General features: G+C 42.4%; 1 protein-coding gene and 1 long non-coding RNA gene across 2 annotated transcripts in view; both read right to left on the minus strand.

Annotated features, from left to right (window-relative positions):
- Nucleotides 1-23,842: 23,842 nt before the first annotated feature.
- LOC306927009 lies at nt 23,843-58,994 on the minus strand. The gene is made up of 3 exons (XR_013790470.1): nt 58,894-58,994; nt 34,668-34,874; nt 23,843-25,796 (listed from the first exon to the last, which is right to left on the minus strand). It is a non-coding gene; the product is annotated as an uncharacterized lncRNA (long non-coding RNA).
- A 6,347-nt stretch (nt 58,995-65,341) lies between these two features.
- LOC306927007 (uncharacterized protein) overlaps nt 65,342-70,374 on the minus strand; it is a 10,548-nt gene continuing 5,515 nt past the window's right edge. The window contains exons 2-5 of the mRNA XM_079506581.1: nt 69,609-69,761; nt 68,771-69,058; nt 66,513-68,069; nt 65,342-66,282 (exon numbers count right to left, since the gene is read on the minus strand). Coding sequence (XP_079362707.1) covers nt 67,324-68,069; nt 68,771-69,058; nt 69,609-69,729 — 1,155 coding nt within the window. The 5' untranslated portion in view covers nt 69,730-69,761 and the 3' untranslated portion in view covers nt 65,342-66,282; nt 66,513-67,323. The remainder of the gene's footprint in view (nt 66,283-66,512; nt 68,070-68,770; nt 69,059-69,608; nt 69,762-70,374) is intronic.

Genomic DNA, 70,374 nt, shown 5'->3' on the forward strand with positions numbered 1-70,374 from the left:
GCAAATAGTTAGCCAAATGTACAGAATGTATAGTCAAGTAAAACCTGAGCGTAGACATCCATTATGAGCAAACTGTTGTTACAGTGAATTCATCTCCAGAGATTAGTGACTTTCTTTCTCGCCCCCCCTAGTGGCCAAATTGTCTGGGAACTCAGACTAGTTCCTTTCTGATTAGCTCTTGGGCATCTGCAGAAGACACAGACATGTGAAACCAAGGTTTGCACATTTGTGGCAGTGGTGGTATTTGAACCCACGCCTCCAGAGAGACTGGAGGCTTAATCCAGCACCTTAGACCACTCGGCCACACTACCTGCTAGTGCTGTGTTTAGCTGATGCCTACTCTTTGCTCTTAACTCAAAGCAGGCAAAGCAGACAAGGCCACAAGTGAGGAAGATGTCAGGAAAAGTGATTGGTGTTCCCAGAGTTAAACTCTTCAGAAGGAATGGTAGTTCGTCTACAGCCTTGGCAGAGGATGGATTATGTCCACAGGCACAGAATATGCCTCTAGTGGCAACTCGGCAGTGGAGTGAGCTAGTGTTGAAGTTTCGGTACTGGAATTTGGCACCTAAAATCTCGACTGGCAGCACTGGGATTCAAACCCACACCTCCAGGGGAGACTGGAACCTGAACGCAGCGCCTTAGACCGCTTGGCCACGCTACCACAATATGTGACAAAGTACTTAATAGTTAATAGTTTGTTGATGACTTTCAATACAAGCCATGTTTCCAACTCATCCTACTTTTCTATCGTTTGTGAAGTGAATCGTAAATCATGACTTAAATAGCTTGTTCATGGTCTAGTACATGTGTATAAGGCATATTCATAAAGCAGTGTTGGCAGTGGTGGCATTTGAGGCCACAACTCCATAAAGACATAAACGACATGTATTTGCTATCAATCGGGCCACATCATGAAATCGGCACGATAGCAGACTGATGTTGTGGTTAGTAAGTGCTGAAAACTAGAATACATGATTTGTCAATAGAGATAGCAGAGGATGGTTTCGATCCATCGACCTCTGGGTTATGGGCCCAGCACGCTTCCGCTGCGCCACTCTGCTCTGAGTTGTTATGTGAGATGGAAATTGGACCTACAATCTCTATAGATTAGGTATGTATGCAGTGCAAATAGTTAGCCAAATGTACAGAATGTATAGTCAAGTAAAACCTGAGCGTAGACATCCATTATGAGCAAACTGATGTTACAGTGAATTCATCTCCAGAGATTAGTGACTTTCTTTCTCGCCCCCCCTAGTGGCCAAATTGTCTGGGAACTCAGACTAGTTCCTTTCTGATTAGCTCTTGGGCATCTGCAGAAGACACAGACATGTGAAACCAAGGTTTGCACATTTGTGGCAGTGGTGGGATTTGAACCCACGCCTCCAGAGAGACTGGAGGCTTAATCCAGCACCTTAGACCACTCGGCCACACTACCTGCTAGTGCTGTGTTTAGCTGATGCCTACTCTTTGCTCTTAACTCAAAGCAGGCAAAGCAGACAAGGCCACAAGTGAGGAAGATGTCAGGAAAAGTGATTGGTGTTCCCAGAGTTAAACTCTTCAGAAGGAATGGTAGTTCGTCTACAGCCTTGGCAGAGGATGGATTATGTCCACAGGCACAGAATATGCCTCTAGTGGCCACTCGGCAGTGGAGTGAGCTAGTTTTGAAGTTTCGGTACTATAATTTGGCACCTAAAATCACAACTGGCAGCTGTGGGATTCGAACCCATGCCTCCAGGGGAGATTGCAACCTGAACGCAGCGCCTTAGACCGCTCGGCCACGCTACCACAATGTGACAAAGTACTTAATAGTTATTAGCTTGTTGATGACTTTCAATACAAGCCATGTTTGCAACTCATCCTACTTTTCTATCGTTTGTGAAGTGAATCGTAAATCATGACTTAAATAGCTTGTTCATGGTCTAGTACATGCATGTATAAGGCATATTCATAAAGCAGTGTTGGCAGTGGTGGCATTTGAGGCCACAACTCCATAAAGACATAAACGACATGTATTTGCCATCAATCGGGCCACATCATGAAATCGGCATGATAGCAGACTGATGTTGTGGTTAGTAAGTGCTGAAAACTAGAATACATGATTTGCCAATAGAGATAGCAGAGGACGGTTTCGATCCATCGACCTCTGGGTTATGGGCCCAGCACGCTTCCGCTGCGCCACTCTGCTCTGAGTTGTTATGTGAGATGGAAATTGGATTTACAATCTCTATAGATTAGGTATGTATGCAGTTCAAATAGTTAGCCAAATGTACAGAATGTATAGTCAAGTAAAACCTGAGCGTAGACATCCATTACGAGCAAACTGATGTTACAGTGAATTCATCTCCAGAGATTAGTGACTTTCTTTCTCGCCCCCCCTAGTGGCCAAAATGTCTGGGAACTCAGACTAGTTCCTTTCTGATTAGCTCTTGGGCATCTGCAGAAGACACAGACATGTGAAACCAAGGTTTGCACATTTGTGGCAGTGGTGGGATTTGAACCCACGCCTCCAGAGAGACTGGAGCCTTAATCCAGCGCCTTAGACCACTCGGCCACACTACCTGCTAGTGCTGTGTTTAGCTGATGCCTACTCTTTGCTCTTAACTCAAAGCAGGCAAAGCAGACAAGGCCACAAGTGAGGAAGATGTCAGGAAAAGTGATTGGTGTTCCCAGAGTTAAACTCTTCAGAAGGAATTGTAGTTCGTCTACAGCCTTGGCAGAGGATGGATTATGTCCACAGGCACAGAATATGCCTCTAGTGGCAACTCGGCAGTGGAGTGAGCTAGTGTTGAAGTTTCGGTACTGGAATTTGGCACCTAAAATCTCGACTGGCAGCACTGGGATTCAAACCCACACCTCCAGGGGAGACTGGAACCTGAACGCAGCGCCTTAGACCGCTTGGCCACGCTACCACAATATGTGACAAAGTACTTAATAGTTAATAGTTTGTTCATGACTTTCAATACAAGCCATGTTTCCAACTCATCCTACTTTTCTATCGTTTGTGAAGTGAATCGTAAATCATGACTTAAATAGCTTGTTCATGGTCTAGTACATGTGTATAAGGCATATTCATAAAGCAGTGTTGGCAGTGGTGGCATTTGAGGCCACAACTCCATAAAGACATAAACAACATGTATTTGCTATCAATCGGGCCACATCATGAAATCGGCACGATAGCAGACTGATGTTGTGGTTAGTAAGTGCTGAAAACTAGAATACATGATTTGCCAATAGAGATAGCAGAGGATGGTTTCGATCCATCGACCTCTGGGTTATGGGCCCAGCACGCTTCCGCTGCGCCACTCTGCTCTGAGTTGTTATGTGAGATGGAAATTGGACCTACAATCTCTATAGATTAGGTATGTATGCAGTGCAAATAGTTAGCCAAATGTACAGAATGTATAGTCAAGTAAAACCTGAGCGTAGACATCCATTATGAGCAAACTGATGTTACAGTGAATTCATCTCCAGAGATTAGTGACTTTCTTTCTCGCCCCCCCTAGTGGTCAAATTGTCTGGGAACTCAGACTAGTTCCTTTCTGATTAGCTCTTGGGCATCTGCAGAAGACACAGACATGTGAAACCAAGGTTTGCACATTTGTGGCAGTGGTGGGATTAGAACCCACGCCTCCAGAGAGACTGGAGCCTTAATCCAGCACCTTAGACCACTCGGCCACACTACCTGCTAGTGCTGTGTTTAGCTGATGCCTACTCTTTGCTCTTAACTCAAAGCAGGCAAAGCAGACAAGGCCACAAGTGAGGAAGATGTCAGGAAAAGTGATTGGTGTTCCCAGAGTTAAACTCTTCAGAAGGAATGGTAGTTCGTCTACAGCCTTGGCAGAGGATGGATTATGTCCACAGGCACAGAATATGCCTCTAGTGGCAACTCGGCAGTGGAGTGAGCTAGTGTTGAAGTTTCGGTACTATAATTTGGCACCTAAAATCACAACTGGCAGCGGTGGGATTCGAACCCATGCCTCCAGGGGAGATTGCGACCTGTGCGCTAACTGCAGGCTGTTCGTCCGCTCCAAAAATCTACAACATTACAACATTGGGACGGCCCTGGCCAATAGGATCTCCCCCCTCAAACATTCCAGCCTGTAATATTCGCCCCGTCAAAAATGTGCTGCCAATCATTCTCCCCCCCCCTAGAACATTACAAAATTCAACCAACGGGGGAGGATTTCGTCACAAATTTTCGACGGGGAAATGTTTTAGAAATACCCGCCCACCCCCGTCCCCGTCCAATCATGTTCGGGATTCCCACTCTCAATGATTGAAAAAGGTAAAGTTTGTAGAACGCCGACAATTCCATTGATTCAGTGATTGCTACGAGACTTGTCACAACACAACACGTTCGTTTTTACACTCGGATGACATGGTAAGTTATTTTAAAGTATAGGAAGTAATTGTACCCGTTGTATTGCGTTGTCATGTCGATTTATTTACCGTACCTCTCTGTTTTGATGCATCGCAGCAGCAGCAACATGTGGGGTGGGATGGGATGGGAACATGGGTTTTCTTGAGTTAAATGAACTATAGTAACTACGGTGCTGGATTAGGCTATGACATGGCTTCAATGCAATTAAGTACATACTTTATTTTACCACTTGGGCATGCACGCACTGCATTTGGATGTATTGTTGTTGAATGGTGACTTGACCATAGTGAATTGTCTCTCTCACGACAATGCAGAGCATAGAATACATTTCACATGTCATGCTTTGTATTGGTAGATTTAACTATTTAGTTTGTAATCAGTTTTTCTGACTACAGAGTTTTATTTTCCATTCCATCAAACTATACAATAATGCACTGAAGTATATCATTTTACATGTGTCATATCAGTTGATTTAGCTATTCTCACTATGCCTTGTTTTAGCTTGGGTGGGGGAACTTATCTATGACTTTATTCTCTCACTCCAAAACACTAGCCTACAATAATACTGAGAGAGACAGAGTGCATCATAGCAAATGCACTCTGTTGTGTTCATGCATTAAAACATTTTCATGCATTTTATTCTAAAGGCTCCCAAGTCTCACAAGCCAATATCGGAGGCGGTGTGGCTGAAGCGCCTGAACACCTTTGCCAGCACTGGGGCATGGCCGGAGGGTAACAGGCCAAGTGCCCAACAGAAGAGGTGGTTTGAGCTCTTTAAAAAGGTACGGCACAGTATAGAGGGTATGTGCATGCTTAAAGTGAATGGCACATCGAGTGGCAAAGAGACAGGCAAAGTGAGTTTAATGTTGTTTAATGCAATCAGGACTTTTCTGTTTGGATTTGTGGGCTATCAAGGCCAGAAAGTAGTTTTTTGCCACTAAGTAGGCGTTCCTGCATAACTTCCAGGTTTGATGATGTCACATACCCTCTATTCTTACAATACAGTTTACTCCTTTTATCAAATACAATAAAAAGTCCAGGTTCATAATAATTAAATGTAAGCTCAAATTAACTATTTTTCTAGATTGAGAAATGTCCACTGCAGGCACGTGGACAGATGTCACTCTTTGGCCAAGTGAGGAACTGCATGTGTGGATTCCACAAGGTAACCGGTTAATAAGACAAGGTGTGTGTGTGTGTTTGTGTGTCGGTGTACAAACTAATGAGTGATGTTTCTACTGTCATGGAACAGCTGGCAGGAGGAAGTGTTGTGCCGGTGGGGCCACAGACGGCTGCCCCAGGGCCACAGACGGCTGCCCCAGGGCCACAGACGGCTGCCTCAGGGCCACAGACTGCTGCAGCAGGCACTAGAGCACATCAGCCTACAGCACAGGGAGAGGGGAGCCAGCGGCTGCAACGGCATATGACTTTGGAAATGGTAGTTGGCACACTGTTTGACATTTGTTCACACTGAATGATAGTTTATTATAGTCCTCATGCCCTTTGCATTCTTTCCTTTCAGTTTGAAAAGAGAAGATTTGGTACCACTACCTCTACAGTACAGCCAAATCTCAGTACAGCCAGAAGATTTACCAAGGTAAATTGAGATCAAATGGCAACTGTTTTCACTTCCATCTCCACATGAATCCCACACACCTGTCATGACTGTTCATTTTATCTGCACTTCTCGTTAACTGAATGCTTTACATTACAGACCCAAGACTGCACCAGTCTTACACCCAGGACTGTCACCAGCAGTCCTACAGTCGGTGAAGTCAGTCCTACTGCCACTGGTGTCTGTTCTGCAGCCAGCACTTCTGTGTCAGTGAGTAATGACATCTCTCATTCCCATTTATATATCTAAACATTTTTTCTACATTAAGGTTGTGTAGTAAATGCTAATCTATTAACAAATGTGAATATCTTCTTTGCCATGATTTTACAGGCTCCAGCTCCAGTGCCCAGCCCTGTAGCAACTCCAGACTCTCAAACAGCAACTCCAGACTCCCAGACAGTTGCCCAATCTTCAGTGCCTGTACCCAGTCCTGTAGAAACTGCTACTGTGTCGGTAATTAATTTTAATATTACATTTCCTTCTGTGTAAAGCACCAACAGTGTTTTTACAATCTTATAGTATGTTTATACATTGTTGTCGTTAGATTGCAGGCACTGGAAGACCCAAAATGTTGCGGCTGTGGTCGGAGGGTTTGCCACCTGAAGACCATGCTTGGATTTCAAAGCAGTTGTTGACTGAGGGACCAAAGGGGGTAGTTGTTAAGGATGGCTACCCGACACAGCTTTGGTACTACCCACCACAGCCAAGAAAGTCTGGCCAGCCTCCTGCTCCAGACAATTTCTTTGCCCACAATCTTCTTTGCTGGATGCCCTACAGACTGTGGAATGTGAAACTGTTCTGCAGTGACTGCACCAATGATTCTGGTGGACGAGTCCAACTTACGGGAGCGGGCATTCACAAGAGGGCACGACGGGTTCTAGATCTGGACCGTTATTATTACATGGTGGGGGAGACTCTGAAGTGTAACAAATGTAAGGCCAGCCATGTGTCTTGGAGCCAGGCTGTCCTCCAACAACTGGACGTGGCTCACAGAGCACAGTTCCGGGTCATCTGCACACAAAAGTAAATAGCGTGCATCTCTGTTCTTTCTTAACTTGTAGATTATGTAAAATATTCCTACTGATATATCTGTCTATCACCCAGGTATGCATGTGACATCCGTGTCATCCGGCTTCTTCGGGAGAGAGGTCTGGGTAACAGCCCAACACGGGTCTTGAAGCAGCTGCAGGAGAGTCACTCGGAGGAGTGGCTGCATCGTGTTGCAAGGTACACAGCAGAGTGTGTGGGCTTCAAGACAATGTTGCCGGCCACTGTTTTGTTGGAGCCTCCAGCACCTGTTGCAGTGCCTGTCACAACCAAGTGGCTCCTGTCTGTTTATGGCCAGGATGTTCTGACGAGGCTGGAGGAGATTGAAGCCAGAATAACCTCCACATTTGGCACAGTTCTGAAACTGGACTCTACCAAAAAGGTTAATTATCACTCACTCACTCACATATGTAAAAATGTGTTTACTGCTTAAAATTAATTTTAACACACTATACATTTTGATCTTCAGATCACAAAGAAGCTGGCAGGACATGCAAAGGCAACTGCAGACTGGCTCACATCTGTGGCGAATGAGTATGGTGAGATCCTTGTCAGTGTCCTGACAGCTAATGAGGGTAGCGGTCTGGACAAGATGGCAAGCGGTCTGGTGGAGAGGTACCTCCAGGCCGGTGTGACTCCCCCTCAGGTACTGTATGTGGACTGTGGCTGCTGTACGGAACAATCTGAGGCGACCAAGCTTCAAATTAGATTTGCTGGGTGGCCAGACCTTCTGGTGCGGCTGGACGTGTGGCACTTCATGCGCCGTATGGCTGTCCCATGCACAACAGATGCCCACCAGCTGTACCCGCTCTATATGTCACGCCTGTCTGCGTGCATTTTTGAGTGGGATCCAGTTGATCTGGCTTTATTGCGCAGAGCCAAGAAGGAGCTTCTTCAGTCTCAGGGTGTGTCGCCACTTACCGACACCATTGTAGATGGGCACCTGTCAAGGGAGGAGTTGGCTCTCCATTGCCGGAGGAAGACTCGTGGTGTGCAGAAAACCACAGACCAGATGGACAACATGCTGAAGGTGTTGCTGGGGAGCGGTGGTAACGACTCCCTTGGAGTGCCTCTCTTTGACAGGGAGAGGCTGGAGCGCACCTGGCAGGTGCAGAAAAAGCACATCAAGTGCCTCCAGGACCCCCTAAGTGTGCCCCTATACACCAAAACAGGAGAGCTCACAAAGGGAGGAGTGCGGCTACCCACCTACAGATGTGCCAGAGGCTCTACATCCATTGAGTCTTTCCATCTACATGTCAACCGCTTCATACCAGGTTTGTCTGTCAAGACATTTTGGTTGGTTCATATGTTGTATAGGCCAAGCATATTTATTATCATTTACATGTTTCATCATAATTTAATCTAATGTTCTTAATTTAGGGACCAGTGCCAACAGTCTGAACTTTCAGATTTACCTGTTGGATGGACTGCATAGGTGGAACCAGGACCGTGCTCGTGCTGCCCGGTCTACACAATCTTCTTTGCGCAGCTACTCTGGTCAACTGCTTCACTGCGTTAACCTAGACTATGAGAAGTTGTTTGGCAAGAAACTGGTTCCGGACTTCTGTCCGCCCTCACGTTACACTGGTAAGCATTTCTGAACACATTGGTAATTCAATCTTCATTTCAAATCTTAACTTTATTAACTTTTGTAAATGATTCACTTTACTTGCTTTGTTTCAGGAGAGCTCATAGGTGTGCAGTATCTTTACCAGCAGACTGGTAAAGTACCTCAGGATATGGACCCTGCATCACTGGAGACTCAGCACCCGGACCTAATTGAGGAACACGGTGATGATGTGGAGGAAGATGAGGGTTTCTCTGACTTCACAGATCACGACATCACATCACTGCTTCCGGAGGTCCTCGTGGCTCCAGCCCCTCTGACTCTTGGCTCTGGGCCCTCTACCTCATCTGGCACAGCGCTGCTTCCAGAGGTCATCGTGGCTCCATCTCCAGCCTCGCCGACTCCTGGCACCTCTACCTCATCTGGTATCACATCCACTGCTCCCGGTAAGTGTAATATCCAAATTGCAGAGGCTGCAGGTTTTTGATTAAAGTTCAAATTTGACAATACGTATTAATGAGAGTACCACTAGTATAGGAGAACTCTGTAGCTTTACTACAGAGCGCTCCTAGTATACAACAGCTTGTTGTTCAGGGGAAAAGGACATGGGCTTACTTGGGTTCCCCATCACATGTCACATAATCATGTTTGGAATAGAACTTTGTGAAATTAAAACACAGATACAAGAATGAACTGACTCTTGTTTACTTTGTTATGCAGCAACATCTGCAATGGCCTCTGGTGCATCCATATCGTCCTCAGATGTTGAGCTTGAAGCTGAAGATGATATGGTAAGTGTGATTGACTTTAGAATATCGTTTATTTCGGGAAAAAACCTGTATCCAGATTTCAACTTTGTATGTTTGAGTGTTTCACAAAGTTGTAAAAATAGCAGATCTACAAGCTTAGTTAGATCTGACCATCACCATTTTTCACTACCTGTAAACATTGTATTAAATCCACAGTATCAATTGTCATTAATGGTCAGTGAGAATTTATGATATTTTCTAAACTTTTGTTTTCTTAATAGGCGATTGATGCTGCAATCCAGTCCGTGGACACGCTTGCAGAGTACTTGGTGGGGCTTGGGGATGAGAGTCAGACCTCCCTGCATCTCACTCACCAGCAGGAGACGTTCATCATCAGCCTGTGGCACAAACTGAGTGACTTTGATAAGGGGAGGGTGCCTTATTCAGCACGACGGCAGATACCTCCAATAGGAAGGTACAGGGCAAAAAGGTCTCCGGCCGTGCCGAATGTGGAGATCACCACCCGTGCTGTGCTAGGCCGTGGTGGAGGAATTGCTCAGACACCTAACTGCTGTCGGTTGGTGGAGGACATCGTAACTCGTCTCTGCTTTATCCACACAAGCCCAGTAAGGGCAGGCCTGTCGAGGTGGGGCTTAATTATGCAGGCATATTGCAAAATTAGGCAGCTGATTGTGTCAAACAAGAGGGTCATGGCTGAGACGGAGCTGCAGTTGGTGGAACTAAACGTGTGCACCATTCGCAACTGGTACTCTGAAAAGCAGAACAAGCAGGAAGCCTCTGTGGTGCTCCAGGTTACTGCAGCGGCATTGCCCTCAGCTATCTCAGTCTCAGGAGAGCCTCTGGCGGAGGCGAGAGTGCTCCCTGCTCTACAACCCAGGACGGCGGCACCGGAGCATCAATACCAGCTGCCGGAGAATACAGCAGGACAGGGGAAACGGAGGCCACCGACCTCTGCTCAGAACCTACGTCCCATCAGGCCAAAGGAGCCACTGCCAAGGAGGTTGTTTCCTGGACAGGTTGTCTCAACCGGACCAGTGGTGGTGGTGCCTCAGCTGGTCACACCTGGTGTACCCCAGGTTGTCTCGACGGGACCAGTGGTCACACCTGGTGTAATAGTGGTGCCTCGATGGATCGCACCCAGCACACTGGTGGCGCCTCAGATACTTTCTGTGCCAGTCACACAGGGCAGCAACCCACAACCCACTGCACCTGCCACCACAATGGAAGCTGGAGCCACCCCAAAGAGGTCCTATGTGCGAACTGTGCAAGGGAACAAATGTAAAAAATGTGGTCAGTTCCGCACTACTGCCACTGGGCACAGCCAGTTCCGGGGAATAATTTATTGCCCTCAGTCAGAAACTCTATCCAGAGATGAGTGGTTGGTGCATATAAAGACAAAACTAGGCAAATAGTAGACACCATTTGCCTTCTTTCTGTGCATTTGTGCAATGACGTTGTGTATAGAAGTGTGCAGTTTTAGTTTTTAGAGTGTGTGATGTGTGTATTTTGTTTATTACAGTACAGTATTTTGTACTGATTGCACTGAAGTAATGGTTGTATTTAGCCAAGTGTGTATATATTTTAAGTGTGTGCACTTTGCAGTTTTCAAAGACAGTTTTGACTTCATTTTGTTATGTTTACAATTCACTGCATGCTTGCACCTGTTGTATTGTTTTCACTAATACAAATCTCAAAGTGTAAAGTGTTTCTGTTATTTTTCAACAATAATTGAAGTGCATTTTTCAAATGGTGAGTGTTATTTGAGTTATTTTTATAGTCCAGTATTGTAATATTCTACTGCTTGCACTGAAGGTCTTGGTTGTATTTTGCCAAGTGTGTGTGTGTAGTATATTTTGCCATAAAAAGGTTTGTGCAATATTGACATTGAAAGTGTGCAGTTTTCAAATAGTGTGTTTATTGTGCTGAAGGGCTTGGTTGTAAGTGAGTGCAGTTTTCAAAGACTGTTATTACAGTCTTATGTTTACAATTCACTGCATGCTTGCACCAGAGTGTTTGTTTTCACTAATACAAATCTCTAAAAGTGGAAAGTGTTTGTGTTTTTTTCTATCAAGAATTTTCAAGAGGGTGTTTTAATGTACATGAACTGCATGATGGCGGTAACATTCAATCAACCATAACACTTACAAGTTAATTACAGTGACACTTTAGTTATACTAGTACTCAGACTTGTTACATTTAATGCAGTCATTATTAGCTGACTACAAATGCATACAATTAAATTACAACATGGCATAATCCAATTCAAATGAGCTTTATTGGCATGAGAAAACAAAGCTAAACAAGTACATTCTGACAGGTCAAATAAAGCATCATGCCGAACTGTAGACTAACACTTGCAAATAACTCGTTAATGAAAATGCACGTTATGCCTTTTGACAGCTTGGGGATGCCCCAAACTGCGCCTGGCTGTATCCTAATAAGGGCATGCATGTCACTATGCCACTCCCCTGATGAGATTTTTTCAGGAAGTCCAGGAACATGGGGCCGTTGGCTCGAATCCCGTCTGTCACACATCCAAAACATAAAATCTTGCACACATCAAACATACATGGCTACAGTAAAGCTGCATTTTTCTTCTTCTCTATCTCCTTTCTCCTCTTTTCTCTCTTTTCTCTCTTTCTCTCTCTTTTTCTTCTCTCTCCTTCTCCCCCTCCTTCTTCTCCCCCCCCCCCCCTCGCAAGGTGGACGAGTGGCCCCCAGCTTGGAGACTGCAACCAGGCTGTTCGTCCGCTCCAAAAATCTACAACATTAAAACATTGGGACGGTCCTGGCCAATAGGATCTCCCCCCCTAGAAAATTCCAGCCTGTCAGAATAGCCCCCCTAAAACATTACAAAATTCTAGACCAATGGGTGAGCCGGGGGGAGAATGATCGACACTGCGTGGCCAATGGGGTGTCGCGGGATTCCCCTGGCTATAGGATCCAGGAAGTGCCTTGTTTACAGCTTGACAGCAAGTGTTGTTGTACTGTTGGTGTTGGAAACGCAGGTTACGGTAATTTATATCCTGTTTGTTTATAAATAATGTTTATTTTTTGTCGGATACTCAACTGTAACTGTTGCTGTTCCTGTTCGTTTTTTATATTTACATCAACACGGACCTATGGTCGCACGTCCAAAACAGCACAGAGGTTATCTTACATTATAATGCAACATAACATCAGTAAACAGATTCAGATACAGATCTGTTCATCTGATGAATGAAATATGAGCTATGTGGCAAAACAGATGTTGTTAATGTTAGTCAAACATAGCTAGCCTGTTTGTTAGCTCTGCCTTGGTGTTTACATCTCTTCAAGGTGCTATTTAACATAATCGTTTCAGAAATGTAACATCAATGCAACTGCAACATTTGGTACTCTTGTATCATGTGTAATTAGTCAGCACAATGGATTCATGTTGAAATTAATATGGTGTGTGAAATGTGTGTGTAAGAGTGGACCACACTTCATAAAAAGGAGTTGACATGCACAAATTTTTTTAGGGTTACAGGTTATAGCCAGGGTTAATTATTTATGTGCGAATTATGTCATACTGTGCAGATTGTAGATTGGCCATATTTGTTTTTTGCACATTTCTGAATGTACATGTAACAACTGTCCTGCCTATTCACATGCAAGGCAAAGTGTCACTCACAAAGCAACCAGGAAAAGCATTGGTGGTAGACTATAGCCAGCTTCTGCTGTATATACAGAGTGCAACTCTCTGCAATGCTAACCTTGCTGTGTCACTTTTGTCCTGATGCATGTTTACATCAAATGTCAAATTCACAATTTCAATAAACTAGAGTGTAAAGACGCTGTGTTGTGATTACAACTTTGATATCGTATCATGTTTATTTTAGGATGGACAACCTGTGTGTGTGTGTGTGTGTGTGTGTGTGTGTGTGTGTGTGTGTGTGTGTGTGTGTGTGTGTGTGTGTGTGTGTGTGTGTTCAATGAGTCATGTTGCTTACTTATGCTGCATTTCATACATACAGCACTATCTAGCCTAAACATGTCAGATACTTTAAATTGATTAATTGAGCCATCTTTATATCAAATCTAATGGTAGTGGTGATGATAAAATAGTAAGCATACTGCAGCTCTAGGTACTCAGAATGAATAACTTTGATAGCTGTGGCCATTCCTGGCACTTAATAAAACAATAGATGTTGTGTCCTTCTGTACACTTGGGGGTAGACCTATCTGGATTAATGAGAAGTGATTTACACTGCTAACCATTCATTGTTATTTAGCAATAACAAAATAGCTAACCAGCACCCATTCAATACCACTGATAAACATCATTATGGGTTAAAAAGTAATGTTTTCATTCTTAGCTAACCCATTATTATGTTTTATTTATTATTATAAACAAGCTCATCTCCTGCACTGACAGGAAACAGTGAATAGCATTATGACAGTATGACAAGTCAAATTATAAAGCATATTCAACTTAAACATATACCATACAGAACTGTGGGCTAATAACATCACTTGCTTGAATGATTATAATAATTAATAACTTGTTGAATGAAATTTCATGTGAATGAACAATATTAGTGACAATAGCACGTTGTGTTTTGAAAGCCGCATGGGGTTTCCCCACACTGGCTGTGTCCATATAAGGGCATCTATGTCACTATGACACTCCCTGAATGGGAGACCTTCAAGAACATAGGGCCGCTGGTTCGAATACCGTCTGTCACACGGCCAAAACATCAAAGGTGACCAAATCTGGCACACATCAAACATAAATGGCTACAGTAAAGCACTTTTTTTCTTCTCTCTCTCTCTTTTCCTCTCTTTTCTCTCTTTCTCCTCTTTTTCTCCTCTCCCCTTCTCCCCCTTCTTCTTTCTCCCCCCCCCTTCGCAAGATGGACGAGTGGCCCCCAGCTTGAACGCAGCACCTTAGACCGCTCGGCCACGCTACCACAATCTGTGACAAAGTACTTAATAGTTGATAGCTTGTTGATGACTTTCAATACAAGCCATGTTTCCAACTCATCCTACTTTTCTATCGTTTGTGAAGTGAATCGTAAATCATGACTTAAATAGCTTGTGCATGGTCTAGTACATGCATGTATAAGGCCTATTCACAAAGCAGTGTTGGCAGTGGTGGCATTTGAGGCCACAACTCCATAAAGACATAAACGACATGTATGTGCCATCAATCGGGCCACATCATGAAATCGGCACGATAGCAGACTGATGTTGTGGTTAGTAAGTGCTGAAAACTAGAATACATGATTTGCCAATAGAGATAGCAGAGGATGGTTTCGATCCATCGACCTCTGGGTTATGGGCCAGGCACGCTTCCGCTGCGCCACTCTGCTCTGAGTTGTCATGTGAGATGGAAATTGGACCTACAATCTCTATAGATTAGGTATGTATGCAGTGCAAATAGTTAGCCAAATGTACAGAATGTATAGTCAAGTAAAACCTGAGCGTAGATATCCATTACGAGCAAACTGATGTTACAGTGAATTCATCTCCAGAGATTAGTGACTTTCTTTCTCGCCCCCCCTAGTGGCCAAAACGTCTGGGAACTCAGACTAGTTCGGAGGCATGGTTATATAACTCCTTAACACTTTGATTGCTGGAAGATCTCAACAGGCCTATTTGGATGTTGCTGCCATTTAACATTGCACAAAGGCCTTGTTCGGGGGCCCACAGTAAAATGTTCTCTTATAGCGAGAATCACACGCCTACATCAAAAGAAAGCTGAACTTGTCCACTTCAATTAAAAAAATACATTTTGATTTTACCATGTTCCATTCTGGAGATATTGACCTTTTTGCAACACCTGCATTTGCCTGGAAGTGGTTATCTTGAACAGCGAGCAGAGTTATGGATGGTTTAAAGTCAGAGACATTGACAGGCAGATATAAAATTGAACCCAATAAATATCCTATACATCCTATACACCGAATGAAAGCCCTGAATGTGTACTTTTACGAGGAAAAGAGTAAACATTGATCCCATGTACAGTTAGACAGTAATTGGTTATTGAATGCAGCTTGTGCCCACCAGATAACTTCAGAGAAGACATGGACGTGAACTCCTCAATATTCACAAAATAAGGCCTATAGCGACATATAAATACTATATACCGTATGAAACAGAAGACTCTCTGCTTTCATAAGAAAAAAACTTCTACTGTAGTAATAATAAAAATCACACCCATGTGAAGTGAGTGGTGCAACTCTGTCAGAGTTGCACCACTCACTTCACATGGGTGTGATTTTTATTATTACTACAGTAGAAGACATCACTGTCTTCAGTGACTGATTCAAGTTCAACTTCAACTTCAGAGCAGTGGGAAAATATGTCTTCTTTTTCATCATCATCATCGTTTTCTTCTTCACCTTTCACTGCTAGTAATGTTAACGTTGACCCAAAAGGTTCCTCTGGTCTTTGAAGTAGTTCCTCCTGTTCATCTTTAATGTGTGGAGGCTCTGGGTCCTCCTGGAGCAGACTGGGGCTCCTCTCCTGTTCAGGAAAAACCTCCTCTTTACACACAACCATGTGCAGGATGCCTAGGAGCAGAAACATAACATGATGGTCAACACTGGATTCCTAAAATGTAAATCCATTCTTCTTCCATGTTCCATGTACAAAATTTGCTAATAACTACCAAGATAAGATTGACTAAACCGTTACTAACTACAGGTCATTATTGTTCTGAAAGTTTTAGCAAGAAACAGGTGGCCAGGTCAGGTTGTGGCCTCATGGTGGCGCTATAATAGGGAAAAGGGTGCCATTTGTTCTTATGCCTTTGATGGCAATTGGATGATTGCATCCAAAGTTGCATTTTGTTCCAAAAATGTGTTTAGCAAAAATCCACCTGTTGTTGGTGCTATAACAGGTCAATGTGATGATTTGAAGCATTTTTTTCCAAAAATGTGTTTTGCAAAAATACACCTGTTGGTGGCGCTATAACAGGCCAATGTGAAAAGGGTGGGATATATTCCTCAGCCTAGTAGGAAAGCGCATGAAAGATTTCACGTAAATTGCACGCTGTGTTCATGATTTGAGGCTTTTTGTTCAAAACGGGCCAATCCTGCAAAGTTTGAAAGCCAATGTTAGCCAGGATGGAATATGAAATAGCGGAAAGATCAGTCTTGAACACATGACTATAGAGATACTGTGTAATGATTTGCGGAATTTTGGGACAAAATCTGGAGGAGTAATATCAAAAAATGTGTTTTACAAAAGTCGGCCTCCTGGTGGCGCTATAAAAGGTGTGAAAAATGTGTGAAAAATGCAGGTCAAAGGTTTGTCCTTGGTCTCTAGGGAGTGTGCATGCAACCTTTATTGAAAATGATGTAAAGGATAGCCCCTTGAGATGCATCATCTCGTTTTAGAGGGGGTCCTCGCTGTTTCACGCAGATCGGTGCAGTTATAGGTACAAATGGTGAAAAGCTGCCTCACGGTTGCGCTATAACAAGCTGTTCTGGAATATTTGGGGCGGAGGTTCATCGTTGGCATCCAGGGAGTGTGTGTGCAAAGTTTGGCATCGACCAGGTTAACGGTAGGGCTGTGCTGAAATATCGATATTGCGATATATATTGATAGTTCCTCCCGCGATAAAGAATCGATATGCCGTCAGCAAATACCGATACAATCTGGGAGAAGAAATGGGTCGCGGAGCGTCCCTAACGGGGGATAATTCCGGGAAGAAAAATGGGTCGCGTATCGTCCGTAAAACATGACAAAGTTACTTATTACTAGTAGACTATTAGCCTTTTATGCATAAAAGGCAGATCTGCTACAACATGGGGCTGCTGTTTGCGGTCACAGCAGCCCCATGGTGCTAGCAGATCTACCGGTTATGCAACGAACGAGCTCTCTCTCTCTCTCTGAATGTACCGGTACCCGTTGAAGTTACAAGAGTTAGACTGCAGTGTTGCACTGTTCATATAAGCTGCTTTGATATTATAGGAAATAGCCTAACGAGTAACGTATCATTTATTTTTGAGTGGTGCAACCACTCCAAGGAACAGCAATGTCCGTCCTAACCTATGTGACTATGTCCTAACCTATGCGACTATGTCCTAACCTATGTGACTATGTTTAGAGTACCAGCAGGGGCAAAAGTGGCGCTGTTGTGCCAGAAACAGCGAGAGAGAGAGAGATAGTGTTGCCTGCTAATTACAGAGAGAGAGAGAGAGGCAGGGGGAGAGGGGAGTTGCACCACTCAGTTCACACGGGTGTGATTTTTAGCCTAACTGTAGGCCTAGATACAGATGGATTTGAATTTGAATGTGCAATAAATAGGCTGGACCACAGTACTGTTGTAGTATATCTCAGTTGAAGTTAGCCTATATATATTTGTGACCAGATTTGACTGAGGCACTGCCATTGGATTGTTTTTCTTCCATGTCATATGAAAGCAGGGAATCATAGCTTCAAATTGACATTGGTTGTTCAAGTTAAATTGATGTGTTGATGTTATTACCATAAGCAATATTGTTCTAACAAATTGGTGTTAAAATGACCAGTGAGCACCTGCAACTGCACTGTTTCATATTTCATGAGGACTTGGTTTCAATAGGCTACATGAGCCCAGCACATTTTACTGGGTTCTAACTGGAAAAAAAAGTAATTATTTAATAGTTCACCGTCCTTTCTATTAGTAACACCCAGCGCCCAAGACGAAGTTTATTGATATGAAAACCGATCGCATCACTCCACAGCCTAGGAGCGTCTGTTGCGCAATACTCAATGTTGCATAACAGTGGGACGTCATCGAAAATGTTCCCCCCCTGTTTAGCCGACGAGAACGAAAATCTTAAAACGTTAATAACTCGCGATCTAAATCATCCCATCCAATTCTAACAAAAGATACTGTGTTAGACGGCCCACCGCGGTCCAGTCGCTAGTCGCCTTAAAATAAATAAATAAAACATCCCGTTGTTGTCGATCGGCTCTAGAGTGTTTTGGCTACATTTAGCCACTACATCCACATCCGGGATAACATCCGGTCCGTCGGGAAAAGTGCTCCGCTGCTATAAATCGCTGGGCGCTATGATTTAATGGATTAAATAACCCCGGGCAAACGGAGTGTTAACGAATCATCACCTCTTCTGCGACGTGCTTTGCTGAAGTTAGTATGAGAGCTCACAGCCACAGAGCAGCAGGCATAGGCAGGAGGCAGGTCGCCTGTTAGATGACAGAGTCTCCACAGGGGGAAACATCACAGTAACTATAACGGCATTACTAAAAGGGTAACTAGTTACCTTAATAGTTACCGCAAACAGTAGTTTGTTAGTCGCAACACTGCTCACCCGTGGCACCGACATGCTTGGCCGGTTAAGACACATGTGTGGCCGTTTAAGACTCACCCATGGCTTCCGCGTGCGGTTAGGGTTAGGGTGTCGGACTATTGCATGTCGGACTGTTAGTAGGTCGGACCTAACCTCGCGTCACCAGGCTTCCCTGGTGTAAACCGGTCTGTAGCAGATGATATCTTTACGCCATGTTGTAGTATTGTTTTGTAATCATCAGACAGGATGAATCATCCGGAACTTCCTTTTCCCTCAAACCGGAAGAATAACAATAAAAGCTCTCGTAGCCTGCAACTTTAATTGAGAAAAATCAGTTTGAGGGAAAAGGAAGTTCCGGAAGATTGATGACTACAAAACAATACTACAACATGACGTAGCGATATCATCCGCTCCCGACCGGATCATAAACCCGAAAAAAGGAATGCTGCCCAGGCTACGTCGGACCAAAAGATATGCACCTGTGAGCTTGTAGATTGGCTATTTCAGTCAATGTTCGCCCCACAATTTAGGAATGCTGGGGTGGTTAAACTTCAAATGAAGAAGCTGAGAAAAAGCCATTCATAAGTGTTATCTCACACAGTTCAGACTCACAGAGCCATTTCTAGACGGAGACAACACACCATAAAAACCTGTTTTAGACCTACTACATCCATATTGTAAAGAACATCACAATGTGAATGTATATGGTCCGGTTGTCTTTCACATTGCATTTGTGCAACATACGATGTGCTTTTGTTTATGGTATAAGAAATTAAATATTAAATAAATAGGATAGAGAATATATTTCAACATGGAATTTGACAGATATTCCAATGATGGGTTTACATCGGTTTACATATTAGTCAACATTTCCAGGAGATTAGGAAAACTATACATTTTTGGAAACTTCAGAGTATGACAAATCAGAAAATCCATGATTCCATTTGTGCAGAATCCAATATGGTTCGATATTACACAAGCGACCGGACTATATTATGAGTGGCCTGGTATTTATTTGACACCGTTAATGTACAGTGAAAATAATTGTGGCAGCTCTACAGAACCGAAAATATTAAGGAAAGGAAGAGCACATGAAACTTACTGAGGTGTGGCTGGTCTTCAGGTTCCTGTTTAATAGGAATGTCTTCAGGTTCCTGTTTAACAGAAACGTCCCTGGCTGAGTCTGGAGAGTTCATCTTCACCTGCCGTCTGGACTCCACACACTGCTCTGAAATCAGATCAGAATTACACATTACATGTGTAATTTTATAGAGGTATCTAAAGAGCAAAAAGTATGTTTCTGAACGTGCCAAGTATCGCAAGACTGTCCACCATTTCCTCTTAAACTAAAAATGTTGTTCTATTTTTGTATTATCTTTCCTATATCTGTGTATTTATAGTCTGTATATTCATAGTCTAAATGCACTTTAATTTTCATCTGGATAATTCCTCACTTGAATGTTCCACGTGAAAAATATGTATAAACTAATGATTGCTGGCTGTGTGACATTGGTTAACTAAGGGCCTGCCCCCTGTACCATGTGTGTACTTAAGCCTTACTGTGTTGCCCCCTCGGGCTATGACCTGACGAAGATGTAACTGAAACATCGAAACGTTGTCGCTTTTTACTTGTACCCTGTTAATAAATGAAGGGCCTAAATTGTCTGAGCTGCTCCAGTGCCTCCTTTTCTCATGATACCTGTCCTGCTTCTGAGATGCACCCAGACTGGCCTGCCATAGGCTAGAGACGTGTTTGGAACTCCCTTCTGCATAACAGTGGAATATCCATAAACATAAAGGCTAGATGGCTCAAGGCGGAGTCTCTGACGTAGTTCACCCGGCGGCCATCTTTCTGAGGGGCTACAGTACAGTATGTTCAATGGAAGCTCAAACAAAAATAGTCATAACAGGTTGGTTTATTACAAACGTTGTCAAAGTGGCTATGATTCAGGACGCTTATCTGCTTAATTTTGTTTTTTATATGAACGTCGTATAAAAGCATATAAGTATGCGGACGTCTCTGACGTTTATAACAAACCAGCCCGTTTGAAAATCGGTTGAAAATGTAGTTATGTTTATTTAAAAAGTACATGCCCATAGACACAATATTATGCTGCTCCTCGGTAAGATGGCCGCCACGTAGCAACGTCGCTCTCCATTGGCCAGATTGCGGGTGAGCCATCTAGCTTTCTTATATATATATATATATATATATATATATATAAAGAATATATATACAGAAAGTAGCTCATAACATGTCTACGGGGGATTTTTATGAAAAACAAGCTCGGCAGATTGAAAGAGAATAATTCAAGCTTGGACTACAGCTGCAATGTTGGTGAGTTTAACGTCGTTTAAGACAAGCAGATCGCAAATGCAAAATGATGAGTGGGGAGTCAATGGAGGGTATTGCAACTCTAGATTCATCCCATTATAAAAAAATCTAGAGTTGCAAATTGCGGCTAGAATCGAACCCTGATCTCCAACTCAGCAGAGCAGGAAGGCAACAAGCCACGTAGCCAAGAGAGCTTCTAGCTCACTTGGAGGAGCAAGTTACATCCAGGTCTTTACAATATTATTACTGCTGCGAGTATTAACATTTATAACAAACAAGCAGATATGAGAGAAATAACGACTCATGTTCCATCTTAAAATATGCAAATATAAAAGATAAACAGATGAAAACCACGTGGTGAATCAGTTGGTCTTACCTGCTATGTTCCAGGGGTTGAGCTGCTTAACGACGACACTGTTTTCAAACGACACGTTTTAGTTGTATTTGTATATTAATTAAAGTGTCGACAGTCAGACGAGCACACATAGGTTGTGCACATGCGCACTATAGCGCTGCTGGAGCGTACGGGTACCGCAAAGCCATAGAGTAACTAGACAGAGTTGCGACATTGAGGGGGCAGAAAACAGCCTGGTCACGTGGTTCATGTACTGCACGAGCCCATAGACTCCAATGCATTCCGTAAACCGTGTCCCTATTCGCCAATAGAAGTCTATGTAGAAGAGCCGCCATTAGACTGGTCCCATGAAGTGAACAGAGATGTAACTGTCTCAGTCTATGGCTCTGCGGTGCACGTACCATAAACGGTCACTAGGGGGGAGCCATGGTACAGTGTAATACAGTGGGGAGCAGCTATGGAACAGCTACAGTATAGGCCTACTGCTCTCATCAAAGTAACTTACTTCACTATTTTAAATATAAGCGTAATAACCATTTGATGAATCAAATCCAACAATATGCAATGTCTGAATTGACACACACACACACACACACACACACACCGTTTTTCTACAAATAGCATATAATTTACCCTAGATTTGTATGATTTATTTGTATTAAATGAGGCGAGGTACCGTTAACCTTATAAACTATCTCTTTATTGCCTTTTGCAGACAATACGAAAGTTTGTGACAGGGGGAAAAGGTCTGTCAATTTAACAAATGGAAAAAAGAAGAAGCTCTGAGCAGTGACAAACATACTTTAAACAGAGAGCATAACCAAGTTGAAATAGGCGTGTCAGAACAAAGCAAAGTTAAAAATAAGACAAGACAAAACAAAATCACTCATACCTAGGAATAGTGAAGAGAACGGGGGACTCGGGGGAGAGGGTGGGGGGTTCTTCCACAATACAGTGGTTTTCAACCATTTTCATATCAAGCCCCATTATTTATTTGGCATTTGAGCCAAGGACCACCATGTGATTACATTTATCCTCAGACCCAAAACGTTGTCCACAATTCCATGCTGGATTGATATTGGTACCATTAGGAAAGATAGCAGGCAAACGATCAAATTAATCAATTCTTCTACATTCTCTCATTGTGTAGACTAAAGTAAGTAATGCAGATGTTTAACAATAATGTAACTCTTGAGAGCGTAAAATGTCGCAATGTTTATGTTCATAAAATACCACCATTTGTTCTACTCAGTCTGTGTCTCATAGGAGGGCTGTGGGCAGTTCAGAAACCCGTCCACCAGTGACATCAAAACTGCAGGCTTTCCTGAATTTGCAATGTGAAAATGGAAGCCATCATTCTCACGATAATTAAAGTCGATTAAAAAAAATTCTGCCTAACGTTGACGATAACTACAATTTAACTCTTCAGAGCATAAAATGAAAAGAATTGGTTTCATTTTACACTCAAGTTAAAGATCTATAAGGGTCCATTTGTTTACCAACTCTCCATCAAGAGTTAAAGATCTATAAGGGTCCATTTGGTTACCAACTCTCCATAGCTGGGGACCACCTGGAACCCCCTCAAGGACCACTGGTGGTCCCCGGACCACTGGTTGAGAACCACTGCGCTATAGTAAGGGTGCCAATGTGGTTCAGAAAGGGCTGCCAGGTTTTATGGAACATCTTCAAGGAGAACATCATCTTTTCAAGTTTGATACATAGAATATAGAATTTCTTGAATCCACTATGCGTAGTAGGGGAGGGATGTATCCATTTAAGCCCCATCAAATGTGTTGTTTTTAAATGTGCAAATAAAAAATAAAAATGAAATAATAATAATCCTATACAGCATAGGAATTGTATTATAGCAAATACATTACACCAATGTTCCCTTTATTCTTACTCCAGCTAATCCAGCTCTTTCCATTCCCTCCTTTCTTCTGCATACAGTAGCCTATAGAAGTATATGCTCTACTACTGCATCGGTTTTCAACCAGTGGTCCGGGGACCACCAGTGGTCCTTGAGGGTGTTCCAGGTGGTCCCCATGATGGAGAGTTGGCAACCACATGTACCCTATTAGATCTTAAACTCTTGAAACTAAAATGAAACCAAATGGTTTCATTTTATATGCTCTCAATCTGTTTTCGTCAACGCTAGGCAGACATTTTTTTTATCAACTTTATTATCGTGAGAACGATGGCTTCCATTTTCACATTGCAACTTTTCAAAAATAGAAAGCCTGCAGTTTCTATTAGCTTGGATTCACCATCGATGATGTCACTGGTGGATGGGTTTCTGAACTGCCCACAGCGGTGAGACACAGACTAGAAGTAGGGTTTTGATAAATTGAACATGGTGGACCCTCTTGGACCCAAGTGTAATGCTTAATTGGGTCGTCCACTCACAGTTAACAGCCTTTGTATTGAGCTTGAAATGTACTGTAATTCTGCAAACTGTTCATAAATATTTCAATCAATCAATCAAAGGGTTAGTTCACCAGCGTAGAAAAAAATGGTGCTATTTTATCATGAACATTAGGACCAAATAATGAAGATAGTTAAAGTAAAAAAAGTAAAAGTGGTAAAGTGGTTCTTTAACTGATATTTAATGAATAATTGTGGTAGCCCATTTGGCATGTAATGAAACATAACAAGATCACGTGCAAATCTAAACAGTAACAATTGTATAAAAACAGAAAAATAATTAGCAATGCATCACTGTAATGGCATCCTCTAGCAAAAAATAATAATAAAGTCAACATAAATGGTTAATAATACATTTTAAGGGTTTAAAAACAAGAGCAGGAGAATGGAGGCTTCTATTGATAGGATTGAATGATTGAACAGAATGTAAAAACAGCAACAGAATACAGTCAAAAACACAAATTCCAAAAGGGATAGCAGAAAAAAGTCCTTGTGGTCTTGTTTCCATTTAGGTCCTATGCAATCAATTCATAGACATGAAGAATAACAAAAATCACACGTGTGTGAAGTGAGGGGCGCTCTTATCATCATACATCACATTCCGTGCTGAGGCAAATCAAATCAACACAAATGTCATTCAGGCCAATCACTTTTGGCGTCTTCACTTTTCTGCCCTCAATATGTACATCAGCCAATCAAATCATCTCTATTGGGTGTTCAGCCAATAAATCATCATGTCTGCTATCATATTATTACACCACTACACTATATCTTAATATTCTTATATAGTATCTGACAACATTGCTATACCATATTATATTATCCTACACTATTACATTAATTATTATTGTTATTGCTACTACTTGTATTTGCCTGCATCTCCTCCCTGTCTATCTTTTGTTCTATCCCCAGACACACTTGGCATAGGAGGGTATAGCACCCTAAAAACAAAAAAAATAATATAATAAAAGACAACAAAAACAATATCATTACAGGAAATAATATAACACTGTATGTACAGAGTGGGGAAAAAGGAAGGGGGGTGATCACCTGTTTAAGGGAAAAGTGATCATGAGAGGCCCTTGGACCTGCTGAAAGGTGGATTTTCAGGCCTGTTTTAAAATATGTAAGTGATCTGCATTGGTTGAGGGAGGGGGTCAGGGCTTTTCCACACCTGGGTGGCCGACTGGCCGTGCTGTAGAACGAGTATTTATCCATATTATAATAATCCATAATATTTTCCTTGTCTATCGACCTCCCCACAAACATACAGCCTTTTAATTTCATCCTCCCATTAAGGCCATTTAGCCTATAGTGGAAAACTATGATATGAATGCAATGGTGTCTTAGCAAGTCACCCGGGTTATTTAAAGTTTTGTCACACTGTTTACAATGGACATTTTATTTTGTCCTGTGAGAACTGTGGACACGAAGGTGTGACTTCAGGTTACATGACCAACTGAAACTCTTGTTACACTATTTACATTGGTAAGGTTTTTCTCCAGTGTGGACATACTGGTGTATTTCCAGGTTACATGACCACCTGAAACTCTTGTTGCACTGTTTACATTGGAAAGGTTTTTCTCGTGTTTGCAGGTTACATGACTCACTGAAACTCTTGTTACACTGTTTATATTGGAAAGGTTTTTCTCCAGTGTGGACATACTGGTGTATTTTCAGGTTACATGACCACCTGAAACTCTTGTTACACTGTTTACATTGGAAAGGTTTTTCTCCATTGTGGACACGTTGGTGCTTCTTCAGGGAACCTGAGTCACTGAAACTCTTGCGGTGGGAAGATATGTCTTCATCATCATCATCATCATCCTTTTCTTTGTCACCCTTCACTGCTAGTAGTGTCAACGTTGACCCAACAGGTTCCTCTGGTCTTTGAAGTAGTTCCTCCTGTTCTTCTTTAAGCTCCTCCTGTTCATCTTTAATGTGTGGAGGCTCTGGTTCCTCCTGGAGCAGACAGGGGCTCCTCTCCTGTTCAGAAGAAACCTCCTCTTTACACACAGCCATGTGCAGGATGTCTAGGAGCAGAAACATAACATGATGGTCAACACTGGATTCCTAAAATGTAAATCCATTCTTCTTCCATGCTCCATGTACAAAATGAGCTAATAACTAACAAGATAAGATTGACTAAACTGTTACTAACTACAGTAGTTTTAGCAAGATTTTAGCAAAATACTAAAACAATAATTTGAAGTAATATATTTAGTTACATTAACTTCAAAATGAATAATGGTGTTACAGCAAATATTTTACAATACAATTAAGTGCTCGTTTAAGAGTGGACACAACCATCTATAAACACAGCACATCTGTCTAAACACCTGAACGTGGCTAGAGTGCTCTGTCTTCTCGTCTGTGAAATGTAAAATTAGAGCAGTGATTACCTATAATGTGCTGTTTTCACTCTTGCTACACTTACAAGTGTGAACATAGGCATATTCATAGCTATGTAGGTATTTGGCTCTTTTTTATGCCATTTTTTTTATCTCACAGCCCCAGAAAGGAAAAAAAAATAGCAGGATAATTCAAATGTTATCTATCAATTTATAATGGACAATTTACTTTGCAGGCAAGTAGAACATGACCTGTAATTGCCAGAGGGGCAAGTGCCTCTGAGACCTTAGTGTCAACCCCTGCTTCACACCTGAACTCTGATTTGGCAGTAAAGAACAGTTTGTTTTACATCACCATTACATCACCTAATCACCTAATCACCTAATCAACATGAGATAGACTTTAATATGTTAGCGCCCCTCACTTCACACAGGTGTGTTTTTCTATATTTAAATAGGGTAACCCTGTTATACAATAATTGCAGTACATTATTTGTTTGGCTTCATATTTATTCTGTAGATAGGACAAAATACACTAATTTAGTCAAAATGCTCCCAGATAAAGTTTTCATGATAAAACATTAAAAACAATAGGCTATACACATTATACTCGTTATAAGCAATATGTCTGAGTTGAAAGAACGTTTTGGCCATACAGCCTATACTCATTAGCCTACTACTACATATAGCCTACATATAACCAGCTCAGTGGCCTTGTGGTTAGAGTGTCCGCCCTGTGACTGGGAGGTCGGGGTTCAATCCCCGGCCGGGTCATACCAAAGACTCTAAAAAATGGGACCCAGTGCCTCCCTGCTTGACACTCAGCATCAAGGGTTGGATTGGGGGCAAGTCCCTGCGACATACTAGCGTCATGTCCAGGGGGTGTACTTGTACATCAAGCTGCCTCACGCTACAGAAACAGGAGATAGGCTCCTGCCCTATGGGCCTCATGGCTCGGCAAGGCTACTTACATATAGCCTGCATGCTGGCTTCAACCAGTATGCGCCTAAAATACAGAGACTGACTCATTCACCGTCGTATCACGGAATACCTTCCTACAGCTAGTTCAGTAAGGACAACTCAAGAATGGATGGAATATATATTTATAGAATGAGCAATATATTTATTATGGTTTGGCGATTAATTGGATCTGATTTTTAGGTACTAAGATCAAGCGCATCAGTCCCAACCATAGGGACTCCGAATCCCCCGTACCTAAACAGCAGATCCAAAACGACAGGTGGGGTGGAGGAGGGTGAGCAAAAGTTTAGTCAGACAGTATCAGTGTGTGCAGCAGCAAACAAGCAAGCAGATTGAGCAGTGCAAACTTCCAGTTTAAATAGCCGGTATGAAGATGGAATGAGTGTGTGATTGGATGAAGTGAATCATGTGAACGTGATGCTGAGGCGGACCAATTAAAGGGCAGGCAGCAACTCCACTGAGGCTTCCTGACTGAACTTGCTCTGCACATGTCTGTGACAGGTGCAATGCTCATAAATAAGAGAAAATATAACCATATGCGAATCATTTTAATAACATTTAAGAATGATTGCACTGTGTAGAGGCTGGAGGAGCGGAGCGAGGTTGTCAGTTCAGTTCAGTTCAGTTTTATTTTAGTCATAAAAAAAACATTACATTACATTATGTATTAATTTCGTCGTGTTTTTTTTTTTACACCTTTTTTTTTACACTTCTTTTTTTTTGTAGAGACCAAAAGGGTTTAGGCTGAAGCCAATGGCTTATTGTGCCTATCCCAGAGTGCAATCTCTGCATTTTTCCTGGTAAGGTGCTCGTTCAGGTAAACCTGGGTCCCCTCCAGTTTCTTCCACTGCTTCAGTAGTTCGGTTTTCTTCTTGCGGTTCACAAATCGAACAATGATAGCAGGTTTAGCCTTCTCACCGTTCTGATCCTTTCGAGGAAGCGTGTGGCACGCGGAGATAGCGTTTGCATCAACTTTGATTTCTTTGCTCTCGAGAAATTTCAAAAGTTGCATCTCCAGCGTGTGTAGGTCATCATCCGCAGCGTCCTCGCTGACGTCTCCACCCCCCGCTATAGCTTTTGCGTATGAGCGGGGTTTGATGTTAAATCCCGATATGATAACATCATCCATTCGTGTGTATTGTTCCAGGTCATGTACACGTCTTTACAGCTGATCGATGGTTTTGTTCTCGTCTTTGATCATATCCTTAAGTTGCCTAACTTCGGATACAAGTTCTGTCAGCGTCTTCAGCTGTTTCGTCACTTTGGCCATCTCCGATGACATGAAGTCTAGTGACTTACGGATCTCTTCAATGTCGTCGTCTTCGTCTTCCATCACAGGGACAGGGTTGGAACGTTGCTTCTTAGTTGGCATGATGTCCTTCCTTCTTTATGTTATAAAGTTAGGTTAGTTTATTTCTGTTCAGAGAGAGCGTTCTACCGGGAGATGGCGTTCTACCAGAAATTATGACGTCACCTGTGAGCCTGCGAGTCCACGCTACTTGTCACGTCTTAAATTGTCAGTCTGTGTCTTATGCAGCACTGCTAGTCTCATGCTGCTCGTTGAAAGTAGCTCATAACATGTCTATGGCGGATTTTTATGAAACAAACGCTTTGCAGATTGAAAGAGGATAATTCAAGCATCTGTAGCAGTATGGGCTTTGGGTTCCCTGCTGTGCAGCCCACTCATCAGTAGGTTGATTAGTAATAGTATAAAGGCTGTGCAGCTCTGACCAGCAGAAGCTGTCTGTCTCTAGTAGCTGCAGTCCAGAGGGCTGCAGGAGTGCCACGATTGTCAACGGCGTGTGCTACAAATGTCTTGGTCAAAGTTAGCCCGGGAAACTTTGTGGTTTTTAAAAAAAAAAGGCAAAAAGGCTCTGTGTGTTCCCTCCACCAGCCATACCTTGAACCTTGTTGTGGCTGACTCTGCCAAATCCTCTGTTCTCTCCACATCTTTCTTTGGAAATCTTCAGCGCCTCTACAATGTCTTCAGCTCCTCTGCCCAGCGCTGGTCAATTCTCCAAAAGCATGTGAAGATGACTGTAAAAAGTCTCTCCACAACCAGATGGGAATGTCGCATTGATAGCATCAAAGCAATCCGCTACCAATTGCCAGGAATGCTGGATGCTATGACTGCCCTGGAACAACATGCCATGGAAAAGAAGGATGGAGATGCCTTGTCTACAGCTCAGGGCCTGTCAAAAGAGATGAGCACATGGACATTCCTTCTGTGTGTTGTGGTCTGGTATAATGTTCTGTACAAGAGCAACAGAGTAAGCAAACTCTTGCAGAGCCCAAAGATGTCAATTGAGACAGAGAGAGACTGATGTTGTGAAACAGTTTCTGCAGGAGTACCGTGATAAGGGACTGGCATCAGCACAAACTGATGCCAAAGAGATTGCAGAATCACTGGGGATTGAGATGACCTTTCCAGCAGAGCGGCAAAGAAAGACAACCCGTCAGTTCGGGTAGAGAGGAGACTCGGTCAACACCAGAGCAACGTTTCAGGCGAGAGTTTTTCCTCCCCTTAGTAGACAAAGCACTTTCCGGCATTACTGAGAGATTTGGTCAGGTAAAGCATTTCTTTGATCTTTCTGGCTTCCTGTACTCTACTACGAACATGAAGAAGGCTGTAAAAGACGGGACACTGAATGACTATTGCAGAAAACTGAAGGAGCAACTCCAGGATGTGAATGCAGAAGACTTGGCAACGGATTTCAAGATGCTGTGAAAGCATTTCCAACAGAGATTTCCACACCAACTGAAATGCTGCACTACATTTACAAAGAGAACACGCAGGAACTCTATTCCAACCTAAGCATCGCCCTGCGACTCCTTTTGACATTACCTGTCACGGTTGCATCAGGAGAGAGGAGCTTATCCTACTTGAAGCTAGTCAAAAACTACCTTGCGCTCAACTATGTCACAGGAGAGACTCAATGGATTGGCAATGATGTCCATTGAGCAGAGGGTCCGAAGAACATTGGACATGGAAGCCATTGTCAAAGACTTTTCTGAAGCCAAAGTCAGGAAAGTACAGTTCAAATAAGGTAAGAAATGAAGTGTGTTCTCTGCTGATACAAATTATATACAGTTTAGTTTACTTAAAATATCTCATGACTAACTGAATTGTTTTTTATTTCAGTTGAGCCAACAGTTGATTCAAGTGTGATGGACATCAGAATTACCTTTTATGTTATTTTTTTTAATTTTTATATAATGATAGCAGTGATCCAATTCAATAAGGTAAGAAACATGTGTTCTCTGCTGATATAAATTATATACAGGTTATTTTAGTTAATATATCTCATGACTAACTGAATTGTTTTTTATTTCAGTTGAGCCGACAGTTGAGCCAAGTGTGGACATCAGGAGGTCATCCTGATGTTTTGTCTAAAATATTTAACGAACTTTGGAGAGTCAGACACCTTGACAGTACAAGATGCAGCGTTGGCAGATAATTACTTGGTGCGTGTCTGGGGGGGGGGCCAGGTCAAGTACAACTGCTGAGACATTTGATGACCTCAGGGTGGAAAGCTATACCAGTGCCAGTGCTGGAATTGATGCTCTCCCTCCCACAAGTAGTGTGATCAGAGGTCACATCCAACGAGGTGCTTTCTGGTGCATAGGGCTTGCCACCTGCTTGAGACAGCAAAGGAACCCAAGTCAAGACTAGAGCCAATGGAACATGGATGGGAGGAGCACTTTGGTACACTCCTGCCATCAAACTGTCTGAAGCCCTTACCACCCAGTTTGCTCACAGTATGCAAGTGTGCAGGGAAGTGACACTCGACGATGTGGCTGCTGTTCTGATGGAGTTCCATGCATAATATTTTGCCATGGAAAAATATGTAAAAAGTAAAAACCCATCACACTAACGTGCATGCACACAATGGTGCACTTTGTGTTTGATTTTGTTTAGATTTCATGGGGGACATTTATAATTATTATATTTTTAGGTTCATGTCTTGTTGTAAATAAAACAAATTGTGGAAAAAATACAATAAAAGTGACAGTAATGACAAAAATCGGAATTGAAATATTGAATAAAAACATTTATCTCAATGACAAGATGATCATTAATGGTCAAAATAGTATCAGAAATGAATTGAAAATGTCACAATTAGTTGCATTAGACTTATTGCACCTGTTCTTACTCCTAACAATGGCCAGGTTATGGCCAAGGTCTTCGGAATGGCAAAATGACCTTGACAATGACCTTTCAAGGTCAATAACACCCAAAAGGGTTAAAATACTATCAGAAATGAATTCCACACACCTGAATTAGTCAGGATGGAGGTTAGGGCTGCACGATTAATTTTAATCGAAATCGCGATTTTCAAATTTGGACGATGTGAAAAAAAGAAAATCGAAAATCGTGTTTCCCTTTAACTAGCGCATTTACGTTAATCTCTCACACTCGCGAGCGGGCTACCGTAGTTCCTCCTCCCTCTTCCTGCCGCGCAGAGAGAAAAAGTGAAAGAAAGAAAAGAAGTGAAAACAACATGGATGCGTCGGTGAGCGAGTGAGTTAGTTGATAAAAAAGGCAAGACAAAGTCTGTCGCCTGGAAATGGTTCGGCTTCGCTGTTGCAGATGAGGAGCAAACTAGTCCCCGGTGTAAACTTTGTAAAAAGACGGTGCCTGTGAGAGACGGTAACACGACTAACTTGTTCCAGCACCTGGAAAATAAACACAAGCATAGCCCCGAATGGTACGAGTGCAACGCATTACGGGCGGCTGCTGCTGCATCACAGCCAACGGCTCCAAAGCCAAAGCAGGTATCGTTGGGTGATTCATTTTCACGTGGCGTCCCATACGCCACTTCGGAAGCCCGGTGGAGAAAAATAACTGACGGGTTGGCTTTTCACATTACAAAGGACCAGGTCCCGATCCTTACAGTTGAAAAGCCTGGGTTCAAAAGGATGCTGCAAGTGATAGACCCCCGCTACGAGCTACCAAGCCGACCCTACATAAGCAAATACATCTATCAGACCATGTACCCAGCCACACGTGGCAATGTGACAACGAAGCTATATGATGTGAAATACTTTTCCGCTACGACCGACCTGTGGTCCAGTCGAACGATGGAACCTTACATGAGTTTGACTGTGCACTTTATCTCGGACGAATGGAGACTGGAAAACCTCTGCCTACAAACCTCGTTCTTCCCAAATGACCACACAGGCATTGAGATCGCCCAGGGGTTGAAAGACGCACTTGAGTCCTGGCAACTGAGTGAAGACGGTCTCGTTTGCATGACAACGGATATCGGCAGCAATATGTTAAAGGCAATGAAGGAGAACGAATGGCCCAACCTACAGTGCTTTGGGCACAAACTGCACAATGCCATCGGTAAGTGTTAAAACAGCAATGCATAACATAATTGCATATATTTATCTGAAGTGTAGTGCTTTAAAACAAGTTACTCCTTGCTAGATTTTCAAGATTAATGAAGCAATAATAATAATAATAATAATAATAGCAGCACCTTTCATGACATGAAAATGCAGCTCAAAGTGCTAAAACATAAAAATAGTAGGCCTAATGCAATACACTACACTAAAGGTGGTTTAGTATGGAAAAGGTGATTTTAATTATATTTCCTTAATTGCTCGAGTCAAAATACACCACTTTTTTGACTGTAACTACAAAGCACCTTGTCCTTTAGGAAAATGTGCGTGTGTGGTGTCACACACACACGTTCTTAACCCATTTAGACCTGAGTTAAAAACATTCACTTTGAAAGAATATATATTCAAAGATTTGCGCCACATTTTTATGATTTTTCAAAAATAGCAGACCTACAAGCTGATCGTGCCATCGGTCTTTGTAAGAAGATTGTCAGTTATTTTTCATATAGTTGGAAAAGACGAAGAGACCTGATAGCAGCTCAGAAAGATCTTGGCCTAGACGACCTCCAGCTCATCACAGAGTCCCAAACCAGGTGGGGATCGAGGCAAGCCATGATACAACGTGTCCTGGATCAAGAGAAAGCCATATCCTGTGTCCTGGCAGCAGACAAGAAATGCTTGCACCTTGTGCCCACATGGCAAGACATCGCTGTTTTACAGTCGATAAATGCAGCCATTAAACCACTGCAAGAATTCACTGACGCTCTGTCCGGAGAGAGTTATGTGACTGTCTCCTTCATCAAACCAACGCTCCACTTGTTCAGAAGCGACCTCCTCAAGCCAGGAGAAAAGGACACTGATCTCACAAAAAAAATTAAAAAACAAATTGTGAGTTACATGGATGACAAATACAGTGACCCTGTCCAACTCTTGGACATAGCTTCTCTTCTGGATCGCAGGTGGCGCACAGGCTACATTGACCCTGACAATGTGGAGAACATTAAAGAGAGAGTTGTCAAAGAGCTGCTCAGTGACACACCAGTGCAGGTACGCCAGGAGCCTCAGGAGGAAGAACCAGAAGCTGCTGCTGCTCAGCCTGACCCGGCTCCGAAGAAGAGGAGGAGCTTGGCAAGTTTCTTCCGGAAGAAGAATGCGGCCTCTGCCTCTTCCTCCCTGACAGAGAGAGACAAAATTGAAGTTGAGCTGGCAACCTACCTGTTGACCCCTGATTTAGAGGAGGATGCTGATCCCCTTCAGTGGTGGGAGAAACATGAATGCAGCTTTCCAAGGCTCGGCAAGTTAGCCAAGAAGTACCTCTCAATCCCTGCAACGAGTGCCCCGTCAGAGAGGCTCTTTAGTGCTGGAGGGAACGTTGTTACATGCCACAGGGCATCCCTCAAGCCAGATAGTGTAGACAAGCTTGTGTTCCTTTCAAAAAACCTGAAAGTAACTGACAATTAATTTGACTGACTGACTTGACAGTTGAAAGAATCTGACAAAATGTGACTGACTGACAAAATGAGACTGACTGACAAAGCACCTCAATCCAAATTCCATTTTGTTTGCAAAACTGTTCTTTTTTAAACACTGTTTTTTGGTAAATGTTTTCCTGCTATATTTATTTTTCAAAAGGTGAAAGTTTTGCATTTTGTGTTGACTGTTCAATAAGAGAAAAAAATGTTTGCACTTTATTCATCCCAAATTCGGGAATTCAATCATTCTTTGTTCAAGAAGAAGCACTTTATTCCTAGTTGGGGGGAAAAAATTCAAATAAAAACATATTTGAAATAAATTGTCTTTTTTGCAATTTTACCCAAAAATCGAAATCGAACCGAAATCGAGGTTTCAGAGAAAGAAAATCGAAAAATCGTGCAGCCCTAATGGAGGTATTACATGTGCAAATACGACACAAAAAGGTTGTCTTTTCACAAATAGCCGATGGCGGCCATATTTGATGGGTTTACATTGGTTTACATATTAGTCAACATTTTCAGGAGATTATGAAAACTATACATTTTTGGAAACTTCAGAGTATGACAAATCAGAAAATCCATGATTCCATTTGTGCAGAATCCAATATGGTTTGATATTACACAAGCGACCGGAGTCACCGGACTATAATATGGGTGTCCTGGTATTTTTTTGCCATTGTACAGTGAAAATAATTGTGGCAGCCCTACATAACAGAAAATATTAAAGAATGGAAGATCCCATGAAACTTACTGAGGTGTGGCTGGTCTTCAGGTTCCTGTTTAATAGGAATGTCTTCAGGTTCCTGTTTAATAGAAATGTCTTCAGCTTCCTGTTTAATAGAAACATCTTCAGCTTCCTGTTTAATAGAAATGTCTTCAGGTTCCTGTTTAATAGAAACGTCCCTGGCTGAGTCTGGAGAGTCCATCTTCACCTGCTGTCTGGACTCCACACACTGCTCTGAAATCAGAACACACCCAAATCAAATTACACTATGGCGTACGTGTTCAATTATTCAATCAAAGCAAAAGGCATTACAAATATTCGTTTGCCTCTACAAAAATAAAAGTTACAAGGCTGCATTCTGGAGCGCCATCTGTCGCGTCGTACCAAGCTGTCATTCTCTTGTCTTATAGGCCTACCCATACTTGTATTATTTCCCACCACGTGTCAGACTATCCGCCATAGCTATCCACCTAATTTAGGAAAGTCTGGTAAGACGGGCAGTGTCGGTAGGCCAATCAGATGCAGGTGGAGCGTTACCATGTCTAGAGACGGACGTAGATTGTAATCAGGCCTTGGCCTCTTTCCCAGAACCCACTCACCCCTGGCCATTTTTGATGGGCTGGAATGGCTTAGGGTTGACGACAGAGTACAGCATCTTACAATGGGTCTGGTCTACAAGATTCGCTACACCTTAACATACCCATGTACTGTACCTGTCAATATACTTCCTTAATGTCAACCAAGTCCAACACCAGAGAGAGTTCAACAAACCACGTGCAACCCGGATTTGTCTCAAACAAGGGATTAAATTAACTTCACTGGAAGATTAACAGCCGTTACGTGAGTTACATGAATCCTTTATTTCGGCGAATATAAGTCCGTTCTCTCTCTCACTCACTCGGTATAACAATTGAAACACCCGGGCGCCATGGCCAATATAGTGACTATAGTTTTCGGGCTTAACATTATGGTAATTCCGACAGTTTGGGAAGGGTCAGGCTTTGCTTTTCAGACTCTAGTCGAATACTGGACAACTCACCCCGGTGAGTTGTCTTCACTTTCTGACATGGTGGGGTGAGTTGTCTGTACTTTCCGCTGGGGCAAGTTAGTAAAGGGAAAAGATGGACAGCTCGCCCAACAGTATTGGTGAGTTGTCTTCACTTTCTGATATGGCGGGGTGAGTTGTCTGTACTTTGAGTACCGGGTACCCATTACAATAATTCAATTTCGGTTCTAACTATCGGTTCCTACAGACGTGCGCAGTCACGCGCTAATTATTTATTTATTTAACAGCAAAATCCGGTGCAACACTGTTGTAAGTAAGGAGTAGAGCGTCTCTCTCACTCTCTATGCAGCATTGAGGGGGACGTGTGTGTGTGTGTGTGTGTGTGTCCTTATATAACCAATCAGCCATCTTGAGTAAACAAATTAGGTGAGGTCCAGGTATATATTAACATATATATGGCCAAGTTGCCAACACAGTTTTACACATCTTCGGAAGTTTATCTTGCGCACGCACGCACGCGCGCGCGCGCGCACGCACGCACGCACGCACGCACACGCACACGCACACGCACACACACACACCAAGATGAATAGGATAAAGAATTCAGCACACTTATACAAGGAAATGAGTGGAATCACTCAACTCTAACCCCGAGACAACTCACCCCGAAAGTAAAGACATCTCACCGGGGTGAGATGTCCGGACAACTCACTTGGACGTGGAAAAAGGGTGAGTTGTCTTGTTACCCTCTAGTCTATACCGCCCTGTCCTAGTCAGGTGTACTGGTTCCCCCTCTTGGCCAAGCCCAGTAATGACAGTCATTAAAATGCCAAGTCTCAGCAAACATGTAACTTAAAATATCTCAAAAATGATACCAGCACAAATGATACAATTTATGTCACAAATCCAGCACTAAAGAATGACAGCATTTTTATTCATGTTTTCTTCATATGGGGTGCCAACTTCACGGAGGCCTTTAACTGTATATATGATTTACTCTTTCCATATAATGGCTCGTACACACTGCCCGATATTTGCTATGCTGTCGGGGAGCATTTTTGGTGCTCGCCGACAAAACCCCCGATCTGACGTAAAATCGGGCTTTGATCGGCAAGGTTTTGCTCGCTGTGTGTGAAAGGAGCTGCGAGAACATCCAGCGCCGATAAAAGCGCCCGCCGACACCTCCCCGACCATTTCTGAACATCTAGCACGTTTGATATTTGACTCTGTCGCCGACTGGATATCATACAGTATGAACTGGGTTGCGACTGTCCCCCGATAAGGTCTGTATTACAGCCAATGAGAGCACACTGCTCACAGCACTGCTGTCTATCTGTCTGTCTGTCTGTCGACTGTATAGATGATCAAATATATACCTATATATAACCTTCATTCCGTCGGTAAATCCCTGTGTCGTACATATTGGTAGCCTATATTAGCCCAAATCAACAGTGCAGAGCAAACTTTTTACCTTGTGCGCTGTGTGTGTGTGTGTGTGTGTGTGTGTGTGCATGCGCGCGCGGAGAGAGACAGAGTTATTTAATGAAACTCAAGATTATAACGTCCTGTCTCGCTATAGCGCTATCACAAACCTTCACCCCGTGTAGCCTGGTAGCTATTTCTGTGTGCATGTGGCGTGCCACGCAGAGAGAGAGAGAGAGAGAGAGAGAGAGAGATGCGCCCTGTGTGGGTCTCGCGCTTGTCTCACGGCATCCTGCACGTGCATGTCAAAATGAATTGGAATAAAAAAACAAATGATGTAGCCGCTGCCTATATGTATCGGGTCTGGATCGCATCTTGGTGAACTCTTGCAGTGTGTGATCCCTGGTCGGCGATCAATCGTTTAGTGTGAAAGCCACAAAGATATAATGACAGACGATTTTAAAAAAAAGACTCCTGCAGTGTGAAATACATATAACGATCTGATGACTCGCGACAACTTTAAAACTCCTACAGTGTGTAGGGGCCATAAGTGTAGATTTGTATGTCTTTAAATGTTCTTATGAATTGAAAATGGAGGACCCTGATGTAGACAAGTCTTAGTGCTTTTCTAAAATGTATCCTCGTAGCAGTTTTTGTATTGAGTTGTGCTTTCGTTTGAAATGTAGCCATTCTACATACTGTGAATAAAATGTTAATCAATCAAATAAACCGCGTTGCTTATGTAAGGGATAATATCTGGCTAGGTGGTCATTGTCGGGAGATAATTCACCGACAGGGAGTTTAACCACCGAGGCGAAGCCGAGGTGGTTACACTCCCTGAAGGTGAATTATATCCCGACAATGACCACCTAGCCAGATATTATCCCGCTTATTACATGGCTAACTAACATAAATTAATACATTGACCCAAAACACAACAAAAAAAGTATTCCATAAGTTTGCGCTGGCTGCGTCTGCCCAGCTGCAGGGCTGCAGCACTGTCAGAAAACAAGGAAGTGAGTTGATCAAATAGAATCCATTTTCGAGTCCTGCTTCGTCTATTTCTCGCTCAAATGTTTTCAAAAACATTTTTAAGAGCAATGTTTAGCTGTAAATTACATTGTGTGTCACTAGTGTGTGTGTTTACATGGCTGTTATGTTGGAAACGGCAGTAAATCAAGCGGGGCGCAGCCACGCAGCTGGTGGTGCTCAGAGGGTTTGATTAGGCAGCGGTCATTATACAGCGGAGCGGTCATTATCATGAGATAACTCACCGCTGAATTAAGCGATTGACCAATCAGAATCAAGCATTCAACCAAGCCATGTAATAAATGGCGAGATCATCTTCTGTACTTGCTACAAAACACTGATGTAATAAACTATGGGTTAATTGAAATACTTATGAGTCTAAAGGATGAAAAGGTAATTAATCAAAGTTGTATATCAACTGCATTTCAAAGAGAAACAGGATAATGGGATGAGCTGCAAGTCAAACATGGTTCTGACCCTAACAGGATAATAGAGCTACAAGTCCAACATGGTTCTGACCCTAACAGCATAATAGAGCTACAAGTCCAACATGGTTCTGACCCTAACAGGATAATAGAGCTACAAGTCCAACATGGTTCTTGCAGTAAGAAAACAGATCACTGATTCCCAATAATAAATAAGACCCATCAATAAATTATACATTTGCCCAGGACCCAATTAAGCTAGTGGAAATAGCAGAGCTCAAGTTCAGAGCTAAAAGCTGCCATATCTGACCGGCACCCGAGCTCCTATTTTGAAAGAAATCCCGGTGCTGATTGTGTTAAAGAAATATGTATGAAACAAAAAATAAAGGGAACCAAATAAAATTGGGAACCAGTAGTATCATATAACTCTCGTTTTTCTGTATTCTTCTACAACTCCTGTCTCGCCTGACACAACTATGCTGCTTTTCTCTCTCTCTCTCTCTCTCTCTCTCTCTCCTGCAACAGTACAACACACTGATGTAACGTTATGGTTACATTAATAGTGTTAATTAGTGATGATGCAACCAAACAATGTATATATTGTAACGTTTAGCACCCTGAGCTGGAATCGAACCCCGATCTCCAACTCAGCAGAGCAGGCAGGCAACAAGCCACGTAGCCAAGACAGCTAGCTGCCTTTGGAGGAGCTAGTTACAATGTTATAATACTGCTGTTAGTATTAACTACTGCTTATAGGGTCACAAACAAGCAGATATGAGAGACGATCATGTTCCATCTTTCCATCCAATTTTGGACGGCGGTACCCTAACCGTGGGTCCCAAAAGGGGGTAGTTCCATGTTAATGAGTCAAAAATATAAAAGATAAATGTAGTAAAAACACAAGGTGGTGAATCAGTTCATCTTTTTACCTGTAGCTGTGTTTCTTTCAGTGGTTGAGCTGCTAACAAACAAACGTCCTCCTGCTGATGAACGACCACACTGTTTTCAAACCACAGCTTTTAGTGTTACTTTTATTATTAAAGTGTCAACAGTCCAGCGGCCGAACACACACAAGGGTTGTGCACATGCGCACTAGCGCTGCTGGAGCATGCAGTGCACGTACTATACACGGTCACTAGGGGGAGCCATGGTACAGTGTAATACAGTGGAACAGCTTTAGAGCATAGCAGTGGGTTCTGGACCCACTAAAAACTCTCCAATTCATTTTTCCCATAGATTTACTAAAAAAATAATTAATTTTCATTTATTCACAGAATCAAAGGTTTTATAGTCATGATTCACCAGTATGCTGGATTCTAGGCTTAGAATAGCCTAATTGATTTACACATTTGTAATACATTTAAATATAAAATAAATATTGTAGTAAATATCTATGGGAAAAATTAATGGAACATTTTCCTAGTGCGCCCAGAAAACCACACCCATTGCTATGTTCTATAGGCCTACTGTGATGATGTGTGATCTCATCAAAGTCTAATTTCACTAAAATAATTTTAAATATAAACTTATAGAAACCATTTGATGAATCAAATCTAACTAGATAAAGTGCCCTTCGGGGCACAGGTCACCACCAGGTGCTATAATAGGCCAATGTGAAAAGGGTGCTGTACCTTGAGGCACAAAAATCCACCTGTTGGTGGCGCTATCCGTCCGTCCGTCTGTGTACAGCTAATCTCCGGCACCGTTAAATGAGGTGAGACCTGCACAACCTTTTTAAATGTGCAAATAAAATAATCCTATGCAGCATAGGAATTGTATTATAGCAAATCAATTACACCAATCTTCCCTTTATTCTTACTCCAGCTAATCCAGCTCTTTCCATTCCCTCCTTTCTTCTGTATACTTCCTGCACTATAGAAGTATATGCTCTACTGCAGTGGTTCTAACCAGTGGTCCAGGGACCACCAGTGGTCCTTGAGGGTGTTCCAGGTGGTCCCGAGCTAAATGATGGCTAGTTGGTAACCAAATGGACCCTTATTAGATCTTTAACTCTTAGCGTAAAATGAAACCAAATGGGCCCTTATGGGTTGAATGATCTGTTAGTCACCGTTAGGCAGATTCTTTTTTGTATTATCGTGAGAACAATGGCTTCCATTTTTTCAGGAATACAAAGCCTTCAGTTTCTATTAGCTTGGATTCCCCATCGATGATGTCACTGGTGGACGAGTAGAAAAACATGATGGTATTTTATCATGAACATTAGTGAGAACCAATTATATGAAGATGGTCCTTTAAGGAACACTTCAACACATTCAGTAGAGGTGCTTCAAAGTGTAAAATCATATAAAACATTGTTATGGCAACACATGACATCAGAAGACCCAAACACTCTTTAGTTGTTGTAATTAAAAATGTCACAATTGATCCAGTCCAGAGATATGTCATAATAATTATTGCACAAACAAAACAAAAAAACCCCTGAACTTTGAACATTCAGTGGATTTTCTTTGGTCTGGGTTTTATGAATAATTAGTCTCAAAAAGTGATCCGATTTCCCGGTGGAGGTGATGATTGACAGGCAAAATCACTCAATAGTGACATCTTTGAGTTGTGCTTGAAATGTACTGTAATTATCCAAAACTGTTATGTTATGTAGTAAATTATTCAATCAATCAATTAATCAATCTGCTGGCAAACTGTTAGTTTTTTTCCCCACTGCAGCTCAAAAGGCTTCAGAACACAGAGAAAACCCCAGACCACAGAAAACCCAGTGAATGTTCAAAGTTCAGGTTTTTTGGGTGTAATTGAGGTCATACAACCTAAAAGAAAAAAGAAAAACAAATCGATGAAAATTTATGTCATGAAAGCTTTAAAAATGCATGTGTACATTTTTTTCCTTAACTGATATTAAATGAGTAAAATAATTGTGGTAGTGCCTCCCATTTGGCGTGTAATAAAACACAACAAGATTACATTCAAATCAAAACAGTAACATTGTATAAAAACAGCTAAATAATTAGTAATACATCACTGTAATGTCCTCTTCTAGTAAACAATAATAATAAAGTCAACATATACGTTTCTATCGACCTCCCTACGAAGATACAGCTGTTTAACTTGATCCTAGAAGATCCCTGGCCGATTACAGGGTGGAGCTTCCGGGTAGCTATGGAGCTAACAGTAGCAACACAACAGAATGACCTCAGCTGTACTCAACACGTCTAGACCTACTGCTATTGTTGTTTTTTTGTTTTATTAGTAGATTATTAGTATTATACTAGAGCGGTGCCTGTGGGGCCTCTACAGTGGTGCCCGTTGGGCACTGGCCTACTTCGAACGACGCAAGTTGGCAATGCATGCCCCACCCAGATATTATGAGTTGGAGCCTCTACAGCAGTGCCGGTTGGGCACTGGCCTACTTGGAACGATGCAAGTTGGAAATGCATGCCCCACCCAGATATTATGCGTTGGAGCCTCTACAGCAGTGCCGGTTGGGCACTGGCCTACTTGGAACGATGCAAGTTGGAAATGCATGCCCCACCCAGATATTATGTCCGAGTCCCAGGCTTGCCCAAATATGGAGTCTATGCAGACGTCAGAATGATGTCAGAACAGACCAGCTCCATATATGGACCCTGTCCAGAGCTCAGGCATTTTGGGGCGGTTCTGGACAACCGTAGATCCGACCGACTCGACACCGGGCACTGCACTCCCTGTGGTGGTGTGGTGGGTGTGGTGTCGAATTTGAAGGCGGTGGGGCTAACGGTTATCGAGTTACGTGGATTACACAGGTACAGAGACTTGGTGCATTTATAGATAGATTAGTAAATAACTATCTGCAGGGGTTGGCTTATTTCTCTCGAGTGTTTGGCAACACAGAGCAGATGTACTGATTTACAGGACGTGGGACCAAGGCTGCTGCAGGCATACGGACGGGGCTGTCAAAATAGTCTCGATATGCAACGCTACTTTTATCTTCGATATTTATATATAGGCCAACTATCTACACCAGTTCTGACATTCTTACACTGTACATTACATTCTTACATTCTTCCTAAACTGTGATTATGAGCAAACTCACGAGGAAGAAGAGAAGCAGAAGGAAGCAGCAATAAGCCTATATTTATTTCAATAAACACATTTTTACACACTTGTCATCGACTTGCCCATGCCTATTTTAACTGTTGGTGGTTTCAAACGTTGCATCTACTGTATTGTGTTATTGAGGTAATGATTAAGGCAATTTTCCCAATAATGCTTTGAATGAATGACGTGATGTTGCAATATAATGTGCTTTGTATGGCCTTGATTAGGATGAAACGTATGATTGTGAACGCAGTGAACACTAACTATGAGACCTAGCAGAACATGTCTGTCTGTCTGTCTGTGTGTCTGTCTGTGTGTCACGCTGTAACAACACCCGCCCGCCACCAGAGGGTGCAGCTGTATCACACACAAAAAAAACACACACACACACACCTTAACTTAAAGAAACTTAACTTAAAAAAGAAACTTAAAAAGAAAAAACTTAAACTTAAAAAAACTAAAAAACACACGCACGCACAGATACACACACTAAAAAAATTACTTAAAAAAAACTCTTACTTGTGTAGTGAATATATTAATATAGTGCATATAGATGTTTATCATGGATTATGTCAGTTGATGTAGTGAAAAAACATTATGCATTTAAAGAAAAGCCAACGGTGTGTGCTCATCATGACTGCAGATGACATCTGACTGATAATGTCCTGATTCAACAGGTGGTCGAGTCATTAAACTGTTCTGACTCGGTTCAACACTTGCCTTCAAATACCTAAAGCTACTGTATTGTGTATTGGCACAAAACCAACTGTTTCAGTGGAGAAACTGGTAAGACATTGTGCTGTCACTGCAGCGTTCAGACGGAGTTAAAATGCTCCTTTCCTTAGTTTGAGGTGTAACTGCTATGTTAAGGCTGTAGTCAGACTATTTTTAAGTCTGCTTTCACATTTTACCCTCAACGCACCCTCAAGTGATGAGGCAAATGTTCTCTTCAGTAAATAGTTATATGCTGCAGCAGTGGCAGCAGTGATGTAAATAGGTTTTCAATGTAATGGGTCCCGGGATGCACAGGTGGTCATTCAAATGAGTCCCAAAAAATTCTTATGAGTCCCAAAAAAAAATCACACCTGTGTGAAGTGAGTGGTGCAACTACGTGAGGGGGTTCGCGGGGGGGGGGTGTTCCAGACCCCCAGGAACACGCCCAGGGGGCCGGGCGTCCGAAACGGTTGAGAAATGACAGTTACCGTGTGGCGGTCCCTCTACTGTACCCTCTACTATACTGTAATGTACTGTCACTGTAATGTATTGGTACCCCCCGAAAGCATCATATATACAGTTAATACGTGCGTGTGTGTTTGTGTGTGCGTTAGGTTGCGCACAGATGGTGAAAAACCACCATGCTATTTGTGTGCTCATACCCAGACACCAAGACACACACATAGCTCCGTAAGGGAGTGGTTGCACCACTTAATAATAATAATAATAATAAAACATTTTTTATTTTTTATAAAAAAAATATATATATATAAAAATATCAAATAGGCCTATACATTATATGTTTTTATGTAGGCTAGTAGTATTAGCAAGCACAACTCAGTAAGAAATACTAATAGTGGGCAACAGTGGATTTAACATAGCTTAATATACCAACCAAAAGTTGTTTGCAGTTGCAATTATTGTACTTAGCCAAAATGCAAATAGGCTTGCCATTCTGGATGTAAAATAATGTCGTGTTTCTTTGGAAAAGTGGAACTTAGAAGTCACTTGAGTCCCTGTCTACAGGGAAGAATTCAATGGCCTGCCCTACACAGTACACACGCATACACACAAGACAAAAGAGAAGCATTTATACAGCTGCCATTAATAGTGCCGTTGATTGCCAATTCAAGTCAAGTGAGGGACCAGGGGCTCGTTAACCAGCTGATTCATATTTGCGTTGAAAGCACATCCACCGAGCTCAAAGCAAGTTGGAGTGACAAGCGAGCGGAGCAACACACTAAAATCGGTCGTGGATTTATTTTGGCCGGTCAATTTGAGATAAAAAGGTTAGTACTAGCAGACCTGTATATGTATAACGATCAATATTATTCCAGAGTGGTCCAAGAAATACGTTTAAAACGTGTGTGTGTGTGTGTGTGTGTGGGGGGGGGGGGGGGGGGGTCACAGTGTGTGACCGAAAGAGTGCTAGACTTCCACGTAGAACAGTGTGTGACCGAAAGAGTGCTAGACTTCCACGTAGAACAGTGTGTGACCGAGAGAGTGCCATAGTCTTCAGTGCAGCCAGGATAAAGTTGCGTCATATGGACGCAGAGGCTGTTGGTGTATTGCGTCCCATAACTATAAAGTGCGTTTTGGGACGCAAAACGCACCCTATTAACATCACTGCTGCAGTGCTGGTAATGGTGGAGATATCAAATAAACACTACATGGCTTGGGAGTCAGCTGACGAAATAACATTCACCAACATCCCCAAACACATGGGGATTCATATATGGAGTATACGGTTGTCTACGAACATACGCGTAGATAGCACCAGTAGGTACCGTTAGCCTAGCTACGTTTATAAACGTAGATGGCACAGAAAAAGTTAATCAGTTACGAACTTACGAAGTGAAACATGTCGGATCAAGTGTCTTATCAATTACATATGACAACTACCGGAACACACTCCTAAAAAAGGACCTCAGAGCGGAAGTAGGGGGCGTGGCCAGGAATATTGTCTATAGTGGGAACTTTCTTTCTTGTTTTACCCCATGGTGTGAATGCAATGGTGTCTTAGCAAGTGACCAGTCATTTAAACTTTGGTCACACCGTTTACAGTGGACACCTTTTTTTCCGTCCTGTGAGAACTGTGGACGCAAAGGTGTGTCTTCAGGTTACATGACCAACTGAAACTCTTGTTACACTGTTTACATTGGAAAGGTTTTTCTCCAGTGTGGACACGCTGGTGTCTGTTCAGGTCACTTGACAAACTGAAACTCGTCACAATGTTTACATTGGAAAGGTTTTTCTCCAGTATGGACATGCAGGTGCGTCTTCAGGTGACCGGACTCACGGTAACACTTCTTACAATGTTTACATTGGAAAGGTTTTTCTCCAGTGTGGACACGCTGGTGTTTCTTCAGGGAACCTGACTCACTGAAACTCTTGTCACACTGTTTACAGTGGAAAGGCTTTTCCATAGTGTGGACACGCTGGTGATTCTTCAGGGAAGATGATGCAGTAAAACACTTGTTACAATTTTTACATTGGAAAGGTTTTTCTCCAGTGTGGACACACTGGTGCTTCTTCAGGGAACGTGACTCACTGAAACTCGTGTAACACCGTTTACAGTGGAAAGGTTTTTCTCCAGTGTGGACACGCCAGTGTCTCTTCAGGGAAGATGAAAAACTGAAACTCTTGTCACAACATTTACAGTGGAAAGGTTTTTCTCCAGTGTGGACACGCTGGTGATTCTTCAGGGAACTTGACTCTCTGAAACTCTTGTCACACTGTTTACAGTGGAAAGGTTTTTCTCCAGTGTGGACACGCTGGTGGGTTTTCAGGGAAGATGATGCAGTAAAACACTTGTTACAATTTTTACATTGGAAAGGTTTTTCTCCAGTGTGGACACACTGGTGCTTCTTCAGGGAACGTGACTCACTGAAACTCTTGTAACACTGTTTACAGTGGAAAGGTTTTTCTCCAGTATGGACATGCAGGTGTCTCTTCAGGGAAGCTGAAAAACTGAAACTCTTGTCACAACATTTACAGTGGAAAGGTTTTTCTCCAGTGTGGACATGTCTGTGCTTCTTCAGGGAACCTGACTCACTGAAACTCTTGTCACAATGTTTACATTGGAAAGGTTTTTCTCCAGTGTGGACATGCAGGTGCTTCTTCAGGGAACCTGCCATACTGAAACTCTTGTAACACTGTTTACAGTGGAAAGGTTTTTCTCCAGTGTGGACACGAAGGTGTGACTTCAGGTGACCCGAACTTCTGAAACACTTGCCACAGTGTTCACATTGGAAAGGTCTTCCTCCAGTGTGGACACATTGGTGTTTATTCTGGTTACATGACAATCTGAAAGTCTTGTAACACTGTTTACAGTGGAAAGGTTTTTCTAAAGTGTGGATATGCTGGTGTGTCTTCAGGTGAGATAAATCCATGAAACTCTTTCCACAGTGTTCACATTGGAAAGGTTTTTCTCCAATGTGGACACATTGGTGTTTATTCAGGCTACATGACCAGCTGAAACTCTTTCCACAGTGTTCACATTGAAAAGGTTTTTCTCCAGTGTGGACACGTTGGTGTGCTTTCAGGTTACATGACCATCTGAAACTCTTGTCACAATGTTTACATTGGAAACGTTTTTCTCCAGTGTGGACATGCTGGTGTGCTTGCAGGCTACTTGACCATCTGAAACTCTTGTCACAATGTTTACATTGGAAATGTTTTTCACCAGTGTGGACACGCTGGTGGGTTTTCAGGTTCCATGACCAGTTGAAACTCTTGTCACAATGTTTACATTGGAAAGGTTTTTCTCCAGTGTGGACATACTGGTGTATTTTCAGGTTACATGAATAGCTGAAACTCTTGTCACAATGTTTACATTGGAAAAGTTTTTTTCCAGTGTTGACACGTTGGTGCTTCTTCAGGGAACCGGAGTCACTGAAACTCTTGCAGTGGGAAGATATGTCTTCATCGTCATCCTTTTCTTTGTCCCTCTTCACTGCTAGTAATGTCAACGTTGACCCAACAGGTTCCTCTGGTCTTTGAAGTAGTTCCTCCTGTTCATCTTTAATGTGTTGAGGCTCTGGTTCCTCCTGGAGCAGACTGGGGCTCCTCTCCTGTTCAGGAGAAACCTCCTCTTTACACACAGCCATGTGCAGGATGTCTAGGAGCAGAAACATAACATGTTGGTCAACACTGGATTCCTAAAATGTAAATCCATTCTTCTTCCATGCTCCATGTACAAAGTGAGCTAATAACTAACAAGACTAGAAACAAACTGGGTGCCTGCAGCTCGCCAAGTCTGTGCAGCATTTGAGCCACGGACCACCATTTGATGACATTTAGCCTCTCAGACCCTGTAAGGTTCCATTTGGTTACATGTAAGCCAGGTCTCCCCATTGACTTTCAATGGGGTATTTTGTCTAAGTTTATTGCACATTACGTTGCCACCAACATTGTAATGCTAACATGCTAACACTAACATGCTAATGCTAACATGATAATGCTAATATGCTAATGCTAACATGCTAATGCTAACATGCTAATGCTAACATGCTAAGGGGTCCATTTGGTTTCGCTCAGGGGGGCGGCCCGGTTCCGGCGAGCCACCCCACGTCTTTGAGAAATGAGAAATGACAGAGTTACGTGTTTCCTCGATTTACTCCATTGACTTTCAATGTGTGTGTGCGTGCTCATGTGTGCATGTGCGTGCATGCAATTGTGTTTGTGATGAAAAAATTGCTGACTCATTCACGCAGTTAACATGGAGTTTTATGACACATTATGATGGTACACCTGTCGCTTTCAGGGCTGTAGTTCACATACTGTATGTATCTGGGCTATGGTTGTGACATTGGGTGAAAGAGGACGAGTGTGGCTACAAAATTACCGAAACCCATGCGTGTAAAGTGAATATTTTGGCCGTGAGGACGATTTGTTCGGAGAATTTCGGTACAGTCTGCACAGTGGCTTCTCACTCTGACCCGGTCTCTCTCTGGGCGTGCGACACAGACAAGATTATTGCTCAGACCACACACACTTTGAACTGCGATAGCGGGCAAACCGTGCAACGTATTCGAATTCCGTCTGAACCACGACAAAGTCGATGGCCTTGTGTGCTGTTTGACGTTTAAATCGTGTTTCTACGTACCAGTATGCCAGAGCAATGTGGCTCCAAAGTAACGTGTCGTTTTCTGTTTTTACCCGCGTCTCTTTGAATGGGGCATTTTTCGCGTTGTTTATTGCGAATTACGTCGGCACGGTAACGCGAATCGGAAAGAAAAGCACAAGCACACCATTCCCGGCCGAGCCGCACGTTTTGATGTATATATTGCGGGGCTTTGGTAAATCGTGCGGTCGGCCATAGAGGTCAAAGTTTCGGAACATGTATTATGATAATTATTCTGGGTGCCTGTCATGCAATGGCAGAAACACAGGTTGAAATCCGAAACGCATACTTAATCGTAATAATCACCAATACGCGAAACTTTGACCTCTTTAACGACAAAAAAAAAAGATTGGATTTCCCAAGTATACTTAAGGCTCTGCAGACCAGGCATATTTACCAGGCATGACTCCAACTCCAAGCATCACTCAACAAAAAATGGTTAATAAAATGTATTAAATCCTCCACGAGGATAGATGGATGTAGAACCGTACCAAAACCGCGCAAGATGTCCTAAAATTCGACTTATAACCGCATATACCCGGAAAAAAATTGCATGCGCAAGTCCCCGGCCCTGTTTGCACCTTTGTTTTACATCACCATTACATCACCTATAATCACCATGAGATAGACTATAATATGTTAGCGCCTCTCACTTCACACAGGTGTGTTTTTCTATATTTAAATAGGGTAATCCTGTTATACAATATATGCAGTACATTATTTGTTTGGCTTCATATTTATTCTGTAGATAGAGAAAATACACTAATTTAGTCAAAATAATCCGAGATGAAAAGTGTATCATAAAACATTAAAAACAAATTGTTTTGGCCATACTAGCCTATACTCATTAGCCTACTACTACATATAGCCTGCATGTTGGCTTCAACCAGTATGGGCCTAAAATACAAGTCACAGAGACGGACTCATTCACAGTCGTATCACGGAATACCTTCCTACAGCTAGTTCAGTAAGTAACTCAAGAATGGATGGAATATATATTTATTGAATATGGAATGAGCAATATATATTTATTATGGTTTGGCGATGAATTGGATCTGCTTTTTATCAGATCAAGCGCATCAGTCCCAACCATAGGGACTCTGAATCCCCCGTACCTAAACAGCAGATCCAAAAGGAGGGTGAGCAAAAGTTTAGGCAGACAGCAAGTGCAGCAGTATCAGTGTGTGCAGCAGAAAAACAAGCAAGCAGATTGAGCAGTGCAAACTTCCAGTTTAAATAGCCGGTATGAAGATGGAATGAGTGTGTGATTGGATGAAGTGAATCATGTGAACGTGATGCTGAGGCGGACCAATTAAAGGGCAGGCAGCAACTCCACTGAGGCTTCCTGACTGAACTTGCTCTGCACATGTCTGTGACAGGTGCAATGCTCATAAATAAGAGAAAATATAACCGTATGCGAATCATTTTAATAACATTTAAGAATGATTGCACTGTGTAGAGGCTGGAGGAGCGGAGCGAGGATGTCCACGCTACTTGTCACGTCTTAAATAGAGCACCGAAGTCCTGACGTCACTGCCCTCTACTACCAGTAGAGGGCAGTGAGCGCCATGGTTCATGTATGTTTTTATAAGCATTGTACTCTCCATAGGGGGATTTTAGATCGCCTCATATAAGAACTGTGTTTGAAAAATAAACCGATCACCCGGGCCTTTTCACTCATATGGATATGAAGCATCGACTGAAGGTGGAAATGTACAAATATACCCAAAGAGTAACAAAATAAGCGTTAGAAACGAGCCAAACAACCCAGAGACTACATTTCCGGGTAGGCTGCTTCTGCCCGCAGCCCGTCGCACAACAGAAACTGAACGTTAATTACGTTTATTTTTATTTTATTGATATATAATGTATCGTGGTTAGTACGAGTCGAGTCACCACCAGCTGAGCTTACGTCAACGAGGAATCTCAGGAACGCAATATGTTGACAGCTGGGCGTGACGTATATGCTCAGCGACATTGCATTCATATGTAGTTTCAAGGCTTTTGCGGTCACATTAATTCCATTTTCTCTAGAAACTGGCCGTATCAAATATGAATGGACATCATTAACGACGCACAGCCACTCCCCTGACAGAAACGCCGAGGTGGTCGGTTTATTTTTCAAACACAGTTCTTATATGAAGCGACCTAAAATCGCCGTTTGGGGATCTCAATGCAAAAAACAAATACATGAACCTGGAGATTGACACCCTCTACTGAAAGTGACGTCAGACTTCGGAGCTCTATTGTCAGTGACTCAAACATTACCTTTACATTTACTTAACTGACCGACAACTATTAAATCGATTGTGATTTTAAAACTCTGGAGGACGGGTTAGATTGTTTTGTTTGGCACATGCGATGCGAGCACTACAGCTAACTATGGGTATAAGGTTTTCAAAAAGCTGTGCAAACACGTTGCGCGCACCCCCTAGTGGTCTGTTTGCACAGACTCAAATATTAGATACGTATAGCTATGGTTGTAAACCAAAATAATTGATAAAATAGACGAACAACCAGAAAGGCATAGTTTTCAAGATGGCGTCCAAGGTGGCTAAAATGCCTATAAACTGGGATTGTACAAAAATCATAACAATTGGGTAACTAGTTTTTATTTTGGCATGGTGTTAGGTATGGGCACAAGGTTTTCAAAAACTATCGCAAACTAATTTGGCTCACCTCTAGTGGTCGGTTTGTAATGAAACTACTATTAGATATGTCAGTATAGTTGAAACCCCAAATAATTGATAGAGATTTTTCAATGGATTATGTTACTATTGGGTGTGCTAATTAACATAGGCCTACTAAATTCTTACAAAAAACAAACTAGAAAGGCATCGTTTTCAAGATGGCGTCCACAATGGCTGCCAGGAGCTTAAAATGCGTACGTTTCATTCCAAAGTTGCAAACCGACCACTAGGGGGCGAGATAAATTAGTTTGTGATGGTTTTTGAAAACTTTATGACCATACCTAACAGCATGCCACTTGGTAAGAGCAGTTACCAAGTGCATAATTGTTATATTTTTTTTTTACATTATTCACAGTCATTTTAGCTCATTTTAGCCCACGTAAAAAATCATAACAATTATGCACTTGGTAACTGCTTTTTGAATTTTGGCATATTGTTAGGCATGGTCATAAGGTTTTCAAAAACCATTGCAAACTAATTTGGCTTGCCTCCTAGTGGTCGGTTTGTAATGAAACCATAGGCATTTTAAGCTCCTAGCAGCTCCATTGTGGACACCATCTTGAAAACGATACTTTCTAGATGTTTGTTTTTCGTAAGAATTTAGTATGTTATTTAGCACACCCACTAGTAACATAATCCATTGAAAAATCTCTATCAATTCTTTGGGGTTTCAACCATATACAAACCGACCAGTAGGGGGGGGGGGGGGGGGCAAATTAGTTTGTGATGTTTTTTGAAAACCTTATGCCCATACCTAACACAATGCCCAAATTCAAAAAGTAGTTACTAAGTGCATAATTGTTGTGATTTTTTACATATTAAATCCCAGTTTATAGGCATTTTAGCTCATTTTAGCCACCATGGACGCCATCTTGAAAACGATGCCTTTCTGGTTGTTTGTTTTTCCTATAATTGTAGTATGTTATTTAGCACACCCAATAGTAACATAATCCATTGTAAAATCTATTTGATAACTAGAAAAAGTGCCCTTCTGGGCACAGGTCTCCACCAGGAGGATAGGAGTGTGTGTGTGATGTTTGGCAAAATGTTTAGGAGCAATATAAACGTGTGTGTGTGTGTGTGTGTGTGTGTGTGTGTGTGTGTGTGTCTGTGTGTGTGTGTGTGTGAGACGCGGCTTGGCGTGTTGTAGCGCCACCATGAGGCTGATTTGAAAACTGTCAAGTGGCATTTCTTCCAAAGCCTAGTGGGAATATGCATGCACAGTTTCACCGCAATCGGACGCTGCGTTGAGTAGTTGTGGCGATTTGTACAAAACGGGTACAATGCGGGCCACTCCTGAAATGTTTAGAAGCCAATCGTAGCCAATGACGGTGGATTATGAGAAATCAAACAAACCCGTCTTGATCACATGACTATGGAGAGCATGTGTACCGATTTGCGTGAAATTTGGATAAAATATTAGAAAATGTGTTTTACATATGTCGGCCTCCTGGTGGCGCTATAAAGAGCAGATGTGAAAAATTCCAGGCAAAGGTTTTTCCTTGGCCTCTAGGGAGTTGGCATACAAAGTTATCCACAGATCCGTGCAGTTAGAGGTAAAAACACTTTTCGGCCAGTTATAGCGCCACCATGAGGCTGAGTTGAGTGTGGCATTTCTTCCTCGGCCTAGTGGGAATGTGCGTGCCCAATTTCACGGAAATCACACAATGTGTTCATGATTTGCAGCATTTTGTTTGAAACTGAGCACTCCTGCGAACTTTGGAAGCCAATCTTAGCCAATCAGGATGGAGTCTGAGAAATCTGAAAGACCCGTTTCGTTGAATGGCTACCAATTTGCGTGATGTTTGGACAACATCTGTAGGTATACTGTCCAAAAACTTGTTTTGCACAAAGCGGCCTCCTGGTGGCGCTATAACAGGCCGTTCTGGAAATCTTGGGGCAGAGGTTCATCGTTGGCATCCAGGGAGTGTGTGTGCAAAATTTGGCATCGGACGGATGGACGGACGGACGGACGGACGCACACACACACACACACACACGGACACACGGACGGACGGAGTGCAAAACATACTCTCTCCCCATGCCTTCGGCCTGGTGGAGATAATGATAATGATAATGAATTTATTTATATAGCACATTTCAAGACATAGTCACAAAGTGCTTTACAAAACAGGGTAAAAAATAAACAACAACAACGTAGTCACAGCTACAACACGATAACATTGAGCACAGCATGAAAGCATACACATAGATAGAATAAGGTATGTAAAAAAAAATTAAGAAAAGGCCTTAACGTAAAGGTGGGTTTTTAGAAGGGATTTAAAACATGACACAGATGTTGCAAGTCTTAAATTAATAGGTAGGGCGTTCCATAGTTTGGGAGCCCGGATTGCAAATGCCCTGCCACCTTTTGTGATAAGATGGGCTGTGGGGGTCTCAAGGAGCGCTTTGTCAGAGGACCTGAGTGAACATATAGGCTTATAGGGAGCCAGCATGTCAGAGACATACTGGGGGGCCTGACCATTTACAGCTTTAAAAGTAAAAAGTTAAATCTTAAAATCAATTCTATAGCTAACCGGTAACCAGTGAAGGGTGGCTAAAATGGGGGTGATGTGGTCCCGTCTTTTTGAATTAGTTAGCAGTCTGGCAGCAGAATTCTGAACGAGTTGGAGACGGGATATAGCCTTCTTACACAGGCCAGAATAAATCGAGTTACAGTAATCCAAACGAGACGAGATAAAAGCGTGGATTACCTTTTCTAGATCTGCGGGTGTCAGGAAGCTTTTGATCCTGGCTATGTTCCTCAGTTGAAAGTAGCAGGTTTGCACTACTCGTGTTACTTGGGGGTTAAAAGTGAGGCCGGAGTCAAAAAGCACACCCAGGTTACGGGCGACCTCTTTTACGTTAGGGGATAGGCTACCGAGTTCTGAGATGAATGGCTGAGTGGAATTAGGGGGACCGAAGAATATGATTTCTGATTTGGTTTCATTCAGTTGTAAGAAGTTTGACATTTGACATCCAGTTTTTAATATCTGAAAGGCATGATAGGAGACTGGACAGATTACCTGTGACACCGGGTTGTAGAGGAATGTATAGTTGCGTGTCATCTGCATAGCAATGGAACTGAATATTATGGTTACGGATTATATTGCCAAGGGGGAGCATGTAAATAGAAAAAAGGAGGGGGCCAAGTATCGATCCCTGTGGTACACCACAGGTGAGGGGGACTGGAGAGGAAGAGGCTTCTCCGATCACCACTGAGAATGATCTGTCCGTTAGATAGGAGCGGAATAAATTCAGGGCTACGCTCTCAATGCCAACCCAGGTTTCTAGGCGGTCAATTAAAATGGAGTGATCAACAGTGTCAAACGCAGAGCTAAGATCAAGAAGAATTAACAAGGAGCAGTTACCGGAGTCCGCAGTGGGCAGTAAATCATTGGTGACCTTTAAAAGCGCTGTCTCTGTGCTGTGGAGTGCTCGGAAACCAGACTGGAAAACCTCAAAAGTACTGTTAAAAGTCATAAAATCAAAAATTTTCACAAACTGATGGAGTATATTATAGTACATTGTGGGACACTTTATTGGAACACAAAAAAAATCGCTACAGCCTCAGTAATGAACCAGTGAAATTAGGGTATTTTATGATGCCTCTCAGGGATTGCATTGGCAGCTGCAGTACACCGTTGAAGCGTGTCTCATTTGGGGGCGTGACATTTGTAGTCCCTGTGTGTCTCTATTTGCTTTGATTTGTGGGGGTGCCGCTGCCCTGGGTCGGTCGACCTGGCCCTCCCCTCTTGCCCTTAGCACTGGTTCCTATAGGCCCAGTTAGAGACCTGCAAGCCCGTCGGAACCCGATGGGTCCCGGCCCGCCAAAACGGGCCGGGCCAACTCTGTATCTGACCAACAGGCCCAGGGCCGGGCCGAGACTCATAACATTTTGCGCAATGAATTTCACCTGGTCTAAACCCTGCGTGCATAAATGCTGTCGCTTCTCCTTCCTTCCTTTGGCTGCTGCGCTGCTACACAACAACTAGTAGTCAGTCACGTGACAACATCACAAACACACAGTAACACACTCACTCAGTCAGCACGTAACACACATGCATTTCAGAAACAAACAGCTGCGGCAGCGAACGAGTGATTGAAAATGGACAAAAGTCACAACATAAGGAGAGGTTAGCTCGTGGGGAGCTCCAGGCAGTGAAAAATACTGGAGGAAAATCGGAAGTATGGATGCACTTTGATCTAGTAACTACTTTAACAAACGAGCCAGCTGGTTTTGCTCAGTGCAAAACATGTAAACAAACTAAACATGTCCTTTCGTACGACAGCAAAGGATCGGGCACGTCTCATTTGGGGCGACATACCGACCGTGGCTGCACACTTGCACAGCAGCAGCGAGTAGCAGCAGTGTCGCAAGCCAACAATTGCCGATGCTTGATTTTCTACCAAAGCCAGCGCCAACTAGTGCAAAAAAGCAAGTCACACAGAAGTGTGTAGAGTTCTGTTGTGAAGACATACGATCATTCGAAACGGTGGCTGGAGGAGGGTTTCTAGAGTTGGCCCAGGAACTGATAAACACTGGTGCCACTCATGGACGAGTGTCAGCAGCAGAATTACTACCTGATCCCACCACTGTCTCTCGTAATTGCACAGAGAAGACAACAGTCGCTGTGAAGGCTCGGTAGATGAAGTACAGTGATCTACAGATGCACTACAGTTGTCTATAGATTATAGTACAGTGGTCTACATATCCACTAGAGTCGTCTACTGATGCACTAGAATGGTCTACTGATGCACTAGAGTGGTCTAAACATGCACTAGTGGTCTAAACATGCACTAGAGTGGTCTAAACATGCACTAGCGTGGTCTAAACATGCACTAGCGTGGTCTAAACATGCACTAGAGGGGTCTACATATGCACTAGAGTGATCTAAACATGCACTAGCGTGGTCTAAACATTGCACTACACTGGTCTACAGATGCACGAGAGTGGTCTACAGATCACAGCAGTGATCTATATGCAGTGCAGTGGTCAATGTATGGGGTCTATAGATGCAGTACAATGGTCTATATATGCAGTACAGTGGTTTATAGATACAATTCAGATGTCTATAGATGCAGCACAGTAGTCTAGATGCAGTACAGTGGTCTCATACAGATATATATGCAGTACAGTGGTTAAGATACAGTACAGTGGTCTTGTGCAGCTATAGATGCAGTACAGTGGTCTAGATACAGTACAGTGGTATCTAGATGCAGAACAGTGGTCCCATGCAGCTATAGATAAAGTACAGTGGTCTCATCCAGCTATAGAAACAGTACAGTGGTCTCATACTGCTATAGATACAGTAAAGTGGTCTCATTTTTACAATAGGCGGAAATTACACATTTGTACTGCATGTATAAAATGGCATGTCTCTTGCCCAAAACTGCATGAGATTGGCATAACTTTGGCATGTCTGTAGGCTTGAAGGTATCCATGTTACCCATTTCCATTCACATATATTGAAGTGACAGCTAAAGGGACCTTTTGGAAAATGACTATGGCTGTTTTTCCCTCGCCAAAATGTAGTCAAACCTTGAATCAATGGTAACAAGACAACTCACCCCTTTTGCCACTTTTGGTGAGTTGTCCTGACAACTCACCCCTAAACGTGAAGACATCTCATCCCTGCTTTTCCAGGGGTGAGATGTCTTCACTTTCCGGGGTGAGATGTCTTCACTTTTGGCCACTTTCGGGGTGAGATGTCTTCACGTTTAGGGGTGAGTTGTCAGGACAACTCACCAAAAGTCTGACTGAATATGTAGCCTTTGAGCTATACTTTACTGAATATTTCACAAGAATATTTCACATTTCATACTGTATGCAACAACGACCCCATTAGCCCTCCTCCACTCCAATGTGACTCCAACCAACCAAACCTGTTTGATGGCCAGATGTGGGCCTATTTCTCACATGCTAATATATAATTAGCAGTAGCCACCATCATCGTTGTTGGGGGGTGCTTAGAGATCTTATATGCCAGCATTCTTCCCTAGTGGGTGCTCTGCTTTGAAATGAAAACAGGAAATCATCATATAAAGAACTAAATAAATAAAGGGAAAAATGTATCCAGTAATGGAAAAAAGGCGTGAATTTAGAACTAATGGGGACATAGTTCCTATTGGATATTGAAGTAGTCTATTTTCAGAACTTTACAACAACAACAACAATTTCTACAATATATAAGTATAATTAAGTCAAGGCATGATAGCACAATCACAATACAGGCTACAGATGTAAATATATTTATGACACAGTAAAATGTCGAATTCGCCTTTAAGTATGTCAAGGTCAAATGCATAATAAACCTTACAAATACAAACATTATTGTTTGTATGTAGGCTACCCAGTAGCCTACCCATATGATTAGATGAATGTGCAACATTGTTTCCATCTTCCAAGCATATTCCTGCCAAAATGGAGATCTTAAATTGTTGAAAATGTCTTTAAACAAAAGATCACCATGAATTCAAGGCTTGTGTGTGTGTGTGTGTGTGTGTGTGTGTGTGTGTGTGTGTGTGTGTGTGTGTGTGTGTGTGTTGCAAACTTCTGAAGAAATGTGAACTGAACCCCTCTTAATTTGGTTACTCCAGATGGCTGAATGTAAGGTCACTTTTCTCACATGCTAATGTAACTAGCAGTAGCCATATCATCATCGATATTGCTTTGCTATTCAGATGTAATTCAGTCAGTATAGGCCTATTAGAACTGTGATTGATTGATCATGCGTCCGTTGTGCGTCTAATTAGCAACTTTGTACAGCCGTGAGACTTTATCAAACATTATCCACAAACGACCCCCCCCCCCCCCTCAATGCTGCATAGAGAGAGAGAGAGAGACGCTCTACTCCTTACAAGTGTTTCACTGGATTTTACTGTTAAATAAATAATTAGCCGTGACTGCGCACGTCTGTAGGAACCGATAGTTAGATCCGAAATTGAATTATGCCTACTGTAATGGGTGCCACGGAAAGTACAGACAACTCACCCCGCAATGTCAGAAAGTGAAGACAGCTCACCCCGGAAAGTGAAGACATCTCACCCCGGTGAGATGTCTTCACTTTCCGGGGTGAGCTGTCCGTACTTTCTCGCCCAACTCGCCCCAGCGGAAAGTACAGACAACTCACCCCGACATGTCAAAAAGTGAAGACAACTCACCGGGGTGAGATGTCCGGTATTCGAATCAATTAGGTATTTACCCCCCTTCCCGACAAGGTGGCATGACAAGGTTAGTCCCATTGGAAACCTGAGGTTGTCTAGAATCAAATGGTATCTCTACCTTTGGTCTATCCGAGCGTGCCAGTCTCTGAAAGACAGTCTCGCCGGTGACAACAATTTGGCAGGTCTCATAGGGGTAATAAAACATTGAAAGAAAACACACTTTGGGCCATTTTTGTTCTTGGGATCATCAAAATCTGTGTATTAGAGGTAATATGGATGCCAAAAATCCAAACTAGGAAAAAAAATAAGGGGGGTGCGCGTGGACCCCTCCTGGGGGTTCTACTAATTACGTGTGTGTCGTGTGTGTGTGTGTGTGTGTGTGTGTGTTTATAAACGACTGCTTCGCACGGAAGCTCTTCTCTGAGCTAACAGCGGGGGAGGGGAAGATAGCCCAAAAGGGCTATATGCACGTTATCAGCATGCATGTAGTCCTCGATGCTAGTACACGAGACACGATACTAGTACTACTGTACGTCGTACAAATACAATGATAGTGTTACTTAGGGTAATATTTCATACAAATACAATGATAGTGTTACTTAGGATAATATGCAACAAAGACGCTTACCTGAAAGACTATAGGACCGTTTGTCAACAGCTCACCTCGGCTCGGGAGTATCTCCACTGGTGAGGACGGGAGTCACTCAGTACTCCTAGACAGCACTGTTGCCACATTGTGTGAGAGAAACAAGCAACCAGGTCCATGAAAACAAGCCCAAAAGAAGCCTGACTACTGGCTATTTGAAAATAGCAGTTCTGCAAGCTCACAACGTGTTTCAATGCAATGTTGTGAGCTTGTAGATCTGCTCATTTCAAAACAATCATGGAAAAAGATGTGGAATTATTTGAAACATTTTAACAACAACACAAATCTTGTTCCTGGCACAAAACATTTTAAATGTAGGGTCCTTACTAGTTGGACAAATACATTAATGTGGAGGTCCTTGACATGGAGATGTGTGAGAAATAATAAATCCCAAATAAGCGACCCGCAAGTTCACAACTACCAAAATGTATAAGCAACTTCACAGAAACACAAGCCCCAAAGTAGCTTATAATAAGCAGACATGGCAACATTGGGACGGTGGAATAGCAGCAGTGATTTTGTAACCGATTTTTTCACCCCTGTGCCAATTATCTAATGTGATCCTGGGCTCTCTACACAAGTGTTGCAAACTCTTGAGAGAAATAAGCCAAATCTTCCCTCGAAAAGATAAGCCCAAAGAAGGTGAATAATATCGCATTCTTCTTCTTGTTGTAGCACTTCGAGATTTGCTTCAAATGTAAAGTGCTGTTATAATTTTTTTGTATTATTATTATTATTATTAATTGGGTCGTCCACTCACAGTTAACAGCCTTTGTATTGAGTTTGTGCTTGAAATGTACTGTAATTCTGCAAACTGTTAATAAAATGTTCAATCAATCAATCAATCAATCAATCAATGGTTTGATTGATTGATTGATTGATTTAATAATTTATTAACAGTTTGCAGAATTACAGTACATTTCAAGCACAAACTCAATACAAAGGCTGTTAACTGTGAGTGGACGACCCAATTAAGCATTACACTTGTTTCCAATAGGGTCCACCATGTTCAAATCATCAAAACATTTAGAGACGTACAAATAGACACTTCTATAGACAGAACAGGCATTCATCATAAAGGAGGTAAAAAGGGAAAAGAAACATATACAGTGAGGGAAAAAAAGGGGTGGGCGTTGGGGGGGATTCACGTTCAGCTCCGTTAATTTGTTTGTTTTCCTTGGAGGAGCTGCGTTGGGTCCCCAAGTCGGCTCCGTGGCCGTACCTTGAGTTGGCTGTGTGGCCGTGACCGTCTCTTGTGTTGTCCTTGTGTTGGGTCCCCAAGTCGGCTCCGTGGCCGTACCTTGAGTTGGCTGTGTGGCCGTGACCGTCTCTTGTGTTGTCCTTGCGTTGGGTCCCCAAGTCGCTGAATAGCAGCGTACTTGATGATGTCACCATCTCAGCTCGCTTCACTGAATCGAACAAGAGGGTCAAACAAAAACAATATGTCTTTTTATTATTAGTAGGGTAACTGCGACCTCTGCTGGTCAAGGAGAGGGACAACACATTCAGGGTAATAACAGGATAGATGGACACCTCCATGTAAGACTGGCTGTGGCTGTTTCGTCCAAAATGTTACAAAAAATAAAACATTTGAAAAATGGTCTTAAAGTAAAGTATACATGATTAGAACATGCTTAAACATTTGACAAGATATAATATTTCTACAATTTCTATAAATCCTGTAGGTCTATATCCAGTCATTTAAACCTGTAGGCCTATATCCAGTCATATTATAGTAACATGTAGGCCTATATCGAGTCATTTTATAGTAACATGTAGGCCTATATAGTAACATGTAGGCCTATATCCAGTCATATTATAGTAACATGTAGGCCTATATCGAGTCATTTTATAGTAACATGTAGGCCTATATCCAGTCATTTTATAGTAACATGTAGGCCTATATCCAGTCATATTATAGTAACATGTAGGCCTCTATCGAGTCATTTTATAGTAACATGTAGGCCTATATCCAGTCATATTATAGTAATATGTAGGCCTATATCCAGTCATTTTATAGTAACATGTAGGCCTATATCCAGTCATTTTATAGTAACATGTAGGCCTATATCCAGTCATTTTATAGTAACATGTAGGCCTATATCCAGTCATATTATAGTAACATGTAGGCCTATATCGAGTCATTTTATAGTAACAGGTAGGCCTATATCCAGTCATATTATAGTAACATGTAGGCCTATATCGAGTCATTTTACAGTAACCTTTAGGCCTATATCCAGTCATATTATAGTAACATGTAGGCCTATATCGAGTAATTTTACAGTAACCTTTAGGCCTATATCCAGTCATATTATACTAACATGTAGGCCTATATCGAGTCATTTTACAGTAACCTGTAGGCCTATATCGAGTCATATTATAGTAACCTGTAGGTCTATATCGAGTCATATTATAGTAACCTGTAGGCCTATATCCAGTCATATTATAGTAACATGTAGGCTTATATCCAGTCATATTATAGTAACATGTAGGCCTCTATCGAGTCATTTTATAGTAACATGTAGGCCTATATCCAGTCATATTATAGTAATATGTAGGCCTATATCCAGTCATTTTATAGTAACATGTAGGCCTATATCCAGTCATTTTATAGTAACATGTAGGCCTATATCCAGTCATTTTATAGTAACATGTAGGCCTATATCCAGTCATATTATAGTAACATGTAGGCCTATATCGAGTCATTTTATAGTAACAGGTAGGCCTATATCCAGTCATATTATAGTAACATGTAGGCCTATATCGAGTCATTTTACAGTAACCTTTAGGCCTATATCCAGTCATATTATAGTAACATGTAGGCCTATATCGAGTCATTTTACAGTAACCTTTAGGCCTATATCCAGTCATATTATACTAACATGTAGGCCTATATCGAGTCATTTTACAGTAACCTGTAGGCCTATATCGAGTCATATTATAGTAACCTGTAGGTCTATATCGAGTCATATTATAGTAACCTGTAGGCCTATATCGAGTCATTTTACAGTAACCTGTAGGTCTATATCGAGTCATATTATAGTAACATGTAGGCCTATATCGAGTCATATTATAGTAACATGTACGTAGGCCTATATCCAGTCATTTTACAGTAACCTGTAGGCCTATAGAGCGTCGCAGTCCCACCCCCTTTCAGAACGACCAGAAATAATTCCCCATTCATTTTACAATTTAGGCATTTAGCAGACACTCTTAATCCAGAGCGATTTACATTAAGCAAGAACAAAAAAGCATGGCAATACATCACATACATACAAAAATATTTCCCCACATATTTATTTAAAGATCTGTAAGCCTCAGACAAAGCCAACTCGGATCATGACAACAAATGGGCTGAACAAATAATTAGAAAGAAGATAAAAAGGGCAGGGTACAAGACTTTTTCTAGGCCAGTAATATAAATCAAAATTATCATCAAAATATATTGAAGTACAGCAATACATGGCAACTTGAGGTACTCTTACTCTATAATGTTGCATCATGACTTTTCACCAAAAAAGAAAAGAAAATAAACAAAAAGATAGATGTCATGGGGGGTATCATAGCGGAGCAAAATCGGTGAAAAGTTTGCACATTATTTAAAAATCACACCCATGTGAAGTGAGGGGCGCTAATAAAATAAAGTCTAACTCATGTTGATTAGGTGATGGTGATGTAAAACAAATGGTGCCAACACAAACATTAAACACCATTAACAATAAAGAGACAATATGACGTAATGAGGCACATTATGACGTACATGTTCCCTTAATTGTCATTGTCCATAACATTTGCGGAAAAGGTGACACCTCATCCAAAATGAGGTTGAGATCCATTCCTGTGTATATTTGTGATTAAATGGTCAGATTTTCTGATCCTCATGCATAAAACAAACACCTAAATAGCCTACGTTAAAAATTTAGGCACAGTTCTCGATTACACAACCTTTACAACTGAACAGGGTCACAGGTCAGATGGCCTTTGCTATACTCGTGCAACTACCTCCGTTTCAAACTTTCCATGAGTCTCTCTCACTCTCTGTCTGCATCTCTGCAAGTTTCTTTCTGACTCTTCTCTCTTGCCACCTCTAAGTCAGTTACACACCTGTCTCCAGTGTACTCCTCATGGGCTCTACACTAGCCCCCTCCCATTATACACCTGTGACCACTTCCCTAATTAATACACTACCTACAGTATAAGAATGGACTCTTGTTTTCCCTCTCTCTCTCTATCCATCAGTTCGTATATTGTTCCAGTGATATTCTAAATAGTTTTTGTCTTCCACGGTTTGGACCCTCTGCTTGTGATAGTACTCATCTTTTGTCTGCTCCCAAGGACTTGTTTGCCTGTTAAGACTTCTTCTTGTTTTTGACCTCTGCCTACTTCACACTAAAGTATTTGTCTCCAAAATGTCGAAGCCTATATGCAGCAACTGCAAAGATGAAATCCCCCAAAAAGCACATGGCTACAAAAGATATTCAGTTGAATCTCTTGTCTCAAGTCCAAGCACAGCAGGATTAGTTTTTTTATGTATCAATTGTGTTAAACAATTCAACAAGGTGACCAAGCCACCTTGTTGAAGGACTTCAAACAGTTTGCCTGCAGCCAAAAGGCAGAGTCTTGCACAAAGCCCTAAAATAACTCCCCAGAGGTCTGCGATTGAGCAATCAAGCCCAGAGCAATCATGCCCAAGAGGAATGGGTGAGGGGACACCTAATCCAGCGCAATCAAGGCCAAGAGGACCAGCTGATGGGACACCTAGCTCTGAAGTAGGCCTACACACAAAACCAAGGCTTGGTCGAGTAGCAAAGATTATTGCAGATCTGAAGAAAATACGGTACAAACAAGTCATATGAACATGAATTATGCTGCCCAAGGCAAAAACTGCAATGTACAAAGTTGTCACTGAGACAATAACTATGAGAAATGCATATTTGTATTGTTCCATTTAACCCAATACCCAAACCCAGAAGTACATAATATTGTTTAATTATATTTAACACCAATCAAACAGTGCATTGACACATGTATTCCTATATGAATGACTTTCAGGTGAAGCAGTTGCAGTCAGATGCAGATGGACAACTTGGAAACTTTCCAGGGAATCCCTGGGTGGTTTCTCGTGGAACAAGTCCACAGACTGGGTTGAGATAAAAGCAGAGCCAACGATGGCATGTTTCCACAGCCAAAGAAGATAAACCAACAGCACATGATCACATATGAGCACACATGGTATATTGAACAAAATCAATCTGCTATCGCTTGCCTGCCTGTACAGCTTTTTTTTGTATTTTATTTTGCTTTATTTTTAGTCTTTATAGAAGGATGACCACAGAGGAAGCCACAGCCCTTGTGACCAAGAGGATGGGACTAGTTTTCTCTATTATAATGTTCACCCGCTCCTTTAAGATGAACTTAGTCCAAGCTGCAATATCTTTGGACATGTGGAGACAAGGTTGCTCAGGGAAAACTTATCACCATGAACAACCTTGGCATCAGCCAGAGCAAAAACTCAGCAAGGACATTTGGACAGACTGCGTGTGGAACATGACAAGACGGTCAAACTTTGGAAAGCGGAAGTGCAGGTACGTCTATAAATGGTAGTTAATGCTTTTACCCCAAACACTTCCTTTCAAGGCCTTACAATCACAAAGCAATGAGCTCCAACAACTAAGCCACAGACAGCCTGTGAATATCTCATGTAATTATAGAAAACAGCAAATAGATGGAGGCAACACAGAGGTCCCGCTGCCGCTCGTGAAAATGCTTATTCACTGTCCTTTGACAATGTGCAGGTACTGCAAAATAATTTCCTATGTTAATGTATTTGCAACTGAAAATACAGTTATACTGTTAAACATTTTACTCATACCTTCTAAACAATTTTACATTGTTTTTGCTCACACATGCCAAACATCAGAGAAATGAACATGGAAATAAATTCATGATCCGGGCATACCAATTTGCCACTCACTACAGAGTTAATTTCAGCCAGCTGACCGGTCCACCAATGTTGGCTCTTGTGTTGACATTCCACCAGCAAAGATTATTCCCTCTCCACAGGTGGGTGATCAAGCAATGAATAATGTACTGTTAACTTGCTACACATGCATGTCTATAATGTATTATAATCTGCATATAAGAACTACATGTTCATTTTATAACAATAATCATAACATATTAAAAAGCACAAAAGCAGTATGAACTATTAGTTATAATTAGTTATAACTATAAGTCTCACTTCACCTTTAATCATGATCATGTAGTCAAGTAGTAGCCTGATCAACCATAAAGAGGTGGTTCAACTTAATTTCTGTGGGGGTCCCCGGAAAACATCCAGACCACCAGGAACGTGCCCAGGGGGCCGGGCCGTTTCCGGCGAGCCGCCCCGCGTCTGAAACGGTCGAGAAATGACTGTTACCGTGTGGGGGTCCCCGGGGGTCACTGGAACATCCAGGCCCCCAGAAATGCGGCCAGGGGGGCGGGGCGTTTCCGGCGAGCCGCCCCACGTCCGAAGAGGTCGAGAAATGACAGTTACCATTTGGGGGTCCCTGGAACATCCAGACCACCAGGAACGTGCCCAGGGGGCTGGCCCGGTTACAGTGAGCCGCCCGGCGTCCGGAAAATGACAGTTAACGTGTGGGGGTCCCTGGAACATCCAGACCCCCAGGAATGCGGCCAGGGGGCTGGCCCGGTTCCGGCAAACCGCCCCACGTCCGAAACGGTGGAGAAATGACAGTTACCAACCAAGCTATTTTCGTGCTTGGACAGACAGACAGACCCAGGGACACACATACTGTAGCTGTGTAATGGAGTGGTTGCACCACTCAAAAACAGCAACAGAGTCCAGACAAACACTTATTCCAAAAGGGATAGCACAAAAAAAAGAAAATCCTTGCGGTCGTGTTTCCATTTAGACCCTATGTAATCAATTCATAGACATGAAGAATAACAAATCACACCCGTGTGAAGTGAGGGGCGCTCTTATCATCTTACAACATCAATTACAACATAATGTTTGTTTAAGGCAAGCAATGGGTGCTAATGTTTGTTTTACTCCTCAAAACAAAATTAAAATTTCTCTTCATTGTCTATGGCGTTTTCGTAAACAAACATTGTTGAAAGACAAACAATAAAGCTGTATATAGGGTGTACCAAAACTCCTGGAGGGGGCGTCAACATATGTGTCACGTGGTAGCGGCCACCATACTTGCTGGCTTGTCTGGTTTGTTTACATTGAGCGACTATCCGTGTGCTTGTATACGTTCTTTTTTTAAACTGACCTCACAATGGTGCAGACTTTCTCAGTAAATAAGTGCCACAGCAGGTCGCGTCGAGGAAATGAGCCAGAAAACGGAATTAGATGTTCAGCTTTCCAGCATGGAGACAGCATCAAGGAACCCAGATTGACGAGTTTACAAAAAGACGTAGAATGGCTTGGATCTCGGCTGTACGGTGCACGTTTAACAAAGTATCTAAGCACAGCCGTGTTTGTTCACAACATTTTCCTTGTCCTTGTAATGTATTTGGGCCCGACGTTCTTTCTATCCATCCTGGTGTTGGTTCACTATGTTGTCGCCAAGAACGAGTTCAATATTTACAAAAACATACCACCGTCACTCTATTCTGAGTGATGTGGGCTAGAATTGAATGCCCACGAGAGGGCCGTCCCTAGCTCTTCAGACGCCGCCCCCCTCTTGGTGACATACACGTTTTCACACGCTATAGGAGGGGCTAGCGCCCCTCAAATCATAATTGTGTGAAGGGAGGGACGCTGTTATCATCATACATCATCATACATCACATTCCGTGCTCAGCCAATCAAATCATCACAAATGTCATTCCGGCCAATCACTTTTGGGATCTTCACTTTTCTGCCCTCACTTTTTATCCTCAATATGTTCATCAGCCAATCAAATCATCGCTATGGGGTGATCAGCCAATCAAATCATCGTGTCTGTGTTCAAACAGACAAAGTTGGGCATAGGAGGGCTAGCGCCCCTCAACAAAAAATCAATATCATCAATAACATCATTACAGGAAAAAAACACTATGTACAGAGTACTATGTACAGAGTGGGAGGGTGATCATTCCCTCTCCCTTGGGCCTGCTGAAAGGTGGATTTTCAGGACTGTTTTAAAAGATGTAAGTGATCCACATTTTTCAAGGGAGGGGGTCATGGCATTTCAGGTCTGGGTGGCCTTGCTGTAGAAGGATAATTTATCCATATTTGGTTTGAAATATAGGAGAAGTCCATAATATTTGTCTTCGACCTCTGTAAAAACATATAGCTGTTTAATCTGATCCTCCCAGTGAGCTCATTTATAGTGGAAACTTTTTTTTTACCCCATGGTGTGAATGCAATGGTGTCTTAGCAAGTGAACAGAGTTATTTAAACTTTTGTCACACTGTTTACACGATGTGGACACGCTGCTGGTGATTCTTCAGTGAACCTGACCGACTGAAGCTCTTGTTACAATGTTTACATTGGAAAGGTTTTTCGCCAGTGTGGATACGCTGGTGATTCTTCAGGTCACATGACTGACTGAAGCTCTTGTCACAATGTTTACAGTGGAAAGGTTTTTCTCCAGTGTGGACACGCTGGTGTATTGTCAGAACACCTGACTGCTTGAAACTTTTGTCACAATATTGACAATGGAAAGGTTTTTCGCCAGTGTGGACACGCTGGTGATTCTTCAGGGAACCTGACACACTGAAACTCTTGTCACAATGTTTACATTGGAATGGTTTTTCTCCAGTGTGGACATGCTGGTGTCTCTTCAGGTGAGCTGAAATACTGAAACTCTTGTTACAATGTTTACAGTGGAAAGGTTTTTCTCCAGTGTGGACATACTGGTGTGTCTTCAGGTGACATGACTTACTGAAACTCTTGTTACAATGTTTACAGTGGAACGTCTTAGTAATCTGTTGATGACTGTAAGGTCTCAATTTGTCAGTGTCTCCTTGTTTCTGGCTGGTTACAGAGCTGGTGATTTGCTGACAGGCTGCTGAGATGATCTGTCCATTCCTCAGCATTTGGCAGTAGATGTCATTGTGACTCCTCCTGACGTGTCTTTGCAGGAAGACCTGAGATGTGTAGGAGTTTGAACACCCTGTACAGGAGAAGGACTGAGTCTGGGGAGACTGGGACCTCACTCCTGAGAGAGAGAGAGAGAGAGAGAGAGAGAGAGAGAGAGAGAGAGAGAGAGAGAGAGAGAGAGAGAGAAATTCATATTTATTTTCTATTCATCATGTCTCTATTTTCATTCATGCCAAATTTCCAGTGTTCCCACTGTTGCGTGTGGCCATGACATCACTCACTCACTCACTCGATCATTGTCTGTGCCTAATCCCCATTGTCTCTCCTCTCCACTCAGACTGACACACCCAGACTGGCACACCTGCAGCAGGCTCCCCAATTATCACCTGCCACAGTTCTCTACTATACAAGCCAGTCCAACTCAGTGTGCAGTCAGACACAGACACAGCAAGAGCTCCAATCCAACCATAATCCTTTAGTTAGCCTTTTCTTTCTGTTAGCTTTATTTAGTTGTTATTTCAGTTTGGCCTGGAGATGGCCGGCAGTCAAACTTTTTGTTATTAGCATTTAGTTTAGAACTGTCTTTTTGGTTGGTTGGGGGGGGGGGGGGGGGGGGGGCTTCTACGTCCCCATGGGGGGTGGCCTGCCTGAGTTCTACTTTGGTACCTAACTTTAACAATGAATTGTGCTTGACTCATTTTTTTGTTATTCCTTATGTTGAGGTCTCCAATCTGAGCCACAGCCATTCTTTCATACTTTGTTTGGAGAACGTAACACCCACACATGTAGTTCTTGTGCCTGTGTTTAACACTGACTGACCTCCACTGGTCTCCTCCCAATCATCACTGTCTTCAGTGACTTCAGTGTCGGATTCAAGTTCAACTTCAACTTCAGAGCAGTGGGAAGAAATATCTTCATCGCTATCTTCACTTTTCACTGCAAATAATGTCAACGTTGACCCAAAAGGTTTATCTTCCTCCTGTTCTTCTTTAAGCTCATCCTGTTCCTCTAGAATGTGTGGAGGCCCTGGGTCCTCCTGGAGCAGTATGGGGTTCCACTCCTGTTCAGGAGAAACCTCCTCTTTACACACAACCATGTGCAGGATGTCTAGGAGCAGAAACATAACATGATGGTCAACACTGGATTCCAGAGGCTCATTGTCAAATGTTTATTGATTTATTTGTGACTTTGTACTTTATACAGTTGCAGTATTCAGCTTTGTTACAGTATGGTTTTGTCAATTGTGTTCATCAGAAGCCATTAGCTCTGGTCCATAGCTCTAATGCCGTTGCATTTAGAGCTATGTTACCGATGACTTCCGGGGCTCGCATAAATGCAGACCAGCCTCTCTCGTCTGTAGCGTAAATAAAAAGAACGTTGTACCTACTCACCAATACAAAGACGGCTTGTGTAATTAGAAAGCCTACTTTCCTTAGTGGACGCTAGAGACCTGCAGATGAGCTTTTTTGTCACCCGAATCTGTGCATATTTATAATCCGCCTTTTATCCGACCGCATTAATTAATTAATCCAATTTATATATCCGCAACCACCCGCAATCCGCTGCAGGGAAGCACAGTGTATAGCCAATCTACAAGCTCACAATGCGTCGTTGGCTCGCTATATTATTAAAGAAAGGAAGAGCACATGAAACGTACTGAGGTGTGGGTGGTCTTCATATTCCTGTGTAACAGAAATGTCTTCAGGTTCCTGTTTAATAGAAATGTCTTCAGGTCCCTGATTAATAGAAATGTCCATGGCTGAGTCTGGAGAGGTCATCTTCACCTGCAGTCTGGACTCCACACACTGGTCTGAAATCAAGTGAATAAGGAAGGACTTTAATAACTGGACACCTAGTGGTGTTAGCCCAACTCTCCAACATTTTACACAAGGAACAATGGTGTGTAAAGTGAATAACGTGAAAGTATCCAATCTGTTTTTAACGTTCTAAATTGTAACGGTTCACAAGTAAGCATGATTTACCAACAATCATTAAGACATGTGGATCCCTAGACTCCTTCAAAACCTTTCTCAAAGAGCACTCACTGGCCTGTGGAAACAAAATCTATTTTTATTTTTCCACATTGCTCAATGAATTACTTTTTTACTTCACACATTTATATTTTTTAAAGAATATATTTTTTCACAATGATGCTCTTTATTTTGTCTTGCTATGAACACCCTCTATTGCCGCTCCCTAAAAGTCTCTCTCTCTCTCTCTCTCTCTCTCTCTCTCTATACACATCTGGCCAGCTCGTTGGTGCTTTGCACTCCTGCGTCTTTCTTAAGCACATCCATTATGTTAAGCTCAGTGAGATGTTTAGTTCAGATCTAGCCCAGACTGTGTACAGTCAGGTTAGGTCAAAGGGAGAGGTGATCACCCCCATCTCGTTATCCCATCTCCGACTTACTTCGGCCCCAACC

The sequence above is a fragment of the Electrona antarctica genome (genome assembly GCF_951216825.1).
Source record: "Electrona antarctica genome assembly, chromosome: 7".
In the NCBI taxonomy this organism is placed as follows: Eukaryota; Metazoa; Chordata; class Actinopteri; order Myctophiformes; family Myctophidae; genus Electrona; species Electrona antarctica.